This window comes from Vidua chalybeata, chromosome 5 (assembly GCF_026979565.1).
Source record: "Vidua chalybeata isolate OUT-0048 chromosome 5, bVidCha1 merged haplotype, whole genome shotgun sequence".
NCBI classification, from domain to species: Eukaryota; Metazoa; Chordata; class Aves; order Passeriformes; family Viduidae; genus Vidua; species Vidua chalybeata.
In genome coordinates this window covers 24,131,757-24,203,845 of record NC_071534.1, presented here as the reverse complement: position 1 = coordinate 24,203,845, position 72,089 = coordinate 24,131,757, and the positions used below count along the sequence as shown (strand labels likewise).

Below are 72,089 nucleotides of genomic sequence, written 5' to 3'. Positions count from 1 at the left end.
GTGAGAACTAATATCCAATTGGGATGAGTAAGACTGGTTATTTAGGAAACCTACCATGATTTGTGCATTGTGACAAAGGAATTTGACTGAACATCAGTAAGGTAACTGGGCAAGTGGAACGACTTCAAAAGAGAGAGGCCACCCAGAGATTCACAGCCTTGTTACTATTTCTAAGCAAACCTATTCCCTGATTTATTATAAATATTCCACTGAGCATATTGGTAGGGGATGGTTGTGAACACTTCTGTCATTACAAGGGGAAAGACTCAGGGGACAGCCATAAAGGAGCTCAAACTAATTTTTATTTTTGCTTAAGAAAGTGTCCAAAATTAGACAAGTTTATGTGGATTAGAGACTGCACTTCTGGAGCAAGATGATCTGGGGACAAATCCTTTGGACACACAGATTTGACTGCAATAGAACTGTACTCAGACTGCAAAATGTAACTGTTGGTTATTGGATTGACTTAGGAGTGGTTTCATGTATATGTTTATAAATCACTTGAGGTAAAAAGAGACTTTATTACCACAGGAATCTATACGATAGGAACTACTTCACAGATCACCCTTTTAGCCTCAGAAAGTGTCCATTTATCATGAAACTGATAAAATAAAAGCCTTCAGTTTGAAAAGGGCATGATTAGAATATGCATGATTATGAGAGGAAGCATGAAGTGGTCTATGAGGGCTCTTTTCAGGGAGATCCTTGCCTAAGCATAGATTTTTGCAAAGGTGTTGGAAGTGAAATGGAGCATGCTGAGATCGGGAGGGTGTCACTAGGTAGTGTCAAAATGTCCCTGTGCTGACTGTTGGAGAAGTGCTAATGGAATTTTAAATAATCTTTTCTGCTTCTTAGGTCTCATAATGTGTAGCTTCCTTTGCTCCAAGGACCTGAGTTCATTATCAGAGTTTAAGTATTAACAAGTTTGTAAGAAACAGAATGCTGATAAACAAACAAAAATTTGAAACAATAGGAAGATCTTGCTTGCTTTTGTCTGAATTTGATTCATCATTTCGGAGTACATTGTTTTTTAATGACAAAAGGTACTGTTTAAATTTCAATTGCTATATGTTACATCTCAGAAAATAACCATTTATGAATTTGTAGTATATTCTCCCTTCCCCCACATACAGGATTCCAGATGAATTAATAACCAATTGTGTTCAACAGTCCATAAATTTGTAGTCTTTTCAGCCAACCTTTTATGAATATTTGCATGGGTTAGCAGAAATAGTTTGGTTATGAGAATATATTCTGGAGCATTTAACAAATTTATTCACATTGAGCACTATTGCAAAACATCATACATCTTGCTGCACAGAGATGATGTTAGAGACTTCAGGGCAGAAGAACAGAGGTTTCAGTGCCAGAATGTAATGGGTTTCTTGAACCGAAGGTGGTTAACCATGGTTAGCCAAAAGTACTATACATCCAGAATGACAAATAGGGCATAAAACAAGCTCCAAGAATGTACAATAGCTGCCATTAATGTCTCAGAGCATTTTTCAGGCAAATCCATGGGACTTCTGCTGAGGGAATAAGTTGATGATCTTAACAATGCCCTTTCTTATAAGCACTCATGATGGTAAATGCTCTCAGAAGAGAATTTCAGGAGTCACTGGCTTTCTGTTTCTGAGAACAAATATAAAGCCAATGGAGCCCTCAGAAATGGAAAGCCACAGGAACTGGCTCACAGAAACCTCCAGAAGTGCTCCCACTTAAATAGTTGGTTGGGCAGCCTCATGAGCTTCAGGGTGCATGGTGACACTGTGATGATAAACTACGCAGAACAGAGGTGATCACTGCTAACAGAGATCTCAAAGTCATTGCTACAATCTGCTTACAATTGTGGGGAGTTATGAGAGCTTACACTGTCCTCTTCTATGGCTATTGATTAATTCTCTACTGATTGCTTGAATTCATCTGTAGTAGTTGTTAGTTTGGGTTGAAACATTTGCTTTTCTTATCTAATTTTCCAAGATTAAAAAAATATCTGGAGTGTAAAAGGATATAATTTAGCTACTAAATCCAGTGGCTGGGTTTTTTATGACCCAGCCCGTATCCTATGGCTAGTGCCAGAAAATACCAGCTCTCCTTTTGCGTTACATTGCAAGGTCTAAAATGCTGAAAGAATATTGTCTTTCATTGAATTAAACAATCTTTCAGCAGTTCCTCAGATAAGTCATATAAGCAGTAATTTTATGTACAGCATTAAAGGCTGAGATGCTCGCTTTGCAATTCAGAATCTTTGCCCACCTTCCAAATTCTAATAGGGCTCATTTAATGGGTAATCTACTGATGCTCCAGTATTACTGGTGCCCACTCACAAAGTACTACTGGTGTCATGTTACCTTAAATATTTGTGTGAATGAACTCAGTAATTCCTCTTGCATATCATATCCCTTTTCAATGAAGCAATGTACCTATCTGAAAAAAAAAAAAAAAAAAAGTCAGGTTTAACTCTTCAGTGGTGTTTTGTCTGTGATGGCTCTCGGATCCAAATAACTTTGCCTAGAAATATATAAAAATATTTTCAAGATATGTAATAATTACATCCTAATATATCAAACATTCCTGGATCATTGATCAGTATTTTTAATGTAATGAGACAGCTGCAGTATTTTCCAATAAACTTGCTGTTTAAAGTGTGCTTTCATGGTCTACTGCAGAACCCCAACATTTTATTCTTTTTGTATATGTATACATTCATCCTTAATGAAAACCTTTATTTTTAAATAAAGTGTAAGCCCAACAATCTAGTCAAGAACTGTAGTAATTATCTTCCTAGAAAATAAAAAAAGTTCAGGTGGTATTTTCTGCTTGTAAATAGAAGTGATGAAGTGGTTTCACAGTTAAATTGCACCTTCTTAATTAAAATACTTTTCATTTATTTCAGTTAGTTACTTAAGACACTTTTGATTACTCCTCCTTTTTTCATTATGAGCAGTGAGAAAAGTGACTTTATAGAAGTTCTTGCATGTCTTTACTTCCCATTTGTCTCTTTCAAGGCTGAAGAGCTCTAGATTTCTCCTTAAACATAGGCTACCCCATGCTTCTAATTCTTCTTGTCATCTTTTTTTATACTGTTTCTAGTTCTTGGTTTGTTTACTTTTTGTTGGGGTATTTTTGAGAAGAAGTCATGAGAACCACATGGTGGCTTGATAGTGTACTTTGCTTTTGTTTTGAGAGAGATGCTTAGAGAAGTATGTTAGAGAAGGTAATTGTACAGAATCCCTCTATTCTCCCAGTGCCTAGAGCTTACCTTAGTAACAGAAGCTCTTTGGTCAGAAATGTCTATGGCAAAGACTAACCCGAATTCTCTTATCCAAGTCACTGTGTAGGCCTGCATTTTCCAGAGCAGAAGTGGCTGGGTATAAAAAGGAAGAAAAGATCAGAGACACCTTAATTTAAAAGGCTGAAGCAGTGTGAAACTCTGACCTAGGAAGTACATTCTGGCTTAGAATTATAGAAGTTGTTACCTTTTTTTCAAATGTTACTTGGGGCTAGTGGGGAAAGGTTCAATGGTTGAACCCAAAATAAACAAGTACTTGTGGTCAGCCCAAAATCAAATTTTTCTGTGAATTGAAACAGTCATTGCCAGTAGGAATGCTCAAACCCTTATGGAGAAAATGCACTTTCTACAGTCTGATCTCAACAGCAAAGGTTCTCAACAAATATTCACCTTTTGCACCATATGCTTGCATGACCCATGGTAACCCCGCATCCTGTTGCTATGAACAAGAATAAAGGCTTTCCTATGCATGTTTTCATTTTTCCCATTTATGAAAGAAATTTCTGAAAGAAATGGCATGTTGTTTAACAGCAAATCTAATTTGGACGTGATTATTGCTGTTGAGAGAATAAGTGCTGTGTAGGGAGCCAGAAAAGGTTTCTAGCTACAAGCAAAGAAATCTGCAAGATGGGACTCAGCAACTTCATGCCCTTGATTAACAAAAAAAAAAAAAGAATGCAAACTTTTGAGAGAAGGTCTGTCTCACAGGCATAAAGAAAAGACTTTTACGTGTTGGGTACTGAAGAAAGTATATCACTGGGTTGTTACAGTCCCAAAGGACCTCTAAGCAAGTGGGAGAGATCATAAACGTTTGGTGTTTGCAATGACAAGATAAAGTAAGAAAGGCACATAACTCTCACTTCTTGAAACTTTTGTATAGCTGCAAAGGAAGCAGGGGTTTCTAAGGTTTTCTGAGGGAGGAGACTGATGCTTTGCTCTGTTCACTGGTACCATCCTGGCTGTGGTTGATCTGAAGATTGGGAAGAAGGACTGAGGCACTATGGTTACAGCAATATTACAGCTGCATCCACCTCTGGGCAAAGATGTCCTCGTATGAGAAGAGTAAATAAACACAAAATAACACAAAATGTGTTGGGGCTGAGGGGGAACAGTGTGAGGGAATTGGGATATAGGTTGATCTCCCCAGCCCCTCCACCCTTGTAAAGGACGTTTCTGTAAGAGCAACCAGCCAAGCATAAGATCTTAGGCCCTGATAAGTAGCTTATTTAACTCCACCCTGAAATTCCTCAGAGTGCATCCAGTCCCCAGGTTCCTTGGAAATTTTCTTTACCATCATTTTTAACAACAGTAGAGAACAAGTGCAAGACAAAGTGAATGCAACAGAAGACTGGCAGAGTTTGCAGTCAACAGTTTGTATAACCTGCATGATTCTGAAAGTCCTGTTTCATTTTATCTCAAATGGGTTTGCTCCAAGTCTGTTACAATCTCTCAGAATCGCTCACCCCTCCACTGTGTGCTGGTATCACTACCAGCAACAGAAGTAATTTCTTTTGCAAAGAAACCATGGTCTGTGTTAAGCCAGTAGCTGCTCCTGTACATGCCTGGAGCTGTAGCATGACTGAGAACACTCCCCCAGTTAAGTTGAAAAGGAGAGTGTTCAGTAGATCTCTGTTGGGACTCTGTTGCTTATAAAAATAAGAAAGCATGACTTAGTACAGAAATTGTCATTGCTGAAACACATTCTTTAACTTATAAAAGTTATGAAAAACTCACCATTGAAATTATTTAAGTAGCTCTGTTGGAAATCCTTTTCCTTTAAAGATTTCAGGCCAGAAAATTGGGTGCATTTCTAATATTTTTTTTTTAAGAAAAAGAAAATCCTCTACAGAAAGCAAGTATCCTTGTGAAAAGTTGTTGGTTTTGTTTGTTTTCCTTGCCAAATCCCCAATTTTCTATCACATAGTTTCAACAAATTTTTTTCTGAGAGCCCAAAGACCAAGAGAGATCAAATGAAATCTATGAAGTGCTCTTAAAATTGAGAGGAGGGGTAAAATCCTACAAAGAAAAAAATGTTGTTTGGACCAGAAAAGAATACTCGGGGTGATTACTAAGACTTGTCTGTGTCTTGTTGATTTGCCCTGAAACTGCTAAACAGCTAATGAAGCAAAAGTTCAGCTCAAACAGTTTAATCTAGAGCTGACAGAAAAAATACTTGGAGTAAAACATTTCAATATAAAATGGCTTTTTTCCAAAACCAGAACTTTCAGGAAAAGCTTTTAGTTTCTTCTAATTTTTTTTTTAATTGGAAACAAATATTTTATTCTTCTATTAATATTCTTTCCTCCCTTCCATGCACCCTACTTTCTTTTGCCTCTGAATGTAATGTAAAGACTAATGTCTAGGGACTGTTCACTCCTGAAATTTTCTTTAAGATTTTCTTTCTTTTTTTTGTGGGGGGTTTTGTCTATTTATTTCTCAGCTTTGAAAAGCCTCCAACATTACAAATAGAGAAATCTTTGAAAATTCACAGATTAGATTTTCTGCTGAATAAAGTTAATGTTTCCAGAGAAGAAGAATAGGCTCAAAAATTGAAATTTAATTTAAAATTTGACAAAAGCTTTGTAGGTCAAGCCACATATGAAAGAACAATGTCAAAATGTTTTTTTCCAGACCATCAGATTATTCTGTTTTCCTGTAGATTGCAGACCATAATAAATTATCACTTATTCCTGCTTGAGCTTGGTTTCTGTGCCCAACAAATGTGGGACCTCTGGGACTGCTTATGGACCTCCCTTTTGTTTGTGAGGTTTCAAAGGCTGGCAGATGCTGTCAATTACCACTTGAAACTTGACTGATAATCTTGCCACTGCAAGACTGCAGTGCAACAAAGACTGGAGAGCTATAGGTGTGCTCTGTATTTTCTTTAAACCTCACAAGGTGCTCGGAGGAATGGTTGAATTTCCGTGTAGACATGGCTGGGCTCCTTCAGAAACACTTGGCTTTGGCACCAGGATTCGAGGCTGCAAAAGACAAGGACCTGGGTAGATGCTTAGACATTTTGTCTGTGCTGAACTTCAGTCTGTTGCAGATGAGTTCCTGTTTGAGGCACCATAGGTCTTTCTGTACAGCTGTTCTCACTGTTCAACAGAGATATCTTTAGATACAGGCTTAAATATTTTACAGACTCTGGACCTCAGTTAACGTGAGATATCAGTCAGAGGAGTCAGTGCCTCTGGGAGCACAATCAACCAGCATAATCCACGGACTAAAAGCAAATGAAGCATGAATGCTAACTGAACATCTGAAGCAGAACCTCAAAGAAGGACAACAAATAACTGCTGCTCTTGGGTGAAAATAGGTGTCAGGCTTTGGATTGTTGGAATCCTGGATGCTGAGAATTTTAAACCTTCTGTGCTGAAAGGCACAGACTTGCAAGAGAGCACTGCATTTGACCTGAGGCTGTGGAGAAGACTTCCAAAACTGATTAATAGCACAGGGATTACAGGTGTGTAGTTGCTTAGAAGTGTGTAGTATCACAGGATGGAAAACTTGGAGTTCGGGGTTTTAGAATCTAGAAATAAATATTAAGCAAGATGGAGGTTTTATGGTGGAGGCAGGTTGTTCTTCTTTGCCTTCCTCTTCCTTCTTCTTCATGGGTTTGGGTGATGTTTTGTGATTGGACAGAAAAGTCTGCACTGCAGGCTTCGAGGGATCAGCTATTGGGTTAAAAGGGAAAATAGTCTAGGTGTCATTTCTTAATTGGATAGTTTTGTCTTAAAAGACCTTGTAACATGAGGTAGTTGGCCATTTTGTGCCTTGCTAATGAAAGACTGCAGAACTCACGTCTGTGAGGCTGTAACATTGATAAGAAATAATAAATACCTGAGTCCAAACATGAAATACTGTCTCAAGTGCCTTCAATCCCAACCTCAACAGAGGTAGAAAAAACAAGCAGAGAACCCATAGTGGATGGGTTAGGCTCTCCCTGAGGTCTCACTGCAAAATCTCAAGTTTTGCCAAGGTTTCTAACCTGTCAGTTGGCAAGCACCACTGCTACTGTCCCACCATGATGGAACTCACAGGCATTGATGTAAGGAACTCTATTCTGCTCCCCCTCACTGCAAATAACTTAGGTGTTCTCCCTTACTGTTTATTTGAGAATGGATAATGGAACGTCTGGGAGAAGAGTCAAGGGGCACCGAGACAAGAGGCAATGGAACTGGGGTATGATTATGAAAGAAACAAGAAAAATTTTTTGTGGTATCCTGAATTTTAAAGGATGAGTGCAGGCAAAGCATGTCAAGAGAAGGCAACAAGGAACTGTGAGATTAGGAAGAAGTCCAAGAATTATTCTAGATTTTGAACAATATACAATCAAGGATATGAAAGAAAATTTGAAGGAGTGAATCAAACAGAGGAGCTTTTGATAGTTTTGAGGAAGGAGGAAAAATATGTAGAAGAGGAGAATTTAAAACAGGGAGGCATAACATAGGAAAGAAAAGTAATGAATTGAGAAATGTGTGTCAAATTTGATTCAGAAATATTAGCTTTGAGTAGGTGTGAAGGGAAGGAAAAAGATCACAGAGGAAGTAGCAGGGGCTGCAGGAAACACATGGAGATGGGAAAAAAATCGGGAGCTCAGAGAAATGTAACAGTGAATTGTGAAGAGGAGTATTTTGAGGTGAAAGGCATGCAATTAAACAAATTTTTTCCCCTTTTATTTTTTCTCTGTTGTTTGTTTATTCACTGCAGACAATCTGATTTTTTCTCTCCCTATCCGTGTTGTTGTACCTCTAGCTTTGCTGGTTTGATACCCATCCCTATCACTAGAGGACTTGACGTGCAGAAACTAGAAGGATATGATTGTGCACAGTGTCATCTGCATGTGCTTAGCTAACAGCACAGGAATCAAGCCTAAACTGACTCTAGCAAATTAAGCCATGCCAGGGAATGTTCCTGAGAGCTGAAGACCACTTTTTGCTATGAAATTTTTAGCATGGATGCTGGCCACACTCTGACCCAGGTCAGGTAGCACTGTCCTAGATGATTCCCAAATATGGCTGGAGAGCTAGTGCATACCAAAGGCAGCTCCCAGGAGGCAGTTTGGATGCACTCGGCCCAGTTTGGCAGGTAAAGGAAGTGAATGGGATTGAGGCAGCCTGTTCTGTGCCAGATGTTGCTGTGGGCCAGGGAACATTCCTTAGCACATTTAGTTTACTAGCATGGATGCAGCCAAAGAGTGCATTGTTTCTTCTCTTTAAAAGAGAGGATGCAGTTGCTCCTTAGCTTAAAACAAGGTGACCTTCCTTTAGATAGAAAAAGGTACAGAGTTAGAAACCTTCTGGAAGAAGCACATGGAAGGGAAGAGACAAGGTACACACAAAAGAGTAGAAGCGCCTCTAGGCAACGAAAGAATGGGAAACTACAAAACTAGAAGTGCATGTATAAATCTGGGGTCAGGAGGGGAGCTAAACTGAAGCTAAAACTGTGTCTGGATATGCTGGAACCATTGCCTACCCTGATGAAAATATCAGTGCTGTATTTGTACGGGAGATAGCATGTGCGCTCTTTTCTGTATTTCTATATGCAATTCTGATAGCACTGGGACAGAATTTCAGACATGGGAGTGGACAGTGTTACTTGTTTATCATCCTTTGTAATGGCTGTACTCATGAAAGCACATGTAGTGAATTATGCTGCTGTAGGGAGAACATGCAGTCTAGAGGCAACGTGAATCTAGTGGGAAGTGTGCAAATGCTGAACCTGCAAATTGGCAGATGATCTGATGGAGGTACTTGGATGCTAGGTACAACTAGACCTGGGAGTAAATACACAGCTTTCAGGTCTTTCTTCACTTCCTGCTAGCATTAGTTAAAGTCCAGATGTTGATGAGAAATGCTTTATAAAGTTATAATTAATGTATTTTAAAATGGTTTCATTTTATTTCGGCTTACCTAAATTGTACCCCTGTACCTAGATTCAACCAGTCAGCTAACAGAAATTATTCTTTAGAAACAGCTTTTAATGTGAATACTCTGTCGATGAATACCATCTTCTGTTGTGCCAGAAGTGTTGCTTTGCTCTGTTAGCAAGGAGAGTCTACAGGAAGATCCTGCATGTTTGCAGGACATTAGAGAGTTTAAGAATTGGAGCACGTGCAGAGCTGTGATCTTGTCTAGTGAAGTCCTCTGACCTTGTGTTCTCCGTCTGTTTCCATTCAGGTTAAGTGCAGGTGCTTCTCATTTATTACTGTCTGTCATCTGCATGTCAGGAGCACTGAGAGGCCCCACCTGAGATCAGCTCCTGCTGATTCTAGGTAGTGTGCAGAGACTCATAATTACTCAGGTTATAGCAAAATGGCTGGGACAAAAACAGGGATGAAGTAAAGGGCTTCAGGTGGAAGATCCAGAGCTCCAATGCAAGTAGATCAAGATGAAATCCTGCCCTCATGTCAACAAGAATTTTGCCATTCATTTCCATGTGACCTGGATTTCTACCCTGGCTGACTTGTCCAAAACTGTAGGGGAAGTCTGCATCAGAGACAGGAATTGAACTTTGAGTCCTTGTCCAGTGACATCATCCTTCCTGACGAAGGGGTGGAATAATTAGATCTCCACTGTACATGGTTCTCTCAACAAAATTAATGGAAGTTTTGCATGTTGAGGGACTACAGCTTGATCTGTTTGTTCGTTGTACATCTTTTCCCTTCACTTCTTGGTAGACCTCTGAGTCCTGACTCTGTGAGATGAGTAAACTCAGCAGGTTCACAAAGAAGGCACATATGAACCTTCTACAGCCTAAATGAGAGCTTAAGGTTGGAAGGAATCCAAAACCTCAAAAGGAAATTCAGCTGAAATGACCAACTTTTGCCTGGTTTGGGGTCAAAACCCAGGGGAAAAAAAACACTTCAGATGGTTTCTATATAAAAAAAAACATGAAGCCACCCAGGTTTATAGAAAACCACTTCAAATTTTCTTACTGTGCAGCCAGGTTCAGAAAGAAAGTATGGAAAATTGAGTAATACTGCTCAAGTTCCAGATTGATGGCACAGATTCAAAATATTTTAAACCTGCTGTACTCTAGGTTCATTTCATTTTCAAAGCTTGGCAGGAATCCAGCAGCTACCTCAAATGGTACAGTACCAAGATACTTACCAGACATTTGTAGTCCTTCTCCACCAAACCATTTGCTATGCTTTCCTAGCCCTTTTTTTTTTTTTTTTTTTTTTTTTTTTGGCATTTACATTTAAACCTCAGGGACTTGTGTTGATCCTACCAGAAAACTCATGACTTCCATGTGTTCCTTGGAGTTTTATTCTCAAGAATTTTAATTTCAGACAGGTCTGCCCCAACAAAGGAGACAAAATGCTAAGGTATAAACTAAATACAATACAAGAGTTCTCCTTAATGATATGCCACCAGCCTACAGTGCCTGTAAAAGACAAGACTGTAGAAATGCAGCAAATCAGTAATTTTGGTAGAGCTAGACTTCATGAAGACTTATTCTTGCAGCCCTTGACAGTTGTCAGCTTCATCTTCAGTACTATGTGAGAGCCTTGTTTTCATGGTGAAATGTGAGACAATAACCCTTCCTATGGACTAAAAATGTGTTTGCTAAAACTTGATGGTGTTAGATAAGGGTCTGCAAACAATGATATATTGGCCACTTACACAGAGCAAAATCCTGGAAAAGAACAAACCTCCTAAGAGAAAATGGTCCTGATTGAAATCTCACTGAAAATATTTGCACTGCTTTCCTCATAGAATTTGAGTATTGTGCTTAAGTCTGAAGTAGATAGTCACTAGCTTGGAATTAAGTCAGGTGAAAAAAAAACCTCTATGCTTTCAATAAAGCCTTTCTTCTTGGGAAAATCTACTAATGATGAAACTTGAATGAAGCATTCAAAACAAAATGTAAGAATTTGAATTCACTAAATGTATTTAAAAACTCTTTTCTAACTGAAAACTTATATGCACAGAGGTGCTTGAAGGATCTCAGGTAGAAGTTTTGTTACCTGTGGTTCAGGTGCTGCCTGTTATCCATTATGAGCTGAGAAAAACTGCCCTTCACATCATCTGAGCAATGTTCTTATCACAAAAGTGAACTAGGATAGCATCTTTAGTCCATGAATAAGACACAAAAGCAGGTAACACACAGATAAAAAGTAGCTTTTCTCTAAGACAACACAATTTGCTCTGTGTATGTTTTAGCAGTCCTCTGCTTGCCTTTAACCTTGTCTGAACCAACAACAAGGTTTTCATAGAAAATCAACACTGTTTTCAACTTTATTGTATTTAAACTTTGCTAATGTTAGCCATGACATTATGTGAATATCATTCCTTCTGCTAGTCTCTTTTGTAATGATGAGAAACGGAATTGAAATGGAGAAGAAAAAAATAAGAAGTATATAAACCACAAGTAAACTTGATAACACCTAATCCATGAAAGAAGAGGGTCCATCTTACAACATTTTACTTATGTTTGTATTGTGTCAGATCATACAGAAGCTTGTAGGATACAGATGCCCTAGGGAATTACCTACAATTAAATCCTACCACTGCTGCAAAGGAAGAATTTTGTCCAACCTATAGGAGTGATAAGTGCTTAGATAAGAAAAGTTCTGATTTCATTTCAGTGCTACCATCTGGTGGGCAAAATGCAGACAGCAAAAATCCCATTGCTGTAACACTGGAACATTCTGATACAGTGAGTTTTTGTTTTATTTTGTGAAGGAAACATAAGATATTATTAAAACAGCTTGAACATCTGGTTTGGGGATAAAGTCATTTTACAGTGTTGCTGCCAACCCTCAGGGCCAAGTGCAAAGAGAACAACCTTCCCTTCCAGACTCCATAATGCATAACACCAAACTAAAATTTCATGTCCAACACAAATGAAGAACAAAATATACTGTAGCTGTACACATCTAGGGAAATTCTGCTGATAGCTTGGAAGCCAGAAAATTGTGTGAGATTGAAGCTGCAGAATTTTAAAAACTAATAGCAGGGAAGAGGAGTCATGTTTATTTTATTATGGGTAAGTTAAAGACAGAGTTACATCAGGCATTTTGAGGAAAAGAAATAGAAAGGAAAATCACTAGGAAATCTATGTGATTAGTTATTGAAAGGATCTGTTAAGATACCATAATGAAGAGCAGTGTTGTTTTCTTTGGTACACTTAGAACCTACACTGTGAAGGTGGAAATAAGGGTCAGATCTGATCTTCTCCAAATACTGCCTGAACTTTTGAGATCTGGAAGAAAAGGGATTAATTGTTCCAATTTTGTTACTTACTTTCAAATGAATCTAGCCCAAACACTCAAACATTTATGCAAAATTCTTGCCTGTTAAGATGTATGTAACTGTCATAACCACACCACTTTAATTTATACCAAATTTTGCAGGAGTTTTTACTGAAAAAACTTCTTCAGGGTAGAAGTTCTGGTTTCATTTAACCTTGGTATGGCTGAGACTTTATCCTTGGCATTCGTCAACTTTCCTATACTGTCATTTTCTCAGATGTAAGTAAGAACTAGCCACTGGTGTTTCAAATGTTTCTAGTCCCAACTCAAATGCTCTTTTTGGCTATCTGCCTCCATGCAAAAATGAACTGTCTTTTAAAAAATTATTGAAGTTCTATTATCCTTACCCTACCATCAGGGATTGCTGTCACTGTTAACCCTGCATAACTCTATTAAAAGGAAACCCAGCTACAAAAATTTAATCAATAATGAGGTTTCTGAGCAGGTGTGAATACTGGTCTCTTAGACTGATATATTCAATCCTTTGATTTAACTTGGCAAGCTTTATATAAAAATCTACAATGATTAAATGCTGATATTGGTATTTTTTGAGTCTTGGGTAATGTAAATCTACTACTTCAGAAGGTCAGCCAGTAGGTGACTTAATGTCTCTAAGAACTTCCACTAATGAGTACAACAGTAATTCATGATAATTTCAACCTTGGTAACAAGGTTCACAGAGATCTGGTCAAGCATTCCAGAACTCCAGCTTCATCAGGAAATTTGTACTGTGGTTGAATAAGAATAAATAACCTTCTCTGAGATTTGTCTCTTATACTGTTCTACTGAGTTCCTGCCAGCCTGTCAACTAGAACAAATATTCATTTCTTCCAGTATAGATTAAAGTGTTTTCTATTTTTTCTACTACAGACTTGGCCCTTGACTTAGAAGTGATGGAGATCAGATGCAAGAAAGATTGAGATGAGTTACTGGGTTATACATAAAGAAACAGAAACCATTTTTGTCTCTTGATAAAAAATATTCCTGAGGTTTCTGAGTTTTAGGCCCCTCTACATGTTTCATGATGAAAAGGTGAATAAATAATAGAAATTCACAGATTTTTATTCCAGAAGAGCAGAAAGAACAACTTCTGTTCATTTAATCAGATTTTCTACAGCAAGAATTTCAGGGGAATATGGAAGTTTGTGGAGTCTGTGGTGTGTTTTGGTTTCCTTTTCTTTTAAATGCAAGTGTATTCTCTTTTGAGTTATCTCTTTTTTTGCAGTACCCCGGAAAATCAATGATTCAAAGATTGCTTCCATTAAGATCTTCTATACAGAGGAAATGACACATGGTGGCTTAGAGATGCTGCTTCTCCCATATGAACTGTTCTGTATTTCTTGAGGAGCCACACCATCAGAACATCTTTTGTCAAATGCAGAGTTTCAAAGGAGCTCTGGGAGTTTGATACAGTGTACTTTCCCTTTGGTTTAAAGAGTTAACAAGGTATTTATTGTCAGAGACAGGCTACTGGACTTGGCACAGCTTCTCTGAGACTGTGCTTGTGTTTATTAGCGCACTCATGTGAGGCATAGTTACTGCTTTCCTTTATGGCAAAACTGCCTCAAGACCCACAAGCCCAAAAGAAGATGTAGTCTAATATGTCATAGAGCAGCTTGGCTGCTTCTCTCCCTGGACAGAGACCTCTGGGGGTTGGGAGCAGCTACCTCAGGTCAGAAGCCATATCCTGACTCAGTGGTACTGGCTCTTGGATCCAGCTGAATTCAAAGTTTACCATATCCCCCAACTTTCATGGGCATGAAATCTTCCCTGTTTGAGAGGCAAATGGTTTTGGATCCCCCTTTACTGACATGCATTGAATCTTTCCCTTTCATTTGAAGCCCCTCCTGTATGATTCCAGCCATAAATTATTCCCTAGAAATAGCTTTATTTAACCTATTTCTTTAATATCTTTAATTGCTTTATTTAACTTATTTCTTCATTTTGCTATGGATTGCTATGGTATCTTTTAGGAGGAGATCTAGTTCTAATTTGAAAACTTGACCTGATAATTTTTCCTTCCCCTCCTCAAGATTCAGTAACCCTACTACATATGTGTACATACATTTATTTATTCTTTGGCTTTAGGATAGTTAGGATAGTACATGTCCAGGGAAAAGACATAAAAATATGGCCAAAAGAAAAGGATAAAAGAAAACTGCAAGGATTTCTTACTCAGGCTTTAGTGCCTTTTGAGGAAAATTCTTTTTGACATTTTTTCACAGTTTTTGGCTTGTGCTTTGTGGTAGTTTGCAATAACCATTTTGAGGTAAATACTCCTCAGAGAGCATGACTGGAAAGATCTCCACATCATGATAAGGCACTGGTAATACTGTAGGAACAATATTCCTTTGAGATGATCTAGGAGGTCTGCTAGGTTTTCTGTTGCATCACCCCATTTTTTTCTGATGACCCACACAGATGGGTGCATGAAGGTTGCCTTGGGCTCTGGTCTTCCATAGAAGGCAAGACTGTCACCATTGGAATGACCTGCTCCTTAATGAAGATTTTCTGGCCTTCATAATTCTCTTCATTGCAGGCTACCGGCCTTGCTGCTAGTTTCCATATCATTAGATGTACTCAGAGAGTTGCTTGTTTCCTCCACAGGGGGCCCAAATTGATTTTTAAACTGAGAGTAGCAAAGATGGAGCCCTGCAAATATTATGTATTTTTTGATATGTCCAGCAATACTAGACTTGAGAGAGGCAATTTCCTGTATTTAATATTTTAGCATGCTGAGTAGTGAAGTAATGACTATTTTCAATTACAGAAGTTGTTTTTTTTCCAGTGGAAGCTCATTCCCTTTTCATGCAGCAGCTGCTTCCTACAAGGCAACTTTAGGGTTGCAGACATTACAAAGAGGTATTGAAAGTGACAATGGCTGGATGTGCTTCAAGTACATCGGAAGAGAACCCTACTGGCCCTCAAAGTGCCTGGGATGGGTGGCATGGGATTAGAGGATGGGGAATGGTACTCCTATTGGATCTGAAGCTGGATCCCAAGAGTCCATCTGTTCTGGGCTTTTGTTACTTATGCATGCATTAGCAATAATTTCACATATATTCTGCCAATTCCCCAGGCTTGTCTGGTTGTAGGGTTCCTTCCGCCAGATTTTTTCGCCTGTCTTCTGGAGCCCCTCTCTGGGGGATCACTCCCACTTCCTTTATGTCAGAATGGATAACAAGGCACTTACCTCAGTGAGCCAGCAGAGTCTGTCCAACCTTTCCCTGCAGGCTTCGCCTTGGATAACGAGGGGGATTGTCTCTGGCAAAGACTAGTGTCTTGTGATACAGCCCTTTTAAAAGCTGTGGTGAAATAAGGTTTACAGTGATACTGGCTATTGAGAATTTCATTCCTATGGTGCTGTTAATAGAGTTGTATTTTAACCCTCCTTCAGGTCTTTGTCTCATAGCAATACTATCCATTCATTTTATGAACATATGAATCCTTTCATGGCCAGCAATGATGTCTGTCTGGCACTATAATATTTGATCATGGACAGCAGAACAGAAAGTTGCAATCTCTCTGTAGAAATTTCAGAAACTTTGGGGGAGATGTATGGAATATACAGATTAGAGGAGAACCTTCCTGCACAAGTGGCTGGCTTTCCAGGGTTTTGTTATTGGTGCAGAATAGAATAAATGGCATTGTATCACCAGTTAAGTTTTTGCTGCTATATTTTGAATAGTACCACAGCCTAATGAGTGAAATTCCTTGGATTCCAGTACTAGGTTTTCAAAACCCAGTAGACTCTAGTGAAATTCCTTTTTCTTTTTGTTTTTTTTTTTTCTTTTCTTTTCTATCATATTAAGCTACAGAGACAAGCATTTCCCCAATCCTATGGAACACATTCTAACAACTATTCTGAGTTTTACATTACACTTCAGCTCTATTGATGTGAGGGGGAAAAAATAGCCAGTCTGTTTTAGAAAGCTTAATTTAAAATAAATGGAGTGGGTAAAAGCTGCTTCTGACTTCACTAGACCTGGGATGGTCTATATATCTGATGGGTGTATAATTTTTCCAGTGTAAATCCTCCTATATTTGTAGGCATTGTGTCTTCACTTGTAACAGAGGATTACTCAATGAGTCACAGATAACTGCAAGACAGCAGACAAAACTGCAAGCAGACAACTAAAAAAAAAAAAAATCAAAAGACCAAACCACAGACAATACATTTCTGTAAAAGCAAGATAAAGTTCAAAGAGAGATCTCAGACATTCATTTATGAGAGATTTATGACTGTACTAGAGAAATATTTAAATATGACAGTTCCCTTGTTTATGGGCAAAATAGCATGCTTCCATGCAGATAAATAAAATGCATTTCAATATTCTTACATTAGTCTTTGTTTATATGAGTTTATTCCAGAATTCAGAATAAAGATAAGGATTTGCTACTGCAAATAACTAAAGATTAATCCAGATGTTGGTGTTGTTTCTTAGAGGAGTAGAAAGCAGATTTATTGAGAGCAGTGGAGCTGCTGTTGATGGTTCCTTATCTTTGGTATTACATTTTGTAATGTGTGGCAGAGATGAAAGCAGTGCGTGGAATGGATAAATGATATTTTAATAATTGGTATGGAGCAGTTAGTAAGAAACATATTTTGTACTGGATGGTGGATAATCTTAAAGTATCCAGCCTCATCTTCAGTGCTTCTGTTGAATTATATGTCTGTATTAAAAGTCTGATTTTCCTTATATCTTTTTCATTGTTATAGGGAAAACATTGTGGTTTTGCCATTAAGAGTTGTGTGGTTTCTTTTTTAGGGAAAAAAAAAAAAAAAGGTGTTGTTCTGCTCTGTAAATCTGAATTCTGTGTCAAAGAGTGGGATGGAATGTGAGCCCTTTGACTTTGCTATGGATTAACAGGGGAAAAAACCTGCTCACTCCTAGTGCACAGAAGGACAGCTGCTACTCACTGAATGTGATTTCCTGGGAACCATGGAAACTGGAGGTCCCATTCAGTCTGATAGCCAGTTTGCAATCTTGGCTCATATTTACGTAGGAGAAATACCAATAGCCACTCAGTGAGACCATGAACAGCAGAGAGTAAGGATTTCAGGGAGAGGAGCACCAAAACTCCCCTTATTCTTCCAGAAATCTGAAACCTTTTAATTTCCAGCCGAACTTTAGTTCTAGCCAATGTGCAACCACTGACATTGTTATTGCCTAGATTTTCAAATTTCTTCTCTTTTTTGAGTTTTATACTTCTCCTTATGTTTGCTGAATTTATAATCATTGGGACATCCAGCAGCCTTTGATTTGCTGGGCTGAACAACCAGTTGGTTTAGGCCTTCTACAAGACAGGTTCTGATCAGCTGTGTAGCCATTCTCTGTACCTGCTTCATTTTCAGTACATCTTTGCCACACATGGGTGGTCAGAATTGTATTGTATTCAGAGTGGAGGCTTGCCAAAGCTTTCTGGAATGACAATAATGCTTCCCTTTCTTTAGCAAGACATGCTAGAGTCATAGCTGTCATCTTCTTTGTGGCTGCATTTCATTAATGACTAAGCTTCAACTTCTTCCCCCTTTTGTCCTGTTAGAGCTGTACTAACAAGATCTGCAGCTATACACTGTAGCTAATAAGATAGATATTTTTTCTTTTGCAAAGCAGTGCTTGGATATTCCCATAGAAGTTTCAAAGGGGAAGTTAATTCTCTTCACACTTTTTAGGCAAAATTGACTGCTCACTCTGATCTCAGTAGCCAAAAGATTTTTTTTAATAGGTGTACCATTTGCAGGTAAAGAGTTAACAAGTGAGGCTGGTTTTGTGGTGGTTTTTTTTCCCTTTTTCATGCTTTGCTGTGATTATGATGAGAGATCCAGGGATTAAGATGACTAGAGTCAACCTATGTCAGGTGGTCCCACATACTCTTGGTTCACAGAGAGAAAGGATTCATCAGCCGAGTGGCAGGACCACGTTTTTTAGGCAATTAACATTTTCCTTGACAGTGCCACTTGGCAGCTGTGCTCATGGCCAGAGCTGGAGCCTGCTTAACCCTGCCTGCCTTCCCTCACACCAGCCTGGAGGAGCTGCCTGGGCTGGGGGTCAGTTATTAAGAAATACACACAAAATCTGACAGAATGGAAGAACAGTCAGGGATCCCTTCATTCTCTCAGTAGCACACACCTTGAGATTCCCTGATATCCCAAATCACCACCTGCTTCCTAATGGGCTCCAATGCCCATCTCTCAAATTGTTAGCTCCAGAATGCCAACTGAAGAACTTCAGAGATCATAGAATCATATAATGGTTTGGATTGGAAGGAACCTTTAATGGTCATTTAGTTCAACCCACCTGATGTGGATCATGTGTTGATTTGTCTTGTCTCTGGAAAACAAATTTAAATCAGTCTATACTGTGGTCATAATAGTCACCATAAGTTGGAGTTTGGGACATTTGAGTAGTTGTGAACTTTTATCAATAGGATTCAGCACCACCAGTCTTTGATTCCTGCTTGATATAATACCCCAAGGCTGTTTCTCCATATTTGCAGAGATGAAGCCTCCATGTTATTTCAAGGATTCTTGGGACACTTGTTCTTCACAAGGAAAGCAAAGACAGTGGAGAGGCAGCCTGGATTTCTTGTCAGACTCTAAAGACCTCCTTCCCTTCCCCTTAACCTCAGAAGAGCTGCAGGCATTTCCACGGTGCATCCCAACCTGCTGGTTTGTATTCTCCAAAGAACATAGAGGAAAGCAAGAAGAAGCTTCTGGCCAGAATATCTAACAGCCCACGAAGCCAGGCCTGAGGATAGCAGAGAATGAGCAAAACCAGCATCTATTTTTCCTTGCCTTTGCCTAACTCTTTACTGGTTAGAGGATTTTAAGAAGCCTGGATAATCCTCTGCCCCTGCTTCCAGTGTTAGGAGCTTAAAATCCTGACAAACTAAGCCCTAGTCAATGTCTTCAGAATGGATTGGTTGGAATGCTCTAGGATTTACTAGAACTCCACTAGGAATACACTAGGAATAGAGTTTATCTCTTCACAGCCTATTGATACCTTAATGCTGCTACTGCTACTACTATTAACACCAATAATCATAAATATTACAGCTGATAAAGTATCTGAAGGACACCTAAGACTGATATAAAATACCTTGTATATTTTAGATAACACTTCATTCAATTGTTAATCTACTTCATGTTCACTTTCCTCTGGCATTTGTTGTTGATATTGGTTCTCTTGTCACTGTAGCCCAAATTTCTCTGTGAGGCATAATTCTTTGCCTTCCTCTCCTGAGTAATTTGTTTTGATTTTCAGCTTTCCTGTGGGTGGAAAATATGTCCATCAGCAACAAGTGACTCTTTTGCATGGAAGACACATGGCTCTCTTTTTTTTTTTTTTTTTTTGGTAAGGCAACTTTGGTACCTAAACGTGGCTTTACTGCTCTGCTCCCAATCCCGTGATCCCAGAGCATTTGATCAAGTTCTCTCAGTGGTTTCTCTACCACCAGAAAGTCCCTTTCTTATGCTGCTCATAGTTCCCAAAGGGCTGTTTCTCGAGCTAGAGAGCAATAAGGCTATAAGGTCTTTCCTTTTACACTGTTACCTTGCTGCCCTGCCCAATGCAGGGACTTGAGTTGAGTGCTGCTGTATTCCCAAACTGCCATCCTCTCTAATCCAGAGCCCTTCCCAAAGGCTTTGGAGCCAGGTGTGAGGTGTGTTTATGTCCCTGGGCTGCTGCACAGTAGTTATGCTGGAGCTGGCAGGCTGGCCTGGACCATAAGTGTGCTCTGAGAGGCAGGCAATTCAGAAACTCAGGAGCCACTTCTCTGTGTGCTGGCCACAATTCCTGCTCCCCCTGCCAATGTGCTTATGGTTTGGCATTTGTAGACACACCACAGCTGTCCAGTTGATAAACTGACACACTCTGGGTGGCCCTCATCTCTTGAGATTTTACAACTGCTGTTTGCTCCACCAGACACGAATTGAAGTCTTCCAAACTCTCCCACAGAGACTTTCCTGGTACTCTGGTGTCAAGTTCAGAACAAGAATCTGGAGCAGACTTTTTATTCCTAGTAACACTTGTTTTCCTGCAGGGCTGCTCTCCTTCAGCTAACCAGTGCTTGTGATGAACACGTGTTTCTGTTCACTGGTTTCTCCTGCTCAGCAGAAGTCAGAAGTTATTTAGAGAACCTTGCAATCCATTAGCCCTCTACCCTTGAAGGAAAAAGGTCTGTGTATGCACAGTGAAACTCAGGATTACAGATCAAATGCGCTGCTGTGCATGTACATTTATATGACCTTTGTGACTCTTCCTGGTTTTTCCTGCATGCTCGTTGTCCAGGTCAAAGAAAGAGACATCACCTACTCATGTACAGTAAAAGAATATTGAAAAATGCCATATGTATAGCAGTGTTCTTGAGAAATACAACTGCTGAGCTGTCTGCATGTAATGTGAATTCTGTAGCAGCTTTCAGGGAGTGGTATGTGTCTCTCATACAACTTTTGCGTTACTCACATATTACTCCTGGAATACATGGCTACTTCAGCTAGTAAAAAAGGAAGGAAAAAAAAATTACACCAATAGAAGGTGATGTTTCAAGTGTGGAGAAATGAAATAGTTTTATTTTTCAATGGCCACCATCAAAATCTTGCCAGGCTGTTTTTTCCAGCTCCACATTATGGCATTCAGGTAGCAGTGAAATGCATTTACAGACAACTCTCATTTAATGCCAAATTGATACCACTGTGGAGCAACTGTTGGATTGCAGAAAGAAGGAAAGGTACTCATTTCCTTTTGCTTCTGCAGTAGATTCATTGAAATGTGTTAGCTCAGCTGTGTGCAGATATGCTGATGTAATCAAGCCAGGTGCATACAGAGGATTTTTTAACAGGAGGTGGAGATGAGTCTGGATCACGTAAAGAGGAGCTGGAGAACTGTACAAGATGTTTAAAGGTCACAAGGATGCTTAACATTTTGTATCAGACATGTGAGGAAGAAAAATAGCACAGGTGTAGAGTCATTAATGCCCTAAATGGCAAGAAGGGTACAGGCTGGGCATTTCAAGGTCTAGAACTGCAGATTATGTATGATGCAAGGGAGAGAGGAGGGGACTGTGCTCCTGAATTTTGATAGAAAAGATTAAAGAAGCTGGGCTTCTTACAGGAAAGGCAGGGAATTGAGTAAGGATTATTTAGGGAACATTTTACTTGAACCCAACCAGACTTTTCAGTAGGCAAATATTTGTTTCAAGCAAAACACACCCAGAAGCAGCTCTTACAAAATGTATAAGTTTGTGGGTTTTTTTTTTTTTTTTTCCAGTTGTTCAAATACTACATTCTAGTTCAGTCTATTGCTTTTCAAGAGAATGTATTTTTTTCTTTGTCTTCTCAGGAGCAGAGAGATGGGCCAAGGGTGTACAAGAGGACAGGCAGATAAACAAGGCTGACTTTGTAGAGAAAGTTCTCCAGACTGATTCTTGTCACCAGAGACTCATACACCATTAAAATTCTTAGATATCTTCTCAGATTGTATAAGTGAAAAAGACATTACATAAACTGCCAGCATTTTTCTCCTTTTTCACTTTGAGAACCACCCTTGTGGGACAATTGTAAGGAATTTAGTGGGGTTGGCTCTAGTAAATTTCTGTGGATAGTACTCTAAAAATACAGACACAAGGGGAAGCAGCGTTGGGTTTTTCTGGTTTTGTTTTTAAACAGTTACAGAATTCTACAAAAGGGATACAATTTTTTTAAAAAGCTTTGTAGGTTACTGTGAGAAACCTTTCAGTTCTCATTGCATTCTGTTCCACTTCCAGTGCAAAGGAGGTGCTGGCAGGTATTTTCAATGGAAGCGAGTATGTACTTTCAGTTCTCTCCAAATCCCAGCTGAATTATGTGTTTAATCCACAAAATTTCCTGTGACCTGATAACTGCAGGTTACTTCAATTTTGCATTCTTAAAGAGTTCACTGCTTTGACAGGGATTGTTATTCCATCCCTACAAGAAATGGCATGCTGCTGCAGCCCCAGAAACCTGAATTTGTGTCCAGCTACAAATTCACTGAAAGAGTAGTTAAACAAGGAAGTAAGTCATGTCCCTCCATGCTGGTCATCAAGGGTGGCCATCACAAATTATTATCACGTTTGGCCACCCCAAGCAATAACTCCCTGTGTTCACCCTTTCCTCTAGATCAAAACTGCTGTCTCTTAATATTAGTGGTATTATCCCAGTAGTCTGGGATAGCAATAGTCTGGGATAGAAAAAAAAAATTTAAAAGTTTTTCTAGTTTCAGTAAAAGTTTTGCAAGAAAAAATGAAATCTTGCATGAAATCCAAATCCAGTTACTTTAGTTTCCAGGTTATATGGAGGTCTGAGGTTGGTTTCTCACAAAGAATTGGGATGCAGGGCAATGTGTGGTCTCACACAGAGTTCTGGCACCAGGTCACACAGGAAAGCCCTGGCTCATACCTGCCTCTCTTCAGCTCTGTCTCTTGTTCCCCCATGGGGTTGCTCAAAATGAACTGACTTATGCAACGAAAGCTGGCCGAGGTCTCTGTTGGTAAATCCAGTATTACAGGCCTTTGCATAATAATTCCAGGACCAGTCTTTCCATCTTCCAAGAAATTTGATAGCTAAAGATTATGACACCTCTGCAGAGTGACTTTTCCAGAGCAATGATGATTCCCTGTGAAAGTTTCTTCTGTCACTGCATGTCTACAGTAACTTTGGAAACAATTTCTTCTCTCCTTTTTTACCTACACCAGTTTGGTTTTACTAATGTTGCTTCCAAGGTCAAATCTTTAGAAGTATTCATTTTCATGAGGATCACTGGTAACCTCTTAAACAAATGACCTCATAAATGACACTTTTTGTCAAAGGCTTTTTGGGAAGAACAGTACCATAGACACATACATACACACTCTGCAGCTGGATAAAAAAAGGCTCTTCTCAGCACTCTTCTTCATGTATATTTTTTGTGGCCAAAACTAAAGTGGGAAAGGAAAAGATAACATCTGAGTTGGGATGACCAAAGTACATAGAAAGAACAATTTAGTCTCTTAAAACAATGCAAGAAGTTAGATTCCAGTAGTAACTCAAGTGAAGGCAGAGTTTGGGCTAGATCCAAACTTCTATGCAGTCCCAGTGACCCAAGATATCACATGTGATATACCTCACTTCTTTATTTGCTTGTTTATTTTGAGTGACTACAAGGGCACTGGATGTGATAAAAAGTGGACAATGTCCTGAATTCAGCTGGAGTGAGTTAGGATATTATCTTTCTGGAGCTTCTCCCTACAGTAATGATGATACCCGTTTTGGGGTTAATTTTCTGTTGAATAAGCACGTCAGGTTTTAAGGCACTGGTCCAGACTGTAAACAAGTCAGTCTCTTTGGAGCCTGCTTTGGCAGCTCTGCTGAGGTTGCTATTTGTATTAAAATATTTGCTAACCTATTCTTCATAAAGCCAGGTATGTTTCCGTGAAAAGGAGAGGCAATGTTGACATCTGTCTTCTTGCCAGCAGCAGCAATCATATTACCTTGTTATCTCAGCTAGCCCTCCCCCATGCTGATGCCCTAAATAAGGGACTGCTGAAATTCTGACCTAGGGCTCATTACATTTCTGATCCACACAAAATTCTGTGTATCTGTGCAAAATTCAGTCCCACCATTTCAGTGGCACTGAGATCAGAAGAAACCTTACTGCTGAGAGAAATCAGTGACAGAAAACTCTAGAACGTAAATTTTAGATGAGCTAGATATTTTCACATGTGGCTGACAAGCAATTTAAAGCAATAAGGAGAGTTCAAGTGGGAATTAAGTGGTCCATGTAGATATATGGATACTGGAATAATTTGGATGCATTTAGGATACAGTATAGACAAAGAATTCATCTCACCCCTGAGGTGTTTGGGGCTGTGACTGCATTTTGGTTCTCAGGTCGCACTAAGTATTCTGTAGTGAGTCTGGCCCCGGCTCCAATAGATCATTGTCATGGCTCTGTTCACATTGTGAGGTTGGGGATTAGAAAGAAAACAATCTAAACAATGTAAGACCACCACAATTACTTCAGTTGTTTTTATAGGCTACCCATAAAATTGTGGGCACTTTTCAGACACAGAAATGACATGGACTTGGACTTAGATCTTTTAGCCTAAAGCTTTAGCCCAGTGCCTATGCCTTCATCTTTCAATACTCACATTGATGGTAGTAGTAGATCTGGGATAAAATGCAGGAAGTTCAGGATTATTATTTATGTTCCAAGATTAAATGGAGTGTCTACAAAAAGAAAAAGAGCTTGCTTCTGAGGACAAAATGCTGCTGTCCCTTTAGTAAAATGTGCAATAAGACACAGTTGGCTTTACCTGGTTGAGGGTTTGAGCCTTCCATTTGCCATTGGGTAAAATAGATAGTGATAATTTTGCTTTCCTGTTCTCCATTTCCTTTCTTTTGATATACAGTTCAAGGTCTGATGAAGAAATGTGAAAAATATTTGATACAGTATACAAAGAAAAGAAGTTTATTAATGCACTCTGCTGTTTGATTTTTAAATGATGGACTATATAAGGCACAGATATTTTTCTTTGAAATAGGTATGATTTTTCAAAGCTGGCCTTATCCTGCTCCCACCAAAATGACAGGTTAAGGTTTCCTTTCTCTTCAGTAGGAGCAAAGATACATGATGAGCATATTTGGTAGCATTCCCTGTCAAGGAATTAGGACTAAGCATTACTGCTGGGCAGATCCTGAAGTGGTTTATCATGAAATTAGATGTGAATTTATCATAAAATTAGATGTGCGATCACTTTACTCAGTGCAGATGGATCAGTTTATATCTGACTCTTAGTTCTGGGGATTCCTAGTGACTTACTGATATAACTATGAGGGATTAAATATACAGGCAAAATTAATTTTGTGAGAAGTGGTGGTATGCTTGTTACACCAACTTGTATTTTTGGAATTTCAAACAACCTTCAGGGCATTTCAAATCCTTTTCCCATTTCATACCTGAAGGTTGATCTATTTTTCTGAAGACATGCTTATTCTTTTCCTAATGGTATTAGTTGTACTGATGTGAGATATAATCTTTCTCAGCAAACTTAGATATGGGGATTTCTTCAAGATGTGATAGTTGCCGATTTTTCTCAGGTATCAGTCTCATACATAGCTGCCTCATTTTTTTCACTCACTGCTGCTGTTAATTTCAGCCCATTTACTTCTCTCCTTCCCAGTTCTGCCCATTCCCATCCATTATGGTTCCCTTTTGGTAATCATTATGCTGAACTCCCTTTAACCTTTTTTTCCTGATTTGGTGGTATGAATGGGCTTGCTCCACAAAAGACAAAGTACTCTACAATATCTTTATTATGCACTTTGGTATTTTTTGATTCTCTTGTAATTATAGGCTGAGTTACTTTGATATGGATCTGATCCAACTTCTGAGTTTGTTGTTTTGTTGGTTTGCATACCCTCGGTATTAAAAATTACTTTTTCCTTTTAAAGTGACAAGCTTGCCATATTTTTTCCATCTTTTTTTTATTAGCTTTTCTTGACAGTAGGTCAGGTTAGGTGCTTTGCCATCTCTGCTGCTTCCGTCATCTCCTAATGTTGAAACTGTCTTTTACAGAGGCTATTTTTCTTATCTTTGGGCTTTCAGAGTAAGGTCTGTATGTGAGGTAGTTTTGTTCTCTTCTTTCTCTGTCTTCTTTGCTGCCTCTGCTTCTTGTCTTTTGGTTTGACTTTGGCTTTTGTCTTTCTGTTTTTTGGCTCGGATGTTCAGTAGTAGAGGCAGTTATTGTGAGCTGGCTAAGAGAAAATACAAGATGGAGAAGCTCTTCCATCATTTAGCTTTATGCAAGATCTTCCATTTTAAGGTTGATTTTGAACCCCACTCTGACTTTGTCAAGCTGAATTAATCTACCTGAAATTGCACAGGGAAACTTCTATGTCAAACTACAACTTTCCAGGAAAACGTGACTGATACTAGGCAAAATATTTGGGAGATAAAAAGATATTTTACAAAGTGGGGTGATCTCACTTTTTGGATAATTTCCTGATGTTTATTTTAAAGAAATGTCATGACTCAAAACGATCTCGACCGAGAAGCTCCAGACTTGGGTTACTTTATTGTCCCTGGCAAGGATTGGTACTTTGGACTCGATTTGGAAGGTGAAGGAGGGGGGAGTGTTTATAATTTAGATATTACTTACAACAATGTCTACATACATTAGAAACACATCAGCTTTCCAAATACCACATTCTGGCTTGTGCATTGTTTATAAACCACAGACCCAAGAGCCTTTGTGCTGTTTGACCAGTGTGCAGCACTACACACTCCTTTGGAAGCACATAGCCAAAGGCTACCAGATGCCTGACCAGTTGCTATTATATCCATCGAGCAGGATGTGAGAAGCACTCAGTTTGAAGCATCTTCTGATCTCCACAGGAGTTTCTACAGAGTCTGTCAACTTCTTGGGCATCCTTAGGATGGTGCTGGCTGCCTCCCTCAAATGCCTCCCAAACGTGAGGTCTCAATGAACCCTCCTCCCAGCCCACTGCTTGACTGGGGGTACTTCCCTGCATTAACTGTGGCTTTTAAGAAGCACTCGCACATTTCTCTTAAGCCCCAGAATGCTGAAATATGGGTATTCTCTAACCAAGAATTGAGTCCAAGGAGAAAAGTGTAGTTGAAAGGGATGTGGAAGTTCTTGTGGATAAAAGGATAATCCTGAAATAACATAATTGTCTGAACTGCTCAGGTACTGGCAAATAAGCATATGAAAAGTACAGGATTAGGGCAAACTGGACCTAAACACCTCATTAGAGAAAATGACTTTGTTATGCCTGAATTTTAGCACATTTAAAGACAATTTGTTCTGGCATGGAAGGTCTGCACAGCCTCTAAATATTCTGGTCCATATTTCCTGGAGTCCCAAATCTGCTTTTTTTATGTTGTTCTGCTCTTAATAAAACTGATGTAGGTCAGAAAAGTACTTTATTAACTGATATTAGTAAGACACATACTAGGACGTCTTGGGAGTGAGTTTTGAGAGAGCTGTGATTCCACTGAAATGTGGAGGTGGCAGACTTGGCCTGCAGCTGCAGATGAGTGCCAGCAGGGCAATTCTGGTCATGGGAGCAGGAAATTCAGCAGAGGCTGCAAAACCCTCCCAAGATGGGCAAATTAGCCCTGACTAAGCTCCTTGCTGGCACAGTGAGTCAGCTACCAGTGTGCAAGCAAGGCAGCTTAGGTTAGATAAGTTTACATTGCAAAACCATTCCATCTGCCACGTAGAGAAATGTTGAAACATTTAGAAATTCCTCTAATAGCAGTACCTTTATTCATTATGAGTCTGGGAAATTGTACCACCTAGTAAAACCATAGTCCAGACTTATTCAGTGGGTAAATAGTCACAGTAATTAATTCAATCTAGTGCAATCAAATCCATTTCCAAAAAAAGGAGACCACACACCTCCAAGATACCAGTTTGAATGCTTCTCTTTTGAACATCCCAGTGGTCAGGGAACATAGTGAAGCTGAAATGCTTCTTTCTGAAATCCTCCGTTGAGCAGTGCACTGACGAGGAAAAGCTGTCCTGTTGTGGAATGCATGCATTTTGCTATTTTGGACCCAAGACCTCTGTTCCACTCTGGAGGAATGAGAAAGAAATGTATTACATTAGTGAAATGGGCAATGGCTGCCTCTTCAGTAGAGACCTTGTGTACTCCAGTGATTAGATTTGGGATAAGTTGTCCAGGCAAAAGCTAAACGGAGCTAATAAATTTAAGCGCATCTTCTGAGAAGCACGAACTACCTTTTGCTCTGGGAGGGGGAAATTTTGACTGGTTAGGATTTTCTAGAACATTGTATTTCCTTCAAGAAGAGCACTTCCTTCAATATCAGTCTCAACTATCTTTGCTGTCTGTTTCAAGCAACAGCAGAAACACTCTGGGGATAAGGAATCATTTTTCCAGAGAAGGCTTTGGTAAAATGAGGGGTCTTTAGCCAAATATGACAATAGTCAACACAGTTCCTTGTGTACTTCACAGTTAAGTAATCTTACTGAAAGTTCAAAGGATTGGATTAAATTCCTCTTGGATTTCCTGTGATAATCTCAGTTGGATCATCTGCTCCTACATGCTAAAGTTCAACAATGTCTGAATCTGTTAAGGAAAAATTGCATTTATTAGACACAACTTTCTTCTGCAAACCTTCCTCATCTGACTGGGATAACATATGCTGTTTAAAGGGCTGTCTTGCAACTAATGAGAATTTTGCATAGGTAACAAAAAAAATGTCAGATGGGAAATAATGAACTCTATTAGCCCTTTACAATGAAAATAAAAAAGTGGTTTTGGGCTTGGTTTCTCCCTTTCCATGTGCTAAGAGTCTATTTAATTTATCCTGCAAATTCTGGAAGTTTTAGCAAAGGTTAAATTCATCTTGCCTTGCATGACTGCATGAGAAGTAGTTTAGTAACTTTAAAGAGCAGAGTCCTTGGATATAACTTGTATTTCAGGAGATGTGGTTTGTGGGTATTGAAGGATAAAACATCAATTAAATGGACAGATACTTCTTTTGGGCAGAAGAATTATTCTTTGAATTTGCTATTTGGATATTTATTGGCAACCCCCATTAGCTATTTTTAAGGACATCTGCAGTTTGGAAAGGATGCTTAAATGTTTGTTGTGTTAAAATCTAAGCGGGCAAGTACTAATTGTATGGCTAATATAGACTAACATAACACCACTGATATTAAATTTACTCAAATAGTTATCTCCTCTGGTCTCTTTGAAGTAATTGGAAATTCTTCTGTCAGCTTTAGAAGACCAGGTTTTGCTCTTTTAAATGTTCAAACAGCTATGGTTAGGAACTGTGATGCTGGTGAGTGCTTTGAATTCATGTGATAGCGAAAGTTTGTAAGGTGTTGTTCCATGTGGTGAGAATGCATACATTGTTTTTGTTATTTGGTTTATTCTGTTTTTATAGAGTACTTGAGGAGAAATACATACATTGGTATAGCTTAGTCTTACCATACAATGGTAATGGTATTACCATTGTATAGCTTAGTCTCTAAGTCAAATGAGAGTAGTGACCTCCTTTGGGCTAGATCTTAGTTTCTCTATTTCTACTGCAGAATTTCTCTCGCAAAGATTTACCTCTATGATAGAGGCAAGGTTGCTAATTCTGCCTATTAAGAAATATGTATTTTGCTTGAGCAAGGTTAAGTGACTGATAATGATCTGTGTCATGACACAAATACAAGTATGGAAGGAAGCTTGTGCTGCCTTCCCTGAAAGAATGCCTTTGCTGATTTTTATAGGATTCATCCAAAACTCAATAAGAGAACCCTTCAGTGCCATTAGAGAGGCAAAAACATTTCCAAAAAAAGGAAAATTTGAAAATCTGCATTTTCAGCAGTGACTATTACTGGTTATTCCTCAGTTTCAATGTTCACAAACAAAAAATTCAAAGGAAAAATTGGAATAAAATCCAAATGAAAAGGGGCCCCAGTTTTCTGCTTTTCAGACTCCTCTTTTGAAGTGCCTCCACCCAGGCAACTGAAGCACTAGTCATTTTAGAACTCTCAATCTCATTCTTCTCTTTTCCTCATCTTTTTCTTTTTTCCTTTTCTCTTTTCTATTAAGGTCAAATCCTGCTTCTCCTGATGCCAATAATAAAACTCCCATTGATTTCAACATCATCAGGAAATATGCAGTTTATTATTTACCACAACCACCACAATGAATCTCTGGGAAGAATTCATTTATATTCATTCCAACAATACCATGAAAAATGGGCCCTTGCTATTTTATCACATCCAAACTGTTGCTCTAACTCTAACATCCTAGCTGTTGCTAACAAGTCAGTGATGATTTGTAAACCAACAATTTATGGTAACCACATTCCATCCCCATTATGATGTGTGGTTTGGAAATGGAAAAGTAATCAAGACCTCCTGTTAAGAGACTTTATTTCAGTTGAGGTTTTCTGTAAATAAAAGCATTTTGAAAAGATCATTGCTATATGATTCTAACTCCAAATTGTTCATTTGATCTAGGTCCCATCTATGTTCCAAATTCCTGCCAGGCTCTGTCTGTCAGGAGTGTGAGATCCCCAACAGTGGCATGAGCATACTGGCAAAACTGCTTTTATCAGTGCACGTATTTTCACTCAACTGGATAGTTTCACTAGACTGGAACAGCAGTTCCATTTCTTGGAGACAGCTATGTCCATTCCTTGGAATACTTTGTAATACTTTATCAGCACACTGTAAGGGTACTCTGACATAAATAAAGGCCTCCTACTACGGTTACAGTAAGAGATGAAGGATTGTCGTCAGACCCATGGTATGAAGTGATGCCCTGGGGAACAAAGAGCCTGCGTAGTTTGTGCAACACTTTGTCTTGGTTGTAAGGATTGTGGGCAGTCACTAAGACACTGAGAAGGACTTTCCAACACTTTGATGGGAGACCACCTAGAATTACTGGTAAATAAACTCAAACAAGGGAATTTTGTTCCAGTATTAGGTTCTGGTACCAGCCAGGTTGAAAACCTTCTTTTCATCTCTTTGGTAGTAAGACACCATGTGCTCTCAACCCTGCGTAGGAAGCCTGGCAGCCTGGCTTTGAGGCTAGAGACACTTTGTTTGATGACCTGCTGAAAGAGAGAGCAATTTAGGCAGTCTAGAGAGTGCCCTACTCATCAGCCCTAACTATTATGTGATATGATGATAGAGACCACACTAAGTAGGAGATAAAGCTCTCTTCCTACCACTTCATCTCTTCATCAGCAAAAATCAGTACTTGATTAGGTTACATATCCCAGAATTGATCACAATTCGCTGGGGTAGGATGTCACCCTGAAGGGTTTACTCTGATTTTCTATTGAACAAGGGACTGACTGTACAAAAAACGCACTTAAATTTTACTTTTATTTTGTGACCCAATTTTATGAAGAGGATTTGAGCATGTATGAATCCTCATGAGGAGTTCATTGGCTTGGCTATATTTTAATAATGGTATGAAAGTGAATAGCTATTTTGTTATTAAATAACTTTCTAAGTAGTTATCTCTATAACATTAAGGGGAATTACTTGTTTTAAAGGGAAATTTATCACATGTAGTACAACAGACTGAAAAATAAGAGACAAATCCTGGCAGAAGAGCTTGTTCACCATCAGAAACTAAGCATAGGTCCATGATAAAATGGATTCATGGGCTTAGCTCTGGTTCTGCTGTAAGTAAAATATCTGCTTGTTTGTGATGGCACAGCAGTTCATGAGCTGGCATTGCACTGCTGGAATTTGGTTGAGGAAAAGCAGTTTGTGTAATGGAGGGAATAATAATGGCAAAGTAGTTTCCTGATCTGTCATAGTTATGCTGCCAGGTGTGGTGTGTAGCAGTACGTGGTGGAAAGTCAGAGAAGGTTTTAGATGGGACTGTGTGAAAGCAGTAGCAGTAGTAGTAGTGCCAAGGACAAAACTGTCACTTAAACTAGTTTTAGACAAGAGCTCAAATATTTCACTAGAGAGATGCCCAACTTATTGTCCTACAAGCTGCTGGACATGGATTCTGGTGGGCCTTGAAAGGACAATCTGTCATACTCTGCAACCACTCAAGTGTGATGATAGGGACCACTGCAGCTCAAACTGGTTCATCACCCCGGAGCAGCATTTGATAATATCTGACCTCCCCAGTTCTGGAAACAAATCAAAATCTCCAGGCTAGATTACATTATTTTATCCCTATCACTCATTCTTTCCACACAGCCCTTTGGGACATGGAATAGATATCTCTTCTTTATTCTCAATATTTATTCTTAAAGATGGATTAGGCCTTTGGCCTAATACATCATGCTGTTCTTTAATTAGAAAGTTAGCGAAAACGAAGAAAGTTGCCCACGTTTTCCCAGCAGTAGGAAGGTGTCAGGTAAGAGGCAGGAGCTCAGCCAAGCGCCGTGTTTACATTAATCTGATGCTGCGCTACCACCTTGTGGGCAAAAGGTAAACAGCGCGGAGCTGCCCGGCACGCAGGGACGCGGTCCTGCGGGACAAGCACCGCACCGGCCGGGCAGCGACCCTGGGCGCTCTGCTGCCTGAGGACGGCACAGCCTGGATCCTCCAGGCTGAGACACTTCGGGATCTGGGCAGCCAAGAGAAGCCGAGCAGACTGTGAAAATCTGCTGGAGCTCTGAAGTGTGACAGCAGGTGAAGGGTACCCTTCAAAGGGATGTGGCAGTATGGTATTCCTTTAAGATATAAAGAGAAGCAAGTAGGATGAAATCATGTTCCTATTATACTAGAGTACCAATGCCTTTATATAAAGTAACTCTTCTGATCTGCCTGTTCTTAACCACAATCCTCAGAGCTACTTACAAGTTTCTTGACTGGCTTCCATTTGCTAACTGCACTGACAAGTCCCTTGGCAGTGGGTTGCCTTGGAGTACCAACACCTCTATGGTCTTCTCTCCACATTCCAGGATTGCTGCAGCTCTCTTGAATTTCAGTGCTGTGCTTCAGGGAAGAATAGAAATAAGAAAATCACCTAAAAGTCAAGTTATGGAATATATTATTAATAAGAATATTATTGGTAGCCTCTTCATCCCTTCAGGATTTAGTACCCCCATGACACTTAACAGATTCCAAGAGATCTCTTCAAAACATTATATTCCTTTTCACTAAAACTGAAGGAATCTCCCTGAACATCTGAGACTGCACAATCAGATGTACTGTCTAATGTGCCTCCTTACACGTAACCACAGAGGGATTTGGAAAACAAATGTTTCTCTGACATCTATTACATACCAAAGACTTCCCTGGAATTGTTCAAGGAACGACTCGACCTGGCACTTAGTGCTGTGCTTTAGCTGATATGGTGACAGCTCGTCAAAGGCTGAATCTTGGAGTTCTTTACCAACCTTAATGATTGTATGACTCTATGATTGGCACAAGGTAAAAGCTTTTGGGGAACTTAGCCTCCTGTTAGTCAACAGGCCAGAGTTCCAGATTTATACCAATGCCAAATTCTGGGGTGGGATGAGATGCAAAATCTTACTTGAGGGTTTCCACATCCAAATAATCTGTCCAATAAGCTCAGTTAATTTGATGTTACAGAACAAGCCTTTCTCAATTGCTCTTCATTTAGAGCAGTCCCCTTCACATGGTAAATAAGGTGTCTGCTGGAGCGAGCATGTGAACTTGGGTCTCCAACATGCATTGACTACAGGTTGCCTTAGAGGAAGGCAGTAGGATTCTTTCTGCTTTCCTTCTCTCTCACCTTCCCCATCCTCTACATTTTCATAAGACAGTTTGAGCATTTAGTCCAGTATTGCCTCTTCCGAGCTCAAGAATTATCCATCCTGACAGACAGGAAGCCAAGGAAAGATGGCATGAGGCCTGCATGGAAGAAACAGGAGCTCCAGACAAACCTCAAACACAAAAAAAGAAACATGCAAGAGGTGGAATTAGTTTCAGGTCTCCCATAAGGAATACAGACACATTATATCATGCAAGGATGAGGTTAGGAAAATGAAAGCCCAGCTGGAGTAGAATCTGGTGAGGGATATAAAGGAAAACAGGAAGGGCTTCTATGAGTGTATTTACAGGAAAAGTAAAAGAAAGGGGTGGGGGAGTGAAATGTAGGCTTGCTGCTGAATGAGACCATGGAAAAGACTGATGACTTCTTGGCTGGAGATACAGGACAACCAGAATCTTGGTGAAAGAGTGTACCTGATGATGATTAGCCTCAGGCACCAGTACAGGCCAGGGAGATCCACCAGCTGCAAAATAGCTTGGCAGAAATGGCCTGATGGCCTGTGAGTGCTGGTGCACAACAAATTGACTACGAGCCAGGAATCTGCCCCTGAAGCAAAGATGGCCAACAGCATCCTGGATGGCATGAAGATGCAGGCAGAGGGAGTCAGGTGAACTCTCCTTTGTGCTCACCAGTGCTGAAACGATGTCTGGAATGCTGCAGCTGCAAGGATAAGGACAAATTATACAGGGGCAAGTCTAATGAAGGAACATGAAGATTATCCATGGATTGGAGCATGTGACATACAGGAATACACTGAGAAAGTTGTTTTGAGCCTGGGGAAAAAGAAGGCTCAGTGGGATCTGAACAACCTGTATAAATACCTGATGGAGACAGTAAAGAGGGTAGATAGTCTTCTCAGTCATATCCTGTGAAAAAAAGTCAAGAAAATGGGCACAAAATAAAATACTTGAAATTCCTTTCCAACTTTAAAAGCTTTTTTTTTTTTTTTTTTTTTTTTTTTTTTTTTTTTTATTATTATTGTGAATGGTCAAATCCTCAGGTTTCCCTGAGAGCTTGTATAGTCTCTATCCTTGGAGATATTCAATGCCTAGTTAGACATAATACTGAGCAACATGCTCTAGTTGACCCTCTGTGTAGGGTGTTGGAGTAGGCAATCTCCAGAGGTCCCTTCCAAACTCTGTGAGTCTGTACAGTAACACATTTATTATTCCAGGCACAGTTCTGATAGGACCAATGCTTCTATGTACAACTTCTTTTTCCCTTTTTGGCAGAGACAAAAAACATTTCTATCATTTTATTCTGCTTTCAGGATAACATTCAGCCCACAGTTATTGTGGGACATGAGTCCTCGTGCTCTCTTCAGCAGTTTTCTGTGCCCTACTTCTCCTGTTGCCCAAGGAAACTTATTGAAGATCACAGCTCATCTCTGTCCTCAGCTTGTCCTGCAAGGACATGGAAAAAACCAAAGTATATGTTATCTTTTCATGTGGCATAAGCACAGGATATGCCTGAGGCATGAAGAATAGTACATGCACTGCAGGCACTCTTCCACTCCAGCTGTGTGTGAGAGTGGTCCTTTAATTCAGGAATAGATCACACACCCCTTACTCTGCTTCAAGCACAGCAAAATTGCTGCTCAGAGCTACCATGCATCCAGGGCTCTCTCCCATTTTTTCCCACCTGCTGTGCTTTTGCTTTTCTCTTCCACTGACCAATAGTGTGAAATAGCAGAGCTGCTGTGGAGTAACAGGTTGTGTACTACATATCTTGAGGATGTGCTAATTTCATCTACTGAGATCTTGTTAGTGAAAGATTTTCATGTCATGCTCAAAATAACTCCTCTGCTGAGGGTGGAAGTCTGTTAATGTGACAAATGCTGAACCTGTTTCTCTGGAGAGAAGTTGCTAGCAGAAGACTGTGATGGTGTTGTAGGAGGAATTCACAGTAAAACGGTTCTTGATGATTTTTGTTGGTGCCCTCAGCTACATGAGTACCTTCTTCCTCACTTATATGAGTGCTGCTCCTTATGTAAAAAAATATTTCTTCTTGCTCCATGTTTCCTAAATGAAACAATTTATCTTGCTCTGTGTTGCACACAAATATAAACAGGATTTCACAATATCAAATCTGTTATATTAGGAAGCAAAAGACCTGAACTTCCTTGCCTAAATTCTTAGGCAACATAGCACACCATATAGCATAGCCTAAGGACAGCTCTTCTGAAATTCTGTTGTAATACCACTTTTTATCAGCTTAATACAGAACTCAACTATTGGTATGAATCATGCAGTGCCCCTCAGTCCTCTGTAATAATTTTAGTGCCTTCAGCTGTTAGTCAACACTCTAAGACTTTGGTAAACTTCTAGAATGTGAGGAAGAATTTGCAGAAGTTCATCAGGAAAGTCTTTGTAGAGTCCATCTTTTCCACTTAAGTGGTAAAGAGTGATGTGTTCTCTAGCTTTCTGTGTAATGACATCATTGCTTCTTTGCTTCATGTTTTCAGTCTAGTTCTTGGACAAATAGAGATGTCAAGGCAATAGGAAGTCAATTTTCTCCATGATTTTTTTTTCTTAATCTCTCTTTAGCTTCATTTATCTGAGTAATATAGCAGTACAGAAATTAATGATGTATCACAAAATACAGAGAAATTGCCCAGACAGCCAATATCATCAGAAAGCCAGTACCACATTAGTGATGGGCTGGAATTATTCCCAAACTGTGTATGCACATGATAGCAATATTGGATGATACATTTGTGACAGAAAACCCATTCTGGTGACCTTTAATTTGTTTTCTGCCCAAGGATGATGACTGTAATTGGAGGAAAGTTACTAAGCAACAGTGGCTAGCAAGTTTAATGTACAACACTCCTTCCTCCTCAACCTCCCTGCAGCTCACACAGTATTTCATGAAGGGGCTAAACCTCAGATTCAGTTGCAAAGCCTGCCTTTGTAGGACACTAGAGACACAGGAATCAAGTTAAATAATTTTGTTTACTCAGATTTAAACCAAGAAATATGAACTAATTCAAGAGTCAGAAACAAATTGAAATGTCTGAAGTAGAAGAATTAAACACTGTACAAAATTCACATCATCATCCAACACACATTCCATTTCTAACCCATCAGTTTTGGGATTCATTCAGGAAATACTTAAAAACAGGCCTTTTTCCTTTTTTTCTTTTTCCTTTATTTTACAGGTTCTATTGAGACTGTTCCTAACAGCCTTGTACAAAACATGTTGATAATCTGTGTCATCTTGTGAGATGTTATTGAAAGATAGCATTTGTTAATTAGTAGATGAATAGATATTTTCATTCTATGAATTGATTTTAATTGTCTGTTTATATCAGAGTATCTAAAGTGTGCCAGTCTACCACTTCAAGAAATATTTCATAATACTGACAGTTGGTGTTTTTTTCTCAGTAAATATAATAGGAAACTACTAAATCTGCACAGTGATATGACTGTAAATGGGTCCTCTATTTTTACTTCCACATTTTAGCTATTAGTCTACTCAATAGAAATTTAGCTGCTGAATCTGAGTCTGCAAGTGTGATCAGTCAAACTGGTTTCACTAAAGTCAGCAGTACATCTTGTTTTGTTGCATGCCATGCCCAAACTCCACCAGCTTCAGCAACAGCTGAAATAGAACACACCATTGTAAATGGTATCCAAAATTGTTTTAAGGCAGAATTCTTCTAGTAACTGTACCTGACAAGTGTTAGGTGTTATGTTTTACATTTAGATGTTTATGTTAAATCTATCACAGTTAATGTTGTGAAAGATGTACCTTGAAGATTAACACCACTGATTGTGGATGGGAGTAGAGGTTTGTTTTGAATACCTCAGATAGTAGCTGTCACCCTCTTTACCCAAGTGTAACCATTTTGCCAGGTCTTAATTGCCTTCATCAAGGGCCAGGTTTATGTTTAAGCATGTCCATGTGTTGTTCAAGTTCCACCCAAAACCCTGGGAAAATAATCTTGAACTTTCTCATGTTTAATGAGCTAATTTTCCCCGTTTGCAAGCACAAGTGAAAGGCATCAATAAATAACATTTTAAACTAATGGAAATAAAAAAGCCCTTGACAAAATGGTTAAACAGGGTAAAAGACAGCACCTAGCATACAGTTACAGCAACAACAATTTTACCATCTTCTGCTGAGAGGGCAGTGCTTTGCCAGCTGCTTCCTTTTCCTTCCTAAGGCAGCCTTCACTCAAAATTTAGGACTCCTGTGTCTTGCAAGGCAGCAAGGCCTTGTCAGCTCCAACTTTCACAGAATTGTAGAATCATAGAATTGTTAAGGTTGGAAGATACCTTCAAGGTCATCCAGTCGCATTGTCCACCCAGCACTACCATTGTAATTCCTGAATGATTAAACCACATCCCCCAGTGCCAGATCCAGATACTCTTTGAACACCTCCAGGGACAGTGACTCCATCGCCTTCCTGGGCAACCTGTTTCAATGTCTGACCACCCTAGCAGGGAACAAATCTTTTAGATATCTAGTCTGAATCTCCCCTGTTTCAGCTGAAGGTAATTTCCTCTTGTCCTCTCACTGAAGGCACAGCAGAAGGGACTGACCCCACCTCCCTACACCCTTCTTTCAGGGAGTTGTAGAGAGCGATGAGGTCCCCCAGAACCACCTCTTCTTGATACTAAACAAACCCATCTCCCTTAGCTGTTCCTCATAAGATGTCTTCTAGACCCTTCACAAGACTTGTTGCCCTTCTTTGGTGTGTTGTTTTCCACACACTGCATAAAATCCTCTTTTCTAAAGATCTCCTTTTCTCTATCTTTTATATCTCATGTGCAAAGTTAAATGCTTCAGATAAGGCTAACATTCCTCAGGCAGGGTTAAAAAATCTTAAGTGACCTTGACTCCTCCACACTTTAACAGGTACAAAATTGTGTCCTTTATGCTAAAAAGCTCCTGTTCAGACAGAAATGTTTCTCAAATATAATGAAACAGCCTATGCAAAGCAAACATGTTTCAGGCATATCTGTTGGTCCTTTCTGTTCTTCATCCCTTTGCCAGTTGTCAGCCTTTCTGCTCCTTTTCTAGTCTATCTTTCTTTCCCCTGAGGACTTTGTGTGGTGGGAGAGGGTGCCAGAGATTTGTTTTCAATTTGGGCCTCAGCCACCAGCTTTACCCAAACCTAATGTATATTTAATATGATACAACCAATAACCCTTTTTGCCAACCTCTGATCACGTGCCAGCTGAAGAATGCTGCAAAGTAATGTCTTCTGACTAAATCTCAAAGCCCACGTATAAACTCCTGATTAGGGGTGGCTGAGATTACTGGGGATGTGTGTGTGTACCCCTCTGTTTCTGTGCCAACTGGAATTCCTCCATACTGTAGGATATCTACGGAAGCAGGCTCCAGAGAACCTTCTGGTTTTGCAGTAGGTGTGTAAGGCAAAGCTGCTGCAGGGCTTTTCCTGGTAGCTTCATTTCCTGACTCAAGAAGTCGTGTAACACTTCTGTGCACTGTTAATTGGTGGTCATGATTCACTGGGGGAGTTATGGCATTTCAGTGATGGGTGTAAGGAGACCTTCAGGCGTGAAGTTGTACATGGAAGAATTTAATGATGTAGGTTTCTTTGGGAACACACTATCATTTCCATGGAAGCTTGATTTGTTTTCTTCTTTCTTCATGGCTCAGTAGAGACAAAGAAGACTGAGGGTAATGAGGTTTTCTTTCTTGGAAGATCTTTGTCTTTTTTCTTTCTTTTTTTTCTCTACTCACCCTTCCTTCACCTCACCCCCCCCAACCCCAGCCTATCTTGAAGTGGTTAAGAAAGGTTTATATTCACCAGGTAGTACAAAGATCAAAATGTTAAGGGAACCAGCGGGAAGTGATTGAGAAGATCTTTCTGAGGATGACAGCTCTGCCTTGTAATACAATACTATTTCTCATGGGAGTGGGCGGGAGGCCAGCCTAAATTTCCCCTTTCTGTCCTGCCAAATTCCCCAAATTGCATAACTGCATATTCTCCTAACACAGTGGTACCCTTGGCATCACTAGCAAATCTGCAGGGAAGCAGTGAAGCAGCTGGAGGCTTGAAGGTGGACCAAAATTGGTAGAGGACAGACTTGGTTAGCCAAAAAACAAAACAAACCCAAACCCACAAACTGAATTTACTAACTCTCCCATGTATAACTGAACATCACAATACAGATTTAATAACATACACTATTTGGTTCTAAATGCACTCCGTCTAGGAAAAATAAGTTTATCGGTATAAGCAAAGGGCCCATGGGGAGTTCATCAGTTCAGTTTCAAGTCACAAGACGTGTTTTACTTGGCTATGGAACCTTTTGTTCAAGATTAATATGATACTGCTGAAATGCAAACTGACAAAAAGACATATTTTTACTGGTTGGTGCTTTTTCCTCTGTGCCATTATTTTCATCGTGAGGCCCCATCACTGCCTTTCCCATCACTGCTGCCTTAGACTGACAGGAGGATGAGGTACTTGTTGGCTTCTGTAAGGAAATGAAAGAATGACTATTGGAAGAGCAGAATGACCAGTGTAACTCATAAGGATGTAACCCTGAAGGCTTTTGTTTTGTCACTACACTGAATCAAAAGAAAAGAATTTGGACCTTCTCGGAGAGGAGCGTCAAACATGGCTAGACTGGGGTAGGTTCTGCCTGAGCAAGGAGGGAAAGATTTATGTCCTTTGGAAAAATATTTATGCATCTTAAAAGTTCAGGTAGTTCAAATCCATTACTTCTGCAGCTTCACCAAGTTTCACTGCAGCCTACCCTAGCCCTATATGCCAGCTGACTATCACTAAGGCAAGGAAAAAGCAAGTACACCCACAGTGGTTTTGATAATCTTGCTCTTATTGCCTGTATGCAGCAGCTTAAACAGGCTCAGTGCTGTCGCTGGGATTGCTTGAGAGGCTGGGTACTACTCAGCATGTGTAAGGGTGGGAGAATCTGGCTCCAAAATGGTTTCTTTTTCTCTCCTTGCTACAGAACCTGGAAAAGACAAGGGTGTGTGGGCGGGCCTGGAGTCCCTCCAAAGAAAGTGTGAGGCCTTGGGCAAAACAAATCCATCAGGTCTCTCATTTCTTCCAAATATAGGTCTGTTCTGAGTAATAGCCAAACTCAAGTCTAAATTCCACATTCAGCCGTTTCAGAGGGAATACATGAAAAAGACCCTATGGCCCAGAGAGTCCGTCTATACAAAATATTTTGATAGCTCTTCCGCTCTGGCATTATCTTCCACTTAAAAAGAAAGAAAAGGAAAACACAGAGAATTGGAGCACATGATTTAATTTTCACTGTAAAAGGACTGATTGATGAAAATAATACTTCTGAAAACAATCTGTTGTGAGCTATCAAGTATTTTTGCCTATGCACCAATTGGCAGGAAGCAGACAGATAAATTATTACAATATGTAAGAAAACAAATTGCTCTGAGGAGGAATGGTATTTGTGTGTGTGTGTGTTTATGAGCAGGATAAGTAAGAATTAAACCCATAAAAGCATGCTGAGAGATCATCTTCCATCACAGCAGAAATATACTGGAAGCAAAGGAACTCACTTCAGCTCTGTCCCTGGCTGAATTTCTAGCAAAACAGGGTTTATGATATGCAAGTGTTCTCCTGGAGTAGAATTTTTAAACAAATTAAAATAAAAAAGGAGATTGGGATGTGCCTGCTGTTAAGAGGAAGGGGGTCTCATAGCCATTTTTGCCAAGATACTTCAAAATTTTTCAAGCATCACCACATTTTAATAAAATGGAACAGTTGCAGCAGATCCACAGATCCTGAATATTGCTGCTCATGGGAAAATTTTCAGAAGTGTTATAGTCATGGATCTTTAAGAACCAGCATTCTATTAACTTTCAATAAGATGGTTTCCATAGAGCCTGACAAGTGGAAAAATTACAGTGAAATAAGGTCTGTATGAAATAACAGCCTGTGGATTGCTCTGTGGTGACTGTCTATGTATGTGTTCCTGTCCCACAGCAAGGAGCTCAGGCAGAGATGGTAACTCATTTTCTGATAACTCCTTTTTCATCAAGAGCCAAACCACCTCACATTTTCCTGAGAGCTCAGACCTTGTACACTGGGTACTGGGCAGCTGGTGGGTAGCAGTGGACAAGGAAGCCACGTGCTAAATACAATTTTGAATAAATAAGTAGAGCTTCTAAGTGGCACAGGATAAATCTACCTTTATATTTGTAGATAACTATCACCCAGCTTGAGCCATGAGATCCACATTTTCCCTTCTTATGCCATGCCTGTAACCTGCATCGACCCCACCTGCTTGCACTGCTGCTAAGAGGAGAGGGAACCCTTCTGGTCTGGAACATCATCTTCTTTTCGTGAACTACCCTCTATTTGTGCATTGTAGAGGACGGAAGGAGACACAAAAAGCATGAAAATCTGGAATAGGCAATAATAAGCACAATATGAGCTGTGGAACGTAAATAAATTTCAGACACATCTCAGGAGCTGAAGAAGGAGATGAGATGAGTTGCACAACATACTAGATATGTTTTCTATTGCAAGGCTATACAGCTGCTAGTGGTTGATCTTAGGTTTTCCACCAGGTGTTTGTTCCATAGATCTGACCTTTTGATCATTACTACAATCATCATGACATCAACAAGAGGCAAAGATTTCTAATGGTATCCAGGGGAATCTGAATTCCATGAAAAAAACCCAATGGAAGCCTATTTGCTAAAGGGCTTTTTACAAATCTTTCCTTACACAAGAATTTCCTTCCTAGAAGTTAGATTTCCCATTCAAGTTAAGCATCCTTGTATGTGACAGAGCCAGAGTGTGGCAAGCACATTTCTCTCTCTCTCAGGATTTTTTATTGAGGTGCACAGAGAGAGAAATGTGCTTGCCACACCAGAGTACCTTGGACCTTTTATTTTCTGCCTTTTCTTTCAATGAATGTGCAAATACTAAGTGATCTTAAATGTGACAAGAAATTGTTTTGTCATATTTCAAGGCTACTGAATGGTTACTTAAAAATAAATAGTGAGCAGAAGTACTTCTCTAACAAACTCTTGTATTTGTATATTTTTAGGGGACCATTCATAGTCTGTGGGCAATAGCTGATGCTAATTGCTAGCAGCAAGGAGTTAGCTGCAAGGACTGCTAACTCTGGGCAGCTAGCCAGCCTAAGAGGTTGTGATCGTGTCATTAAGGCAGCAAGTACAATGCTGTGTGGGTGAAAAGTTACTATGCTGTTTTGTGACAGATAACTTGAAAAGGTGGCAAGGGAAGGAAAAAAAACTGTAAGAGTCCCATAACACATAAGTATGCTCATATCACCTATCAAAAATTGGAGTAAGTCTGATTTGTGATTGAAACATTCTAAGCAGGAGCTCATTATTTTGTCTAAGTCAGCAGCCTAAATTACAGTGAAAAGATTACCTGTACTGAGATGGTTTGTGCATTTAAGATTTCTGCCTGCAAGTACAACTTCATCACTAAACCTTCAAGCACCAGCACCGCCTACAAGTATCTCAGTGAAAGGGGAGATGTACTGCTGTGGTTTTAAGAGAGGTTTTCAAGGGCCAAGCAGAAGTTTTCCAGTTCCTCTTTTATCTGGTGGAGTGCCCTCTTGACTTTCTGTGGTGTGTTCAAAATCTCTATGCTGCTGGTGAAGGGGTCATAGTGCAGAGCAAAAGGCTTCTTGATCTTCATCGCATAGTTCCTGTGGGGAGACAGGACAGAGCTTCTAGTTCAAAAGGCTTTTCCTTGAGTGCAAAACCTGCAGGACCTCATTTCTCAGGGTGCAGTCATGACCTTACTGGGGAGCAGAGGCTGCTGTGACACCTCCTCACTGCTTCTCCTGAGCTTTGCCTGGTGCAGCACATCCTGCCCACGGCTGAACCACTTGCAGCCCCAAAGATCTGCAGTGTCTGGTCTCAAGCTGGCTGGCTGAGTCCCGTCTGTGCTCTCACAGCTCTGCGTTCACACAATTCAGAGTTATTACAACCACAAGCTGAGGAATGCAGGAGCACAGCATGTCTGCCGCCTTCACTTCCAAGAAATAACCTGGAGCAGCTCTTTCTGTGCAATATTCTAAAAACCTGTTGATACTAGGTATCCTGGGCTATTTTTCTGTCTCTATTAAAAGAAAAAAAAACATGATTGCTTGCCATTTTTGACAATATTTCCATTAAGTGCATGCTGGTAGGAACCCCCTGTACTGATGTTGCCTTATGTTTTCCATGCTGACAGATTTTTGTGCCTTCAGTTATTTTGAGCAGCCTTGGCTGTGCAACTGTCTTGAAAAATGTATGAAAAATCTTCATGCCTGAGAGTGGTATATTCCTTGTCCTCGTACGTTCTTTGCAGGTTTGCCTGAGTCAAATGCTTTGTAAGTCCTCTCTCTTCTGCCAGTGAGTTCTCACCCACATTTTTACACGTATTAAAATTTTAATGTGAACATTTAGATTTAAGATGACGAGCCTAATTAGCCATGGTTATAGCCCCAGCAGACAGTGCTTCTGGGGAAGAGGCAAGGAGAGCAGGGAAGAAGTCTGGCTCAGGTTCTCTTCCTCTAATAAATTCCTCATTTCAGCTCCTGCATGCTCCCCAGTAGCTCCACAACCAACATCCTGCCTCCAGCCAGAATTGGTCATGTTGTTCTAACTGTTGGAGATGAAGGCCAGAATTTAAACCCTGCTTACTTTAAAAAAAATGGGGAAAAAGAAAAAAAATATCCCTACTGCACAGTGTCACACAGTTAAGGAAATGTGTTTAGAAACACCTCAAGCTAATTTGAAATTATGTTATTTAGGTTGTAGACAGCTACTTCATAGAAATTAGATTGCTGGTGAATGCTGATTCTGGATTCTTGTGCAGATATTAATCAGAGGACAAAGGCAATCTTGTTTTTAAGCCCCCTGCAGATCCATGCTAATTCCAGAGCCTGCTATGAAATTTCCATGTGACCTTGGGTAAATCAGATCTTCGTGATCTCCTGTTTGTATGGACTAGGACATAGGGTGGGATTGCATTCTCACAGTTCAGTTACAGAATTTATTTCAGAAGGTGCAAAAATAAAGCATTGTTAAGAAGAAGCATGGAACAGGGCATGGCAAAAGTAAATTCAGACTTTCTGCGAACCTTTTCTGAGATAAGCAAGCTCGTGCTTAACTTTGTTGTACAAAAGCCACTATGCAGATGCAGTGAGATAGTCTGGCACGGTTGCTGCAATGTAAATGTAAATCGATGTATTTAAGATTACGAATCAAACCATTAGTTTTAGTGGGGAACTAATGGTTGCTGCAATGTGAATGTAAATAGATGTATTTGAGATTAAGAATCAAAGCAGTGTGCCCCCCTCAATGAAAATACCCACAAAAACTTTACTTACTGAAACTTGACCTTGGCATCTTCCAGATTTTCTGCTATGAAATAGACAGGCTGGAAGGCTTGATCCTGGTAGGGGTGAACTGCAGTCACTTCTGGATCAAAAGGCTTGTACTCTGGCTTGTTTGACAAAGAATACTTTGTAGCAGGAACAACACCGGTTAGAGCAGGTGAATGAACAAAGAAAGAATTAGTCCCTGCTGGGCAGTGGAATTCTTAGTTAGGGGTAATAGAAAGTCCTGTTATTTCATATGTCAGAGCTGATTTTCACAATTAGCAGTTAATAAACCAAATAATAAAGATTTTTTTTAAGATTAAAAAAAAAAGAAATATATATTTACTGTATTACAGTGATGTACAACTGGATAGCACAGCCATGTCCTCAGACAGGGAAGGGAAAGTCTGTGCCACCCCCCAAAATATAAATATCCAGAAGAAAAAAATATCATGCTGCTTTTTTTTCAAATAGTATCACAGAAGTTTCAAATAGTTATCACAGAAGTCCTGTCTAGCATTACTTTAGAGTCCCCTAGCCCTTGTCACAAATTTCATGCTTCCTGCTGCAATGAAGATCAGAAGACAGAATGCTTCTGGTATTTTATGCACAGCTCCCAGGCCAGTATAGCAACCTAAAATCTTCCCTGAAATCCAATATATAAATATACACTATACTGCATGTACACATTTGTATTTTTGAACCCATAGGGGTTCTTCTATGTGTTTTTCTCCAGTTCTCTTACATTGCCCCCACCTAGGCAAACACAAGGCTTATAGAAGCCACTTCTGTCCACACTGCAGTCACAGGTACATCTATATAGTTTGTTTACATATACTGGAAATGCCTTTTAAACCAGACACCAGTTTGGCACTTGCACAGTCCTGGGAAGGCAGCTCTGCTTAGGCTTAAGTGAGTTCCCAAACACTGTGTCTGCTCCTGAAACTGAGGTGAGGTACTTTAAACCCAGCTCAGCCCCAGTGACATTTGAACTGCATCATGGATGTGCCTAAAAGCTGGTTGGGCCTCCAGCTGGCCAGGTTGGTGAAGTGTCCTGGGTACAAACCAAAAGGAGAAAGGAACTCATCCCATCAATGTTGAGACCTTCCTTTCCACCTTCAAACTGGACAGTGAGCTCAAGACTTTCAGTTCAATCTGCTATCTGGAAAAATTCAGACAGTACTCCTAAGCACATATTTAGACATTTCAATGAACTGGTGCAGAAATAAATACCAGGCTTAAAAAAAAAAAAAAAAAAAAAAAAAAAAAAAAAAAAAAAAAAAAAAACCAAAACCCAAAAGCTCCCAAGAATATATAAAAGATGGTGTTTTTCTTGCTCTTCATTTGCAGTATGTAATTGAAGAGTAAACCTTGGATAGCACTCATACAATCTAAGATGGTTGGTATACACAAACATGAGGCTGCTCTTAGAATCTTAGAAGCTCTGGGGAACTAATGGGAAAAGATTTCAGTAACTCAAAACCTGACAGGGGTCCCACTATACTGTCAGTGTTGAAGCAGAACTGAAATCCCATTGATTTCAGTGGAAGTTCAGCTTGAAACCGGATGGCCTTAAAGGCCTCTATAAGTTAAGTACTGGGTGTGCTGCAAGAAAAGCATATGTAGCACTGAGTGTTGCCAGAATTGTGGTATGAGCCATAAGATTTTACAGTATGTAGGACAGAGTCCAGCTGAGTGTTAACAGAAGAAGCATTTGGGATAATGTAGAACAGCTGACAGAATATAGTGAAATAAACAGTGCAATACTGAGAGCTTTTGGGGAGGAATTCTTACAGTTCAGAGGAGGCAAGTTTGGCCAGCAGTCAGACACATTACAACTGCTCAGTTTAGACTTGGGGATGGTTATCCTTCTGATACCTAGCTGCTGTTACTAAATGCTTTGTTAGATAACAGGGATTCAAATGCAAGGCTCATGCAGAGAGTGCCTAGCTCTTCCTCTCATCCTCTACCTTACCCCCAAATTATGCCCTGAGTTTGGGCAGGATCAACTCATGCACAGAAAATATCTACCTGAAGCTGACTTCAAACTGGTAGGAGTGGGTGCTGTGGAGAAAAGGGAAATGTTTTAGAGATTTCATAGTCAGGATGTGGTTCCCTTGGTTACAGTCACACACCCACAGACAGTCAGTCCAGGCTGCAGCTCAGGGATGTTCCCAGGCTTCTTGCTGATGCTAAGTTCTCATATAACATAAGCCGGATGACTGCTGCGTGCCCTCTCCCACTGGTTAGTTGTTATCTACTTGTAGCCAGCCATCTAACCTTAGTAACTCATGCCCTTATTCCCTCTTTGGTGACTGAATCATTCTGCTGCTCCTGGCCTAGAAGCCTTCAGGTCCAAGGAAACCCCTCTCTTGCCCAGGCTGCTGCAGTGTGTCTCCTTCAACACACGACCTGCAGTGAGATTCCTACAGTATTTGCTATATTCACTGCCAACAAAGTGCCAAAACTTCACTGCCTGTGCCAGATATGTTGATCAGCTAAATGATATGGAATCGAGTCTGGGACCTCCATGCCGAAGTCTGTGTCTGGCCCACTGAGAGGACTGGCAGATAATTATTAGGTTGGATAATGGCTTTCTGCCAAGCAGCAACAAAACTTATCTAGAGCAATAAACTCAAGTCTGTCATGAGCCTCACTATCTTCCAATCTTCATCTTCTCTGATAGATCTGTCTAGACACTGCTTTATTTCTAAAAAAAATCCTTTCTATGAAACAGGCACTCCACTACACATATTTTCTCTCTGCAGCTGTAAAAAAAGCAGCTGGTACAGGTTTGCAATTTGCTAACAGGTGCTTAGGCATTGGACCTCACCACGTTACCCACGCTGCCAGTGCCTACACTGACGTTAGAATCAGATGCTCAGGCAGAATAGAATGAATAAATATAAATATTTCTGTATTTCAGTTTTGTTCTAAGTAAAAATCAATGAGATTAAATCAGTCAGCTAAATACGGAAACTTTTAAGTTCGTGGATATAATTAACTTGTGTACAACAAGTTTCAGGAGCTCAAGGTGAATTGCACAGAACCACTAAGCCATTGTCCCAGAAGATGCACAGTGAGGAACTTGCAGAGCTCACAAACGGATTCTGCAGGGTGCATAGCAGAACTGCTGGTTAACTGCTTGCCCATCTTCTGATTTAGGTGTTATATGCAAGATGAACATGCTGAAAGGGGGATAATCCTATTCATTACCTGTTGAATAAAAATGCTATCACTACTGCCTGTATTTTCAGTAATATGATGAATGAACACAGAGGCAGACCCAGCTTTTTCAAAAGTTTATCCAGTAGCTTTACCCAGCAATTACCAGTGATAAAAGTAATGACAAGAAACTGCCATTTATCAGCTCAGGATCATTTAGGACTTCCACTCTCAGCCTCAGAGGTAGGGAATTTGAGATGCAGTTGTACTTTTTTGTTCTATATAGCAGTTTTGTGCACAAGCAGTCCTCGCCTGTGGTTTTAACAAACAGCAGAAGAGCCTCTTGGTGTCTGAGGAAGAAAAGGGTGGAAAAAGAGAAGAGAGAGTACAAGTCTGGTGCACTTGACTCCAGACAGCAAAAGTGAGCGCTTCTGATGAGTTTTTTACCTTCACTTGGGTAAAGTTTAAACAGAAAAAGGAAGTAACCACATCAGATAGATTTTGTTGTGCATATTACTATGAAAGCTACATAAATATCAGCAATATGATTACCTCTGCCCTTTAGTATCCTGTTTAACATGCAAATGAACTTGATTTAGAACCATAAATTATTAAGCCAGGCAGAGTAGAATAAATGTGGCCTTGAATTGTGCTTTGGTTTTACCAGGTAAATGAAAGCAAGTTTATGATTCCTGTTTGTTGTCAGTGAATATAAGAAGTACTGAAGGATTCCCAGATAAACAGTAGCTTCAGCAGTACATAGTGTGAAGCTGATGAGCAATCAGGCCAAGATCAGGCTGCTATGCTGAAAGGAAGTCATGTTTATTCCTCTAGAGGGCTAATGAACATGCAGATCTTTCAGCTTATTAAGAGAGAAAGCTCTCCACAGAGTTATCTCACAAAAATCTCCAAATTGCAAGTGTTGTGAGAAAAACAATGCTAAATTCAGCAAATGGTAAAAGTGAAGGTTGATGTCTGGGAAGGTTCCCCTTTCCCTGTGTTAATTTCGGCTGCCTTTCTGTGGGGACTCCTACTTGAAATGCCTTGAGATACATCAAAATGTTGGGGTTTTCCTCCTGTCAATTAACTGGGAAGTGGGCTGACCTGTACACAACTGGGAGAGTTTTGTAAAATGTTTATTGTCATGACAACCCAACTATCCCCAGTTCTGGGAGTCCAAGCTATGCTAATTCAGCCACAATTCTGTGTGAATGTATCATGTATCTGGCTGTTAGGCTGCTGAGTTTATGTGTTAAGTTTAAAATATAACTCCCATGAAAAAAGAAAAAAAAATGTTTCTGGTTTATAAAAATGCTGGAAAGAGTGGCATTTATTTTCCTTTGGCTCTTACAAGTTTATTAAAAAACATCCAATATCTGCACAGCTTGAAGCATTTGAGATGTACTGATACCAGTTTAGGGCTTCTGCAATTAGAAAGTGATCACCTGCATCAGTGCTCTTCAAAGTTAAGGAGAAATTAATATCACTCTTATAAGCTGTTTGGTCAAAGGAGGGGAAACCCACTTTCTGTAAAAGTGTGCAAGTCCTCTTTCTACAGTTAATCTACCTAAGCAAGGCAGCATGAAACCTGTGCTCGCAGATGTTGATCTATGTAAAACTAGAGCTGACATTAGTTTTGAAATGTATTTAGGAATGAAAAATTCTAAAGCAATTTCTTTTTATCAGTGTCCATGCTATTTCCTGTTTCTTTGCACTTCATTTGGTCCAGTCAATAGGCGCCTTTCTGGTTCATATGTGTGTGAATGTCAATAGCATGGAAAATATGGCCAAGCTCATAATAGGCATAATATTGCCCTCTAGTGAGTAATTCAGAAAGGAACGTGAGTTTTGTGTCAAAGTCAGCTGCATCACTACTGGCAGAAGCAGGAAGAAACAAATCTAATATTTTACGGGATGGTTGCTTTCACTGCATCTCCTCTCTTTAGATGAAAGACAGGTACAATACCACAGTAGCTTTTCCCCTATGCAGTAGCTTCTGTGAAGGGAGAATTATTTCTTTGCAAAAGAAAAATCTGAATTTTAAATCATACTAATTTTTGTATAAAAACATAGTTTGCATTTACCAGAGGTCAGGAAAGTGGATTATAGAAATCTTTCAATATGACATTTGACACATACCATCAGCTCCCCATAAGATGAAAGCAGTCCTGCCCCGTAAGCTTTGATCAATCCATTTTGCTTGCAGAGGCCAAACTCCACAGTGAACCAGTAAAGCTGGGAATAAGAACAACTTGTGAAAAAGAGTCTGAAAAGGCAGAAATTTTAAGCTTCTCATCTTTCCTTTAATTTTCTTTTATTGTCATTTCTTAATACCGTTTTATCTTCAAATGTTATAGTTGCATATTTTAAGAAAATACTTTTTTCTCCTCAGCATATAACACACACTAAATGTAACATGTAATTTTTCAAAACTTGTTGTCCCACTTAGGAAAAAAAAATTAAATTTTGAATGATAATACATAGGTAAATAAAGTTCTAGCCTTTTCTTTCTTTGGAAGATGTTACTAATTCCCCTACAATCTCTTAGCCCAGATCCTCACTGTAGGCAGTGGAAGCTGCCAGATTTCCACCCACAATCCCCAGAAGGACAGGAAGATCCTGACAGAGGGTTCAACATCTTTGCAAAGGCACTTGAAAGGAGAGTTTCCCTCCTTCTTTGTCTGTGTGTTCTCATTCAGAAGAATTGAAGAATGCCTTTTTCTGTATTGCGCCAATCATATGTTAGTCATATGCTCCAGCAGAAAACAAAGATACATTTCTCTGGGCTTTTCTTGTGATAAAAGCATACTTAGGACCATACTTCCTTTACCTGCTGGACAACAGTGGGATGGCAGCTCTTGGCTCTGCCAAACTTTTAGTGCTTCCCTTATTATAAAATCTGAGGAAATGGACAGTGGAGGACAAGTCCTGGACACAGCCTGATGCCCAGAGAAGCTGGATAGGCATTGTGCAAAGGGAAAACACAGTCAATGAGGCATTTCAAGAATATGGCTTTGTCTCACAACTCTTCAAGGTTCCTTTAGAGACACAGAGCACTTTGCTGCCTCACACACAGGGATAGACCTTGGCTTCATAGGTATGGTATTTTCAGGACCCTGCTTAAAGAACCACAGACAATTTGTAAAACTATGTAAAGCTCTATATTATTCTGTCTATTTTGCCTTTTCCATACATTATCTCTCTTTCTCTCACCCTCCCACACACACCTTTTCATTTTTATGACTTGGCTTTGGCCTTCAAATTGATCACTGAAGAAACAACATGCCAGGATCTTTCCTTTTGCAGGATCCTGAGTTGCTTTCTCTACAGTTCAGCAAGTAATTACATGTTCATATTCTGATAATAAGCTTGATTCTCATTATTTCACAATGAAATGTCTTTTTAGTACCTCTTCATTTGCAGGAGGCTTTTATTTCTCCAAAATGAGACATGGGAGGAGGAGGAATTCTTTTTAGTGTTTCTTAAGTTACCCTGTATTTGGATTTTGGATAGTGAGGTTCTTTCAAGCTCTCACTGTTTTAACAGAGTTTAAAAATGTATTAGTGGTACTCTGGATGACAAGGACACTGGCAGTTTCCCGTCTGTGGTGCATGGATCTTAGGGAAGTTACAGGGCTGAACGACAATGGCATTTCAAAATTTGTTTTACAAATGTTTTAGACCATAGCAACAATTTTGAGATTCTTTGAAGAAACTTCTAAGATAGTTACCAAAATTCTTTTTATGAAGAACAGGGAATGACAGGGATTTTCAGAGATAAACACAGAAGTCATGTTAGACTTTCATGTCAGGATAATGAATACAGTTCAGGTTCTCCTCTATCTTCACTTTTTAGAAAAGGAACTCAAATGGTAAGCCTAGATTAGGTATATAAACTTTAAACATTTGACTATTGGGATGTTAATCCAGAATAGGTCTGCTGTTCAGAATACTTGAATGGCACATACAAAATTGTATTTTCACAGACCCTGAACAGCAGAGAGTCCTTTAAAAAGGTGCCTTATTCTACCTCCCCAAACCCTAGATGATGCTAAGAAAGTTTCAGCCTTTATTCTTCTGATCTTAACCCTATCTCTTGTCTAGGCCTATTCAGTGGAGGATCAGGAAGAGGTGCGTGCTGAGGAATGCTTTATATACCACAGACCTTAATCCAATCTCACCAAGATCTGGGGAGTGATGCAAAATGGTTCTCTGGGACTTAGAATTTTTTAACCCTAGCAAAGACATGGATCTTAACCTCATTCTAGCCTCTCTAGACCCAAGTAGTGGAAGAGGCAATGTGGACTGTCACTGTCATAGTCTCCTCACATCACCAGTCCAGGACCTGGATGAAGTCACAAAGAATTCAGCACTTGTAGCAATCTTCAAAAATAATGGTGGTCTTACTTAGTCCTAACCCAAGGATGGATATGTGCAGATGGATTTTAGGTGAGCCACAACCTCCTTTCTGAATGGGACTGTGGACTGGGTAAGGAACTTTGGGAAGTGACATCCTTCTCTCATTCACTACCTGTACTAAATGAGTTTCACACAGCCCAGTGAGGATAAGGCTCCTCTCCTCCTCTGAAAAATTCATCAAGACTGGTATGGCTGCCACTATCAGAAAAAAAAAAAAAAATCACCTGGCCTCCAGATGACTTTCAGAACAAGTCCAGATGGCAGTAAGGGGCTGTACAAATAATTTTGACAGTTGTAGACAGCCTAGTAACTCAGAACTGAACGGCAGTACCTGCTCCCAAATTGCTTTTAAATGCTCACTTATTTGGTGAGGTTAATGAATGTGGTGTGAACCAAAGTGTGATGGTTCTCTGCACCTCGTATAGGAGAAAATGCAGGTATCACCCTGGGTATCTAGTGTTTTAAGTGAATCTGGAATGTGAGTTGGCACCACTCTGTGTCTGAAATTGTAAGAACTCAGCTGAAGAAATATATTCTTACAAAATCAAGAAGTGTAAGCATTTCCTTAGGTGGAATTACACCATTCTGGGCTCCCCCAGAGGGATTCCAGTCCCTGCTCCAGCACCTTCCTAACTTGTGGAGGAGAAGAGACAATCCTGCTGATGCTCCCATTTCTGTAGTCAATCTGAGACACAAAGAGAGCCTTCCCTGCACAGCAGGGGATTTGCAGTGAATCGTTTGGGGTTTGCCTCTAATATTAAACTGCCATCTGTACTTACTGTGGCCAGTTTCTCAATCTCCTCTTCAGATGATCCAAGAGAAGCCAGTCCAATATCCTAAAGCAAGTAAGCAAGCAGACAGTGTTACACTAGTGTGATTATTCAGCCCAAGGGAGAGAAAGAGGGGAAAGGGGAGAGCCACATAATTTCTAGCATGAATAGCATGAACTACTCATTGTTTTTGTCACCCAAAATGACCTTCCATGGCTTCCAGGATGCCTACCTCTCCCTGGCCCCCAGCTACATACCACTGGGAGCCACATTAGATGAGTGATTAATCCTCAGTGTTCTCTGTGTAAAATTAACCATCTCTTGTCTTAATGCTGGTCTATCTACACCAGGCAAAAATTTACAGGGAGACATGAGAAGGAAGAACAGCAAAGGTGGGTTTTATCTTTGCCATTACCTTTCTGTCCCTCACTCTTTCTGACTCCCCTTTTATGAGCAGGCCAGATCTGTGCAGGGATGATTCTGTTTACTTTCATCTGTGCTCCCTGTTAAATGGTCTTCTCACACTAGGAAACTGTACATGTCTCTTTTTTTTTGCTATCCCAGGAGCCATATCATGCAACAAACAAACAAACTTAGGGCATTTTCACCATTCATCGTCTCATATTGAATGGAGAAAAAAAGAATTTTCATGGGGTGAATTCCAACTGCGAAAATACTTTGTGGGGACAAAAAAGTGAAATGTGAAAATTCACTGAATGTGATCTCATGTTGTATAGTCTGTGGTATTGATAGGAAAAGAAGAAAATTGAAAGCTTTGAAATTGCTGTAGTTTTTTATTTGTAGTGTGTCTTAAGTTCCAGTATTGAACTGAACTGAATAGGTTTCTTCCAGAATAAATTATAGATGACTAGGATGCTTAAAGTACTACTCTTCTGATTCTGTTAATAACCAATATTTATGATCAAAATGGTAACTGGCATGTATTCAAGTTGATACAACTGGAAACCACATCATATGAGGTGAACTGATTTTCTTTTAAAGATATTTTTTCAGGGACCTAGCTCATGTTGGGACCTACATCTTGTTACCCCTCCAATCTTATTGCCAGTTTCCACACTGGCCACTGATTCACAAGCCTGGACAATGAAATGCCTTCTTCCCTCTGCTATGGTTTTGAGGAACATTCATAGTTCTGAAGTCTTTAATTATGAGAGGTCATTGAGTTCAGTTGGGTCTGACACTGACTGCTCGTAGTAAATAGCCCCTTACTCTACAAAGAAGCTCTGTTTGCTTTTTGGAGCTTCCTCACCAGTGTGAGCAATGCTGTGAGAATCTGGTGAGTTGTAAAGGGAAAAAATAACTCTGATGAATGACATGGTGATGGACACAATTAAAGTCTCCTGCGAGACAAGAATGTACATCCAGAGAGAACCAGCTTGGAGGCTTGGCTGTGTAGGTTCATGTGGTGTAGGACAGGAAGCCAGGGGAGCAGCTCGGTCAGTAGAGCTCAGACTCCAGCCCCACAGAGACATCCTCCTCCAGACTGACACAGCCCTCCCACAGAGAAGTCCCACAAGCTCTGCCTGCCCTTCCTTTCACACCATGTCTGTAGGGAGCAGTGCTACCACTCCCTTGGAGGAAATATCTCCCAAGTCACTGCTAGCCCACCATGCCTGGAGGTCATGACTCAGGCACAATCCAGTCTTAGAATTGCATTTCATGGTGAGCTGCATGTATTTAAGGCACTCTGGCCTGCTATCCAGAGCAGTTGGTTAAGGAGCCAGCAGAAAATGTTCTTACCTGTGAGAACTGGGCAAAATCCCTGTCAGCCAGCATGGGAACATGACCCAACAACTCATGGCAGCAGTCTCTGGAAAATAAGTGACCTTCTTTTTTATTAAAGCTTCCTTTCCTGCCCTTCATGAACTCCCTGTGAAGGACTTTAGCCAACAGACTCCAAAGGGAGCTGGTGTGAGTGCTCCACAGTGGCTGCCTCCATTCCTGGCCTGGCTCTGCAAGGATCAGAGCACTCCCTTCTGCCACAGGCAGCCAGCTGCCAACTGCCCCCTGCCACCTTGTCTGTTGTCTCCTTGGGATGGCATGGGCACTAACCTTCTATGTCACAACATCTTTGAAAGGTCCCTGTTTGGTCCCAGCATACAACAAAAGTGTCTGTGCGAACTTGTAATTTCTCATGAAATGTAATTGCTGTTGTCTGGCCAGCACTTACTGGGAGAGTTTCACAGCAGGAAATCAAACTCCAGCAGATGGTAACTGAAGGCAGGATGAAAAGATTAAACCAGATACTCTTCAGTCTTTTCCTTCCCCAGGCAAAAGAGACAGAGAACCACACCCTCTCATGCATGACTTCCCCTTCTAAGTCTCTAGCTACCAGTTTCTCAAATTGTTTTATTCTGTAGACTACTGGATGGAACTCCAGAGCCAGTCCCAAGAGGATGATCCCCAGCACATTCAGAAGGATGGAATTATGTCAGGCCATCAAACTTACGGTTCTGGGGAATGCATAGGAGAAGAGAAATGCCTTGTATACTGTGTGCACTGAAAGACACGAAATGCCAGGCTGGCAAGGAAGTCACGAGCAGACAGCTGTCCTGCAGCTGGTCTCAGCTGGAAACCTGTTCTCTCTGCAGAGGGAAGGGACACCAAATTCAGCTGTTTCTCGGGTTAACTACACAGCACATTTACTTTAGCTAAGTAGTTTCAGGGATCCTTCCTGCTCTGTTGGAATAGTTCCCTCCACCAAGCATAGCAGGCACGCCTTGGCTTATCATGATTGATGTGCCCCTGTGCTGGTATAGGACCAGTTCCTGCAACATGGAATCACCTATCCATCCATCCTGTGTGTATTCACATAGCAGTATCACAAAGTGTGGGAGTACTGCCCACCCCAGTGCAGATTTTTGCACATATACACACAATTCTCCATGTTCCACATGACTGTGGTGTGTCTGAGGTCACACATAGTCCTTATGATCAAGCAGAGAACAGAACTTGCATCTGGTGTTTTTTTGTTTTCTTGGGTTTTTTTTAACCATTATTTTTGTCTAGAACCCACTACAGAACCTCTCATTGATCTGATCATAGGTGTTTTGCTTTGCACATGTCCACAGAAGAATACAACATTTTGCATTGTGATTTCAGCTTGTACATTCAGTGTTACCCCAGAGCCCCCTGCATTACCATGAAAGGACTGTGAGAGATAACCAAAAAAATAACCAGTCCGGTGGTCAATAGAACACACACTCTACATTTCCATGGGAAACATGTTGGTGGTCTGCAAAGCTAAGAAAATTAGAAATCACCACTTTCAAAGTGAGCCAATGATAATCTTTTTGAAGTCCTATATTCAAAATCTGTGTTTCATTCTCAGCTTCTGTAAATGACATCTCGTCTTCTTTAAAGCATAAAACTGCATTTTAAAAAATCAGAAATTGCTTTATTCTCAATTCTTCATCCATATTCTATTGTGTCATGAAGCCTATAACCTTTTTTTCCCTTTTTTGTGTAAACAAACAAAAAAATCCCACCCAGAAACCAAGCCATTTACAAGATTTGTTTTGGTTTGTTTTTTTCATGTTTCTTCCAGAATTTCTTGTCTTACTCTGTCAGGCTATTAGTACTTTTCCCATTACAAAATGAAACAAAACACCCAGTGAAAGAGGAAAAAAAAAGGAAAAAAATTCAAAGAAGTGACAAAATATATGAAGAAATAGAAGAATAAGAGGACAGCAAGAATGCTTCTTCCTGACATTGTGATGGTAGTGGGCATTTGTCACAGGTATCTTCTATTGCTCCACTCAATTCAAAGGCAATTAGTACAGAACTGCCTCAAAAATTAACAATTAAAAAAAAAAAAAAAACCTATGGAGAGTATGTATCTACCTTTGTCTATTTGCTGGTCCAATCCAGAGGAATGTGAAAATTTCGGAATATGGTAATCTTTGGGCTGAATTCTGAGTGAAGTGAAAATTGCACTAGCTGAAAAATATATTATATGAAAACCAAGACCTTAGTAACTCAATTTTGGAAGGACTATGAAAGAGTCTAGGGAAATTTATATAGCTTTAGCATCCATATTGGAGGAGAAGGAGGGAAAATGAAAATTACAGCTTGTGTTCCCTGAGATATCCTTTTAAATAGAGGCCAGTGAATCAGACAGTCTGCTGATGGAACAGACTTGGCCAGTTGCCTTGAAAAGCCCTAGGAAAAAGTTATCTGCTGAAGGTAATATCTGCAAAACCTGAACTTCTAGTTCATGACTGCACAATAAAACAGCAATCAGTAGAGAATTGGGGGTGTGGCTGGTTGGACCTGCTGCCCAAAGATCTGGGAAATCAAAGTGCGTTGCAGAGAAGGTCTTGAGCAGTTGACCTAAAGTGATCTGCAAGGCTTAATTCTTGGCCTAAAAACTGGTGTATACAGGCAGCCTGTGCATTGTAGTGTGAGCTTGCTTGAGTTCACTGGCTGTAATTTCTTCCAGCTGTGGAGCACAATAACTGCCTAAATCCAAACTTCTTTCCTAGAAAGAAAGATGTTCCCAGGTTCGTCTAGTTAACCCTTTAGGAAAACACTTGCCATGTGTAAGCGATCACACTGTTAACTACTTAATTCCCTTTAAGTAATTGTGAAATATTTGTGAAATATAGTTAATTTCTCTTCAAGCTAGCCTCACTAATAGGTAATAGCAGACAGATCTCATACTGAATCAAAAGGAATTGCTTTCTTATGTTCACAGATACTGCTAAGTTAAAGAGAAGATGGAAGTTTATCTGTCTGTGTGGGCTGGTTTTAACATGATCACTTTCTTTCCAGGTTATCCCACTCTCTCTCTCTGCTTCCTATGGTTTATTATTTTCAAAGCTGTACAAGGGGAGGTTCAGAATGGACATTCAGAAGCATTTCTTTTCTGAGAGGGTGGTCAAACACTGAGAATAGGCTCCTTAGAGAACTGGTGAATGCCCCAAGCCTGACAGCATTTAAGAGGAGTTTGGTCAATGCCCTTAACAACATGCTCTAACTTTTGGTCAGATTTTAGACCTTGCAGATGCTTCTGACTCAGACTAAGTTTGGGCCTTGCAATAATGTCAATCTTCATGCTAGTCTAGAAAGTATTCTGCATAGTGAAATGACTTTCTTAGAGGGGAAAATAGAATAGAGCCAAGATATCCATTCAAAGCCTTGTATAACGGGACTAAAATAATTTTCTCACTCTTAATTGTGTCTAGCTGTTAACACAGCTCTTCTGAAAAAAATTTGTTTAATTCATGCATAACCTGTAGGCTAAAGTAATCCAATTTTAACCTACAGTTTAATCAGGGTAGGACCAGTGGTCTCAAGAAATATGAATAGTTCTACATTTTCCTTAGCTGTCCATTTCAGAATGGAATAAAATGCCTCTGAAATACTTGATACTCATTCCCAGTTAGTTCATACAATTAGCTTATAGTAGACACCTTGTGTTATAGTAAATTAGTTGAAACTCACTGAGAACATATTTCCAAACATTACTGGCAGGCTTTTCAGAGTTGCTGTTTAGTTTATTTTGTTTTGTTTATGACACAGAGAATATTTAGAACCAGAGCCTGTAAAGGGAATGAGCAGACTCCAGGCAATCAAATTCTGTCAACTAACATGAGCAATGCAAATAGGATTATGGCAGGATAGTCTTACACTATCCTAAATTCTCACACTTTGAAATCACCTGATCCACTTGAAGGATATGAATATCTGCGATAATCAAGTCAGAATCACAATTCCTGGAGCTCCTTGCTGTCAGCTATTGTGTAAATTAAATGAGATCAACTTCTTCAAGAGAAAAAATATTTATCAGCCCAGTTATAATAAGAGGGAAGTAAGATGGGTACTTGAATAAAAGTGAGAATACATACAAAAGAGAAAATACATAATGCCTACAACAGAAAAAAATCCTACAGCTGGGTGCAATGGTGTTCATGGAAGATGCTTTTCACATGGCAACCCTCCCTTCCCTTACACTAAACGTGCAATAAAACCTTGTCATCAAACAGCTTAATCTTCATGAGAAATGCCAAAGTCTGAGAAAACTCTTCAGACACAGAAAGCTTATTCAAGCTAACTGGTATCCCCTACTCTTATACGGAGCAGGTCACTTGATTTTCTGAGTATTGTAATTAAATACAATTTATTTAAAGTCAAGCCATATTTTTTATTCTGTATTTCATCATGGTGATAAGCTGTCCTCTCTCTGGCACATCTTTTCACTGAGGAGGAGGCTTTAAAGATCGCCTTTCTTTAGTAATTCTTGATAATCAGGTGGTTTACACAAAGCACCTGGCTTCAGGAATCCATGTAGCCTGTGGCCTCATAAGGCAGGCTCCCTTGCTCTCCTACTCCTTGCTAGTCAGCCCCTAGCTAACAGGTCAGCCTAGCAAACTTGTGCGTCCTTTTTCTAATGTGACCTCTTCATGCCTTTATGGACTAGCACCACATCCTTTGTGCTCTCCTGTTGGCATATGGCAGGCACCAAGAAGTTTAGTGTGACAAGTGGTGCGACAGAGACAGAAGGAAGCAGAGTTGTTTCAAGGCAGCTGCTGACTGACCAGCAGGATCTCCTGGAAATCATTTTCTCTAGCACACATCTGCATCCTGCCTGGGGGATCAGGAAAAAGCTGTACTTGAGAGGTATGTACCTGTGCTTGTGTTTGGGTCTTACTATCAGCATGGCTATGGAAGCTTAAAACAGAGCCAAACCCATAAAAAGTCTGTGTGGAAGTCATACTGAGCACTGTCTGCTGTGACTGTAGTGCTGCTAGTACAGGGATTAGCTGCTTAGTGACACACCAGTAGCTGCCACTCACAGAACAGACACAAACTTCCAGCTGGGTCCCTCCATGTGCCTAGAATGAATGCCCTGTGCTCATCATCAGCTCTGCTCACCAGCTTGTTTCCTAGGAAATGGTTTGTGGTGCACAAATATGTGCAGGGAACCCTAGAATAAACTATGGTTTATAATGACTGACCTTTTAAATATCTGGAGACATCCTGAAGCTGAGGGATGTTATCCTCTCGGTAGCCGCAGTGCTTCTCGAGCTGCTGGAAAGCATCCAGGTACTGGGTACAGGCATGAGTAGGGTAAAGGCTCCTCAGCTTCCTGTAGACTTCTCTCCTGGAAATCAAAAACTGGATAGTGTGAGACACCTCAATAAAGCAGTACTTATCTGTACCATCTACATATCCACAGAGAGATGTAAAGCCCCAGCATGGGCATCATAGTCTAAAAATCTGAGCTCAGGACACCTGGTGCTTGAAAGCTGGTGCTGGTTGGATGTGGAAAACCATAAGGGCTTTTTATTTTATTTTTCCTTCAAAAGGTGTCCTTTGATGTTACCTAACCCTAATTCTGATACAGAAGTGTTTCTTGATTAGACACCTTCTTGCTAAGGTTTTTGGAGGCATCAGGGAAATTGCAGGGAGAGAGCTGGGGTACTCTGTTGTTCAGTTTAGGAAAGGAATTAATCAGGTGTTCCCCTCCTTTCTATGTTTGGGTACAGCTTGAAATGCTGGTCCCTCCTTTTCCACCCTGAAGCCTAGCCTAGATTTGTCTCATAAAAGCCTCTGGGAAAAGCATCTTTTCTGATACTGAAGGGTAATATCTGGACAGGTGAAGAGGTTTGTATTTTTGCAGTTCAAAATGCCTGGCATGGGCTATGTATTTGAAAGATATGCCAGCTACTTGAAGCATTTATCCCACTATACAAAAAGAGACCAGCTGAAAATAATATTTGTAACCTGATTTGGGCACAGGCTTTAAGCTTCTCACAAACTTGATGGTACTTGGATTTAGTGTTGTGGTTTGGAATATATTTAGCTGTTGCAAAATAAGCAAGTAGTAATAGGATTGCAAAGAACCTTATAGAAATGGTTATTTTTGTTCAGCCGTGGCCCTCGGGTCTCAACAACTTTATAAACATTGTTTTATGAAAATTGAGATCATTCTTGGAAGTGCTGGGTATGGGAAATGACCTTTCGTTTGTTTTGTAATTTTTTTTTACCACTATTATTATTCTCCTTTTTGTGATGCTGTTGTTGCTACGGAGGTGATAGCCAGTCCCTGGTAATGGCTCTTTATTTGTACCAATGTCTTACGCAGTGTGGGAGTAATAATGAACCAGAATGAAGCGGGAGAGGAAAACCTCAGGAGGAAAAAAAGTTAAAAGAACAGAGGGAAACAGTGGCTGCTGTCACTATTGCAAAAGCCACAGGAGACTGGGCCATTTCCATGGAGGAATTCGGAAAAAATGAGGAGGACTAGAGTTCAAGTGTTGCCCTGGTTTATTTCCTCATAGAATACTACTGACTTCGGTGGGGTTGTGTGGGATTTGAACCAGTACAGGGTTCATGCCCAGACTGGAGTCTAGAGAGAGCAGGCTTGTTTACACTTGTGCACATATGGTCTCTTTTATCAAGTGTCATTCTGCTGTGTGTCCAAACATTGGCTACCACGGAAATGCAGGCAGTCCCAGGGACCAGTGGTGAATTATCCAAAGCTAAGTGCTCCTCTAAGACAATTATCTAAGTAAATCCTCCAAAGTCAAGAGAGGTGCAGGTATGAAAGAACTGCTGGAAGAAAACTTTATGAAACACTCTAGAAAGCAACATCCTAACAAAAGATGGAACCAGATACTTTAAAGACTTTAAAGATAATAACCTAATTTTACATAAATTTCGTTATTTTTCAGGGGGGAAAAAAAAGTGGCATTATTCTACTTGATTATGAAAATGTGACAGGTGCATCCCCATAAATTTCTCCTGAATTCTCCATTTTTCTTACACAGCTTTTGCCCATATGGCATCTCTGATTGCCTAGTTTCAGAGCCTTCCAAGAAGTTGTTTTGAAAACAAAAGCTCAGATCATCTGTACCCTCTGTTTTCTGAAAGTCGTATTTCTCCGCTGACTTGGTTTTCATTTTTATAACCACGTTGCTACAAACTGAAGGCATCCAGCAACTCCTCAGAGTGACACCAGGGGAATTTAGCTTGTGCTACAAATTTCCCCTGCAATTGCACAGTGCTCAATTAAGCTGTGCTGTAATGTAGCTGACCTCAGGGCACAGCCTCAGGGGGCTGTGATAACAATTGGGAAGGCTAATTTTGGAAACAACTTTACATAACAAGACAACCTGGGTTGCTGGGGTTGGCTGTTTAAGGAAATGAGCAGATACTCCTTTAAAAGTCTATTCTGTTGCCACAATGGATCTAATTCTAGGTGGAGAAGAGCTGGAATGACGAAGGTTGGCAATAAAAGAGAAAAACAGGAAAGAACACAAAATTAAATTTTCTTAAATATGACATTCCCACACACCATCCCATGCCAAAATTGTTGGCTGGTGGTAGTAGTCATGAGCATGACACTGACCATCAATCTTTGACTATTGAAAGATGCTATAAAAACGTATTTGAGCTTAATAAAAGTGTGTCCCCCTAGATGAGCTGGATGCGAGGTTTTTATGTGGTTGTGGCTATCTGTGGCAAATCAGATTTTACTTAAAGTATTGAATGAGGTGGGATGCCAGAGAGGTTCTGGCATGAGGTATCTAGTTCTATGGATTTAAAACTTGGAATTGGAATAAACTTTGAGTGTGATTTAGGGCAAATTACTTAAGTTCTGGGGTTTTCAGCTGCAGTTAGAAAATGTGGTCTTCATTCTTCCTTTCCCCCACCTTTAGGCATTCTTTTGATTTAAATTTCTGAACAAAGACTCTCTCTTATGTACATATATGGCACCTTGCACAATCCCAGGACTCTGCTCTTACTTGAGACATTTGGACAGATTAATGCTTTGTAGTATCACACAAATGTGGAATTACTGCTGCTTACTGATAAATTTTAAAGTTAGTGGGAGAAAGTGGAAAGAGCGGGATTTTAAATAAGAACTCTGCTCTCTTTCAAATCTGCCACATATTTCACATACTGTTTAAAAATGCTTTGAACTGAATTAATTTTATTTAATTCACTGGTTGTGGTTTGGGGGTCTCTTTTTTTTTGGTTTTTTTGGGGTTTTTTGGTTGAGTGGCAGACCTTCAGGGACCTTCAGGAGAAACCAAGCCCTAGTGGAGAAATGCTGCAGCCTTGTAAAAATAACTTACCATCATTTCATATGATACCTAAGGCCCTTTTACAATGTAAATAATGTATATTAGAAAGGTATTTCAAAATTTCCTCTACCTTCAGTTTGAGAAAATGATACATATTCATATTAAAAGCAATGAATACTTGAAGGAGAGCAAGCAAGGCTCCTCTGTCCTGTGGATATTGAATTAGCCATATCCTCTGAGTGAATTTCTGTCCTGTCAGTGGGCATTTTCTCCTGGTAACAAGTCTGAAAATGTGATATTTCTGCCAGCACCATAGCTATGATGAATTAGAGGCCAGTCAGAAGAAGTTATTCAATAGGGTCCAGGTGTTTTCTGGCTTCTGATACCCTGATGGGATCTGCAGGTAGGGAGATAGGAAAATGCCTTTTGCTCTAGAAAGTGAATAGTTAAGACCAGCTCTGAGAATGGCTTTCTGAAAAACAAATGACCAAAAGATGACATTTAACCAAAGAGTAAAATGTGGGGTGGATGAACAACATTTTAAAAAGGTTATAGCTGTCTCACATTGCCAGTCTTTCCTGGGACTGCTGTGGAATGACCCAGCAGTTGGAGCATAAGTACCAAACTCACCAGGTTGCTGTTTCCTGCGCCGTGTACTCAATGTGAGGTAAAGGGTCTCCTCTGTAATGAAGAGAAGAAACATGACACATGTCTCAAGACTTCAAGTTCAGTTTCCAAGCTTTTTTTTTTTTTTGCCTGCACTGTGAATTTTTGCCGTAATGAAAATAGAAACAGCGAAATAGTTAATAATGAACCATCCATTTGTCTTGGTCAGCTCTAATGTGGGTGCTCTCTCTTCTATTACAATGTGGGGAGGAAACAGAGGGATATGTGAGAAAGAGAGCTGTGTTTCTGGTTCACAGATGCAATTAGAGACCTCCAGGCTTGCCATCACTTCTGCTGAAGGCAATCTAGCGAGCAAAGCACAGTGTGTGTCTGGAGGGACCCTCCCTGGAGGATGTGATCAGCTCAGCACCATCACAGGGAAGCTTTCAGAAACCCATGAGCAGAGAGCTGCCCAGGCACTCGCTGTGTGGTTAGCACTGATTCTCTGATGGGTGGTCTTTTCCCCTCTTCCTCACTGTCGCTTCTTCTGTAGCTCTGAGTCAGTTCAGTTCTGCTTTTGGGCTGTTATGAGCTGTGCTGACTCTGATATTTGATGGAAAGAGAAAACTGTATCCAGAAGTCTCACAAGACTTTGGAGACTTCACCAATTCTTGGATACCATGAGCCTGATAAACCATGACCAGTTGTACCTTCACCTTTTATTTACCCTACAGAAAGCAGCATAGTTCTGGTGAAGTTTTACACATAAAGGTAGAAACATCTCCCATCTGGAAATGTTTCCATTTGCTTCCCATTTGGAAGCTTTTCCAGTGACTAAAATGAAAAAAAAAAAAAAAAAAAGTGATCATTTTATTTTAAATGCCAGTATTTATGAGAACTGAAAGCTTTTTATGTTTTTAGGTAGTTAGTGTTCATAGACAGAGACATTTAAAAAAGCAAATAACAAAAAGAAATAAATCGCTTTCCACTGTCAAAAGTATGTTTGTAAATATTGTTCCTCAAATTTCCTTGAAAAAGATTAGCCTCAGCTCAGCACCAAGTCCTAAAAGGAACTTGAAAATTGAAATGAAAGGTCATATTGCAATCACTTCTGCTAAAACAAAATCCAGCACTGGACTGTGATATGTGAATGTAGTCTTCAGATTTTTTGTCTTAAAATGTATTTGCTGTGTCATCACAAAAGTCTATTTCACATGGAGTGGAAGCTTTTGTGGGAGAATTTTGTTGTCTCAAAAGTGGCCCCACTGATACATGAACAAAATATGATATCTGTTACATTTCTTGAGCATCAAGTCTGACAGCGTGGAGCGTTGCACTTTCCCTTCAGCAGCCTTGTACTTACGCTCTGTAATTAAAGGCCAGGTCGGCAAAGAATGCCCTCCGTTTGTGGTACTCCAGGTCAGAGTATCCCTGGGTTAGAAAATAATCAGGAAAAAGTTTTACATTATGAGAGATCTGTGGGCATAAGTAGAATTCATCAGAATCACCACTGGATCTGTGGAAGTACAGGCTCCCCACCCAATTCTCACTGCCCATTTATTACTATGTTGTGATAAAGACAGACTCAGTGGTATCTGTTTGAAGGGGACATTTACCTACTGAATACCAGCATTTTCTTTCTGCTCCTTTTGCGTTTACTAGAAATAAAACTTCAAGTAGGCTTTGCCAGCTATTGAATATGCATACAGACATGGAATAACATTCCTTTTAATTCTGCATCATTCATAATAGGAACTAAAACTTAAATCTGGAACCGTGTGCTAATATAACTCATAAAACTTAAATCTGGAACCGTGTGCTAATATAACTCATAAAACAGCATTGATCAGCATCATTGTACAAATATTTATTACTCTAAAATATTCAGAATTTACTGGAACCACTTTGTATACTGCAAGCCAAATTTGTCCCTTAGGTTTATTCACATAATTTTTAGTGTAGCAATAATACCAGTAACCCTGCAGTTGAGTGTTGTGTGGATGAATCTGAGGAAAGGGCTGGATCCTGAGAGCATGTTTATTACATCATGTGTTGTGGTTAATATGTTCATTCAGGTGCTTGTCAGTGGCTGTAACAAGCCCATGCAAAACACACAAAAAGCTGCTGGGCCAGACTCACACAGATGCTGTGACATCCCAGCTTTGTTTCTGTGAGCTCTGTACCCACCCTCTGTGCAGCGGGAGCCTCCCTGGGGAACCTGCAGCCAGTGACAGGGTAGCCCAGAAATCAGTGTCACAGTGACATCAGTTTGATTGTTTGGGCCAGTAAAGAACAAACTGAAGGTGTGGAGAGAAACAACCCAAACTGTCTATTTGGTAGGAAATGTATATGCAAAATGTTTGCTGAGCTACCTGTACATCAGCTTCTTTTGTGCTTTCCTCCAGCCTCTCCATTTTTGAGCCCTGCTCAGAAGCCTGGTAAATCAGCCCTCACTGTGCTCTCTCCTGCCACAGACAAGTGATGTTCAGTGCCTGAGGTAACTTGTTTTCAACTTGTTAGGTATTTCTAAATTGCACTACATTTGGCAATTTAGATTTATCCCCACTCAATACTTCAGCAACTCAGCACCACTGCTGCTTTCTCTCAACCTCTTCAGTGCTCACACCTTCTATTTGGCAAAGGATGAGGGGAACCTAGTCCAGTTCGAAGAATTCCCTATGTGTGCTCATTTATCTAATGAGAAACAGCCTAAGAATTAGCTCAGGAAAATAACAAACACTTGGACTGTTTGTATCAGAAAGAAATAAGGAAGAATGAAAGATGTCCTGGTTAAGTAGGACATGAAGCTCTCCTAGAGCATTATAGTTGAATAAGTGATTCTCAAAAATAGAATCAGATAGATTCTATAGACTTGGAAAGGTCTATTTCATATTACACAGGACTGTATATAGTTCACAACAAAACCTGGTGTAGGTTAATGAAAGAGACTAAACAGAATTCAGACATGTAGAGAAGAGAATGACAAAAAATGCCTTGTAGATTTTGTTGACCCACATCTAATCTTCATTACATTTCTCAGTGCAAAGTATCTCTTCTTTTTGTCCTTTCTGTGCATTGCTTCTATGTGATTCTTGACAGAATAAAATGCTTCTGTGACCTGACTTGTCAAGTGAAAAATGACCTTTTGGGGTCCCTTCTGTGTCTGTGCCTAACTCACATCTCATCTGTACTAAAGCTGGGAAACTTTGATGAGAAATAAATGTTAGATTGTTTGTTTATTTGCTCCCAGTACTTTGCCTTACTATCATCACTAAAGCAGGACTCTACAGTGCATTTTTCTTTCCCTCTCCTAGAGTTTGTGCTTAGAGCGTGCCTAAGAGGGCACACATAAAGTTGTTACAGTAAAAGCCTTTTTGTGGTCCATTCCTGCAGGGATACGTGCAGTTCCTAATTCCACTGAAGATGAGCTTTTATCTGCCCCTGTGGTGTTTTTCTGTTCTTTCATGAGTATTTCTTTATTCCTGAAGTTTCCCTTACAACAATCCCCCTATGGAGAGTTTCATCTTTAAAAGATGAAATAACAGTAATGTTAAACTTACAGGGTGACCATGGTCCAAATTGGGGTCATATTTAGTGATCAGATGGTGACACTTGTCCAGATCTTGGATTTTTCTGGGGAACCAGGGCACTGGAGAGAAAGCAGAAAGAGATAAATGAGAGAGACTCAAGTAAATTTTAGAGAGAAAATAAAAGCTGTGCTGAAGATTACAAACTTTCTTTTCATCAATATCTAAGAATATTCATATCTATGTGTTACCATGATTGTTACACATCTCAGTAGTTGACTTGCTTCCTGACCAAACTGGCAGATTGGATGAAAAATTATCTGAAATTAACTTGCTGTGATAATCTCTCAGTTTTAATTAGTAGAAACAATTTTTAAAGGCAAAAATATTTTTTAGATCAAATGTGTGTTTTGTTTGACACAGGACAACAAATTTATTTCTACATTCTGGATTTCAGAATATATTTTGATCTTGTCTAAAAAGCAGTCTTATATTTTCATACCTTTAAAAGTTAGTCAATATTTTAAAAGGAAAACGTGGTATTTATAAAATTTCTAGAAACCAAAGAGATGAAGAAGAATCTTCAAGTTTTTTCCTTCTGGCTCATTATTTTTTCCAGCAACATTATTCTTTAGCTAAATTTCCAAACAGCTTCCTTCTCATGAAGTTGGAAGCTTTTCCAGTGACTAAAATGAAAATAAAATGTAATAATTTTATTTTAAATGCCAGCATTTATGAGAAATTAATTTTAAAAAAAAATTTTTGGAAGAACACAAAGTTGATATTGCTTTCCGAGGTCTGACTGATGCTGTAATCAGACTTTCTGTGTTACAACTCAGAAAGGTCCATTTGGGGTCACCTTAATGTCATACTGGACAAGACATCAAACAACTCTCTATTGAATGGTAAATTTAACTTTTGCTGTATGTATTATATTAGATCCAATCACATCAAGTTTAGAGAAATACAGATCTAAAAATACCCATGGATGTTGGGGAAATTATGTAATTTTCATGCATTACAACCAATTCTGTGATAAGTAGGAAGAAATACCACTCTGACAGATGCCTTATGTGCACCCAGAACTCTTTTCTGAGCCTTTGTCTTTGGCTGTACCAGTGGTTCTGCATGCAAGGTACCTTTCCTGCCATCTATTGCCATATTCCCTCAAAACCTGTACCTGATCACAGCTGCCCCAGAGTGTCCCCATACACATCTTGCCTGTTCCCTACAGGACAAAAAACATAAACACACCCTCTTTTAACAGTCCATCATTTTTATTGTAGTTCCAAGTCCTGGCATGTCTGAAACCTAAAGAAATTCTTCTCCAGCTTCAAAACCCTCTTTGGCTTTCCTGATAACAGTGATGCCCTTTTCATATGCCCACAGATCCTGAGAACAGCTTGGCTAGGGCTGCCTCTCGTTGTTAGCCTGACAGTGAATTTCAAACAACACCCAAAGGTGCCCAAACAGGACTGTGTAAGTTAAAAGTGCTCTAGGAATATCTGTCTGGCCTTGTCAAGGGAGGGGAACATGGCAATTCTGTACTGAGAGAACTCAGTCTGTTAGCTGGACCCTCAGCCTTCTCATCTGTCATCCTCAGGATTGTATTAAAGGTCTCTAACAGCTGTATCCACCCATTCCTGCCTGCAAACAAGAAAAATACCCATCTGCCTCTGTGTTTGTCTTGAAACAATCAGTTCTCTGCGCAGCTTTCAGCACAAAATCTTTCTATCATTGAGGAGTTTCTAGTTTCTCCTCAGCTTTTTGTTCTGCTGTTCTATCCTTCCTATCTCCCTCTTTGCTGGAACACTTCTCACCTCAGTTCCATGGGCTATGATGAAGTGCCTCTCTTTCTGCACCAATGGCAGTGGAAAGCAGCTATGCAGAGACAAATAATGAATGCCCACTCACTGACTTTCCAGACAAATGGAATTGCTATTATGAAGCTGAAGCTAAAACTAAAAAAAGTTACTCCAAAAGAAGTGCACTAAGAGATGCATGCATTTCTTACCTTTGTCTTCTCTGCTGGTTTTCACATCCTTTGCTACTCTCTTTAAGGAGGTGATAAGGATACTAACATCAGCACTGTGAACTTCACATTCAACAAAAATGTCAAGATCATCCACAGAGTTCTTGGGCTTTTTGGCTCGACGGGTTTCAAAGTGATAGATTTGAATTTCAAACATCTGCAAGAGCCAAGTGTTCATATGATGAAGCTTCTCCAAGGACTGAAAATCCAGGTAAATCTAGATACATTTCTACAATGTCTTTAAAAGGTGACTAAAAGAGGTATTAACTAGAAGTACATGTTAAGTAATGAAGTCCAATAATGTCTGGTTTACAAAGAGCTAAAATACAGACAGAGCTAAATATTAAACACTATAGCATTGGGTAGAGAAAGAAGAAGATGAAAGATGAGATACTGTTGACTGTAGAATTTCATCTGTGCAGAAATAGCAAATGAGTGTCTGAGTAACTTAAAATCCTGCCAGAATGAAAGCAGACCTATTGATGTATAATGGCATCATAATCATTAAATAATTGTGAGAAAAAAGTAACAAGCACAATAGTTTTCTTTAGAGTTATTCATTTTCCCAGATAAGAGTGAGCACCTGGTAGGGGTACTTCAAGTGTCCAGACTACATAATATCTGTGTGGTTCACAGCTCTTATAGTCTTTGTATCTCCTGCCAAATATGTGGAGAAAATTCGCTGGCTTCTAACATCCTCACAGTCTGAGTGCTTGAAATGCTGGCCACCACAACTGCTAGAAAGAAGCAACTGATTGCTCTCTCCTCTGAACAGCCCTTGCATGAAATGGTGATTCTTCTAAAAGACTATGACCAGATGCTCCTTCCCTCCAGAGCACTCTCCCTCTTTGCCCACCTCTCTGAGCAGCTGGAGCAAAACCAGGACAGTGAGAAAGGGAGAAGGCAGCATGAGGTGCAAGTCAGAGAGGGAGCAGGAGAAGAGTGAGAGAAGGAGAGATGCAGACTGGGAGACATGAAGGAGGCAGAGAAAGAAGAGAGGGCTCAGCAAAGGAAGGGGATACTGAGGTCTGTACCTCAAAGACTTCGGCTGCCTTAGAGAGCTCAATCTTCCTCACATTGTAGAGTGTGAGGGTCAGGACGAGAGATGCTCTGTCATCCTCCCTGTTGGAGTCCAGGCTGCCCTGGCTGTTCAATGACTGCATGCCACACATCTCCTTCTCCGTGCTGGCCTCTTCTTTTGGGCCTGACAATCCCACCAAATCAGTCTTCATTGGGAGATAGGGGAGTGAATTGCAACAGCCAGATATTGAGTGGAAACCGCCTGAGGGTGTGGGAGCAATGACCAGGGGAACTGGTGGGACTGGAGATGCAGTGTGTCTGTGTGTGGTGAGCTTGGAGCTGCCAGGAGTAGGGACACAAGCTGGTTGCTGTGTGTTAGGTGTAGGGACATTTATGTTGGCCGTGCCAGACACATCAAGGGAAGCCGCCTGTGTCGGATGTGCGCAAGAGCCCAAGATGGCCCTCCTCCCCTGGGTAACTTCAAAGTGCAGTCCTCCTGCTCTGTTTGAAGGTATCTGCAGGCTGTTCAGCCCTGGATAGGGGTTCCTTTGTGGAGAGGCAATCAATTAGCCTGAGCTCCATTTGCATCTTCCAGACTGGACTGACCTGCACAGTGTCTGAGGCAGTCCTTTATCCTCACTCTCTCTTACCTCACTGGCACTCTTTCTGTATTGTCTATATCCCCCATGGACTCTTCTCCCAGATCATAGCCCCATCTAAGTTCTGTCTACTCTGCATAGACACAATGCTGGGAGTGTCAGGGAGACCTCAGCCAGAGTCAGAATCCATTGCTTACTTCTGAGCTTTTCCTACCCACAGGATCTGAACCTGTTCTATCCTATCCCTCCAAGAGAGGAGTGCTGCCTCCAGGCTACATTCCTCCATTGGAACTTGTTTCTGTCATGATTTTATCTCCAGAGAAATAGGCTCTCAAAAAGACCAGGGTCACATCTTTCTTGTTGGTGGCAGGATAAGTTCCAGGGGGATTTAACTCTGCTCCTGGCAGGGCAGGCACATCTTCCCTTTCCTTACACTTGACATCAAAAAATTATTTCTGGATATGAGCACCCACATCTTCATACCTCAAGTTACAGTGTGCCAGACCCCCTGTGAAGGTCATCCTCCAGGTCCAGAGATAAGACCACCCCTCTGGCCTCCCTTTGCAGATGGAGCCATTTTTTTATGTGTCCCTTAGCTTATCCTGGCTCAGTCACACCCCTAAGTGTTATCCTGCTCCTACCTCTTCCCTGGCCAGGGAAGATAAACAAAATTTTGTTCTCTAGGGATCACAAAAGCACGACATCTTCCCTTGGGTCAAGACAGAGCACTGGGAAGGTCTTGATTTCCTCATCTATT

The 72,089-nt window shown here is 40.1% G+C and overlaps 1 protein-coding gene across 1 annotated transcript; it reads right to left on the bottom strand.

Moving 5' to 3' along the window:
* Positions 1-43,318: 43,318 nt before the first annotated feature.
* Positions 43,319-70,945, bottom strand: LOC128787953 (tyrosine 3-monooxygenase-like). Its single transcript, XM_053942563.1, has 12 exons — positions 70,748-70,945; positions 69,696-69,870; positions 67,715-67,803; positions 65,518-65,585; positions 64,179-64,229; positions 60,474-60,619; positions 55,964-56,099; positions 55,255-55,324; positions 53,503-53,559; positions 50,445-50,540; positions 45,150-45,283; positions 43,319-43,478 (listed from the first exon to the last, which is right to left on the bottom strand). Exons 1-12 carry the CDS (start codon positions 70,943-70,945, stop codon positions 43,319-43,321), a joined length of 1,380 nt encoding a protein of 459 aa, XP_053798538.1.
* Positions 70,946-72,089: the final 1,144 nt, after the last annotated feature.

Bases quoted from the DNA above. Each gene is read 5' to 3' on its own strand.
- LOC128787953 (XM_053942563.1), bottom strand. From the start codon at position 70,945: ATGAAGACTGATTTGGTGGGATTGTCAGGCCCAAAAGAAGAGGCCAGC. The intron at 56,100-60,473 runs GTCAGTCATTAT...TTCCCTCTGCAG, and splicing joins TGTCTCCAGATATTTAAAAG to AGAGAACAGGTTTCCAGCTG. The intron at 45,284-50,444 runs GTATGTGTCAAA...CCTGCTACAAAG, and splicing joins CATCTTATGGGGAGCTGATG to TATTCTTTGTCAAACAAGCC.